Consider the following 72,089-nt stretch of genomic DNA (forward strand, 5'->3'; position numbering starts at 1 on the left):
TTCTTTTCTATCCTTGCTGAGTGTTACCATGTCTGGCTGTGAAATGGGGATAATGGTACTTCCTGTTTCATGGTTTTATGGGTTTGAATTTGTGAAGGATTGAGTTTCATTTGGATGCATCAGGTTAACGATGAAGAGTATAGAAAGTTCTGTGACAAATACATGGAGCGGCGTGATGAAAGGGGCTCAGCAGAGAGTGAAAAACCCCATTAACACAACTTTTTGTTTTTTCCTACAGCTTTTCTCTAATTTCTACTGTTTTTCACTCTTTTGTGGTCAGGAGTGACTCACAGGCAGTAATGACTAGACAGGGAATGGTGTGGGTGCATGGTCCCCCCGGTCCTCTCTGTGCTCGGGGCATCGTGTGCCTTCAGAGGGGTCTGTAGGGACTTGTGTTGTGGCTGCCTTTGGCCGCTTGGTCTGTTGGGTGCACAAGCACAAGATCCTTCCATTGCTGCTTAGACACTGAAGATACAGCCACGTGCACCGCTGGCCGCTACTCGATGCCTTTGTTATTGCTCTTGCATTAGGCATGCCTCTTCCAGCTGGGAATTCATGAAAAGTATTCTCTTTTCTGCTCTCTTTAACGTACTGTTGGGGAAAAGTCTTGGAAGTTTTCTGCAGGCAATTTTGGTGTGATTTCCTTGGATACTAAATAACCTCCTGAGATCTGCTTTTAGACTAGAACAAAATGATTTGAATTCTCCTTTTGTCAGTTGTTACAGATGTTGAGGTGTGGCGCTCAGGGGCGAGTACAGAAATTTACTTGTAGAGAATTTTTTTTTTTTTACTTCTGTATTTCATATAAAAAACACACATTGCATTTGGCTCATAATTTCAGTTTATTATCAAAATGTTTTCATCAGATGACAAACTCAGAAAGCTAAAAGGAACATAGGTTTTTAAATATACCTATTGTAGCAGTCGTCTGAGGTATCTGGTACTTATTTTTGGAAATCTGTTTGCTTTGATATACAAAGCAGTAAGTTCCTTTGCAATCTGCATGAGGATGTTTAATACATATCATTGCAGATTTAAAGCCTTTTACCTTCTTACTTAAAGCTCCATTCTTGCAATCAGCTGTGCAGCTGTACTGTGTGAAGACTGACATTGATCAGAACATGTACAAATTATGTGCAGGATCAGACTCTAAACACTGAGAAAGTCAGCCTGGAACCTTGAATATTGGTATACTCCACCGGAGAGCTCAGTTTTCTAGACTTTGTCTTATTGCCTAATACCATGCTTTACTCAAATTTCCCAGTTCTATGCAGCCACTGATAAAATATATTACAATACTTCAAGTCAAAAGTGTAGCTCAGATTTAAATATAAAAACTAGGATTTATACATTACTAGAAACTTTAGAAAAGACCAACTTTAGAGAAAGCAAGAAAAAGCTTAGAAAACTGTGAAAGGGTCTTTGATCACAATCTTACAGGTTATATGTTCAAAAATTAATAAATTGCCTACAATTTCAGTTTGGCTGGAAAGCAGTAAATAAACTGTTGTAAATAGTGACTTCAGAATAATACACACTGGAATAATTAGTGAGAAGTTACTTAATTACAGCAGGTCTTTGGACTCTTGTATAAATGGTTTCAAGTACAAATGAAAACATTTGGTAGAACAGAATTATCATAACAGCAGAGGGTACAAAGCCTGACACTTAGGATATAAACTGTTCTTTCGCTATCATGTTATGATGTCTAACACTGTCTGTTGCTTATATTTCCTTCCTCTGCTTGATCAGAAATATGCATTCCCTGACCAGTGGGAGAAAATGTGTTATACTTTGACATTAAAAAAAACAAAACAAAACCCACAGAAAGCCACTGGCCAGTGGGGAACAGGATTAACTGCAAGTGAAATGATACTGTACGTTGTCAGGTGATTGAGATTCTACAGGGTTCAGTGATCGGAAAAGCAGCCGATCAGCTAGAGCAGCTGATTGCTGCATTGGCATTAGTCCTTCAGTTGATGTTTTGATGTGTGATTATATTTTTTTTGTTTGCTTGTTTGTTTTTGCCTGTTTACTAAGAATTACAGTGACTACTCTAGCATATACCCCTCAGTTTTCTTCCCTCCTCCCCTTCTCAAAATTAGTTCAGAATTTCTCTTTTTCTGGAAAGCTTCTCGAGATTCAAGGTTTACAGTTCCGTCACCAAACTCGGCACTTTTTAGCAGGATCCATGTAGTTTGTCTTGGTGCATGAAAAGGCTTCAGAAAACTCCGGCGAGTTTTGCAATGATCCTATGACCCTTTAAAACAAAACAACATCATCTTGTCATTGTTGCTTGCCTTTGTTTAAAACAAAGATGACGACCCACATTTTGCAACTTCTTTTTTTGTGTCACCTCAAAATACTGTGGGCAACGCCCATATTTCTGAACTCTGAGTACTGCTTCCATTTCACCTCAAGTAGTGGCTGTGTTTTCTCAGTTTGTATGGTCCCTATTGCAACCCACCTGAAATGCAGGACCAGTCCCTTCTTCCTTACTGGCTCTCACAAAACTTCCATTTCCTTCACTAGGAACAGGTTTACTGCTTGTTGTCAGTTTTCGCTGAGAATTTTTTCAACTATGTTTTGCTGACTAGTTTCTTGGTAAACGGAAAACAAGACCCTGAGGTAGAGGACTGCAGTGTAACTTCTCCATGAATGTTCATTTACATTTTTACACTAACCAAGTTTTAACTATCATGCTGCTTCTATGGGCATTCTCCACAAATGTTCCAGTGAAGTAGTTTCCTGGAAAAAAAACTCCTACAAAGAACAGCTTTCAAGTGAATATGAGGACATTCCAGCTAACGCAGCTTTTCGTATGTGTAATTGTGAACATATGTGAATATATCTGCTAGGAGTTGCTCGTTCCTTCAGGAATGGAAATCTAGCATGCACATACCTATGCAGGAAAACAACTGCAGCATCAAATGTCAAATATAGCTACTGATGCGCATTGGTTGTGGATCAGGAATTATTTGAAGAACTGATTCTTTGAGTAATTTGTGATTATTCTGTGAATAATCTTAATCGTTAGATTCGACAGAACCAGGAAGTCTCCACAGAAGTTGAGGTGAAGTTCAGCAGCTGACATCTGCAACAATTTGACTGCCTCTACAACATCAAAAGCGAGACTATTTGCTAACTGGTCTCAGGAGCCAGCAGCAAGCACAGGAGATAGCACGGAGAGATGATTACAAAAAAAGTCATGCATTTAAGTGACCTAGCAGTGCTTCATTGCTCTTAAGAACTACAGCTGCTAAAATGGGATTTTGCCAGAAAGAGAGCAGAAAGTATTTTGAGTGTAACAAAACTCTACTTACATTTGTTATTAACAAACAGGTAAAACACCAGTGCGATAAGAATCCTGCTTCATTTACTAATATCGCCAGAACTACAGGGATTTGTTACGTTAGCAGGGCTTGACCTGTATCTGTCATTGTACTTGCTATGTTTTAATTTTGCACATTACTCAGATACAGATTCTCTTTTGCCTGCCTTGGACAATTACCTGATCTAGGACATCTTTCTGTTGACTTTTTAATTTTCTAGTGGACAAAAGATTCTACCTGTCCAGTTCTCAAGAGTTGTTAGCCCATAAATTGAAATTGTACTATGCAATTAACAATTTTTATGAAGAGCTGCCTGTCCTACCTATAAGGAGAAACAGTCTGCAGTCACTGTAGCAAGTGTTAAAACAAACACACACAGACCCTCCCCCCCCCAATTAAAAAGGCACATAGGGAGCCATTATGACATTTTAATAGTATGTCATTAGGCAGTAATTTTGTGGGTATGTCTTGTGTACTGAAATGCTTTCTAGTTTAGAGCTCTTAGGGGGGGCCTCATCCTGAAAATTACTTCACGTTCCAGTAATGTTAGGGTTCTCATTGACACTTGTGTAATTCCATATAAAGTTTATAGCCTTTCATACTGATGTAAAAACAGCACAATACATGACGCAATGTATCGAAGATATGCACAAATACAATTACACAAAGATGCTGAACTAGTGAACTTCAAAGGACTTGTGACTCATACAAATTAGATATGCAAAGAGGAGGCACAGTTCTGAAGAACTCCTGCAGAGCCTCATTCGCATTGTGACCAAATTTGGCTGATTGTAGGACGCCGCATAAACTGCCTCTGGGAGAGATCTGCAGATAGTACAAAAACCACCCACAGTGAAATGCCAGTCAAGTAGCAGTTGAAGGAACAGTCACTGCTTTCACTAAATATCTGAGTATGTGGGATAAACACAATAATTCTCTGGTGAAAAGCCGCTGAAAGAAAGATACTGGAATTAATGTACTGAATTGCATCAGGAGAGAAATCAGCTATTGTGTACGTTAATCCTGGAGATGACACAGCCTTTCAAAGCTAACAGAGATGTTGTGATGTCTGCATTACTACTTGATCTCATGGCATTTGACCAAACAGATTTGTTAGGGCAAAAACATTGTTACACTACTGGTTGCTCTGACTTAAGTCAGAAAGAAAAGATGCTAGTCTGGCCCAAAGACTTCCACCCGGAATAGCCAAGTTTTCTGCATGACTCTACTGAATTCATGCCCACGTATTCTTAGGAAGGCTGACTGCGTACCCAGGGCAGAAAATACGGATTTGCTTATTGCACCACAGCATGCAGGTTTGTTACCGATTCAGGGGCAGTGATCTTCCACCTACAACTCACTTCTGTTACTCTTGCAAGAGAGAACAAATAGTGACCTTGTGTAACACCTGGGGCACAGCAGAGTCCCAGTTCTGGGCTGCAGGCATTATGAGTAATGCTGTTAACGTAACAGTGATGATGGGCCAATCCACTCTGTTGGAACAGAAGAATGTCCTTCTAGCTCTCGATGGCAAAGATGTTCCTCATTCTAATGATTTGCTATCATCGTATCATAGGCTATTGACAGAAGGTCACTTCTCCCTCATTTCAGTATTATTGTTTAAAAGAAGATGAATTCTTCTCTGTGCTTGGAAGAGTAAAATCCTTGCACTCCACAGATTAACTGGAGCTTTTACCTGTGACTTTAATGGAGGATGGAAGTCCATCCATAGCCTTTGGTCTTTGAGAGCCCTATCAGGAGCTATAGCAGCAGCCAGGGGTCTTCCAGAAGAGCACTGGGTTCCAGACACGGTCACTGGGACTTTGCTGTAAGAGTCATGCACATTTGGTAACAGGCAGGTGATGGTGTTTGTGTCCTGTGATGATGACTGTTGGAAGCTTCTCAGTGGTGTGGACAGACTTAAGCTGTATCATCTCAAGGGTGATGGCAACTCCCCTACAGCCTTATTCTGCCTGTGGGAAGCTTCCTGGGAAGGACTGTGCCTGTTTCTGTCAGCACAGAGCTATGCTAGGGCTGGGAGGTCTAGAGGGACAGTCTGTCTTTCTCCCTCTTAACCATCTTCAGTGTGCTATGACTAGATGTGTGTATATGCCTAACTCTATCCTGGTAAGTGCAACGTAGTGCCTTTTGTGTAGAGTTCTTTAAATTCTATAGCTAAAAGCTGTGTTGCACCTAGGCATTGCACTGAAGATTATTATATAGGCTGACCTGAATTTGCCTGGGCTGTGCACGTCGGTTTTGATGGAGTTCACAGCATATTCCGGTCTGTATGTTCCACACCATACCTACACATGTAACAAAAAACGCATTTGTTAGCCGTAAGATTGTCCAGGAAGAGACCTGCTATCATTTCACTATGAAATACTCAATGTATTGAGAATAAATTTCACATTAGAACACAGAGAAAAAAAAGAGTACATTTTGTTAAAAAAAAAATTATACTGTTGTCTTCAGACAAAGGCACTTGCGCATAAGTAACTGTCTACCAGATATACTCATGTCTGAATTAATTTATTTAGGGAAGATAAAAAATTGCCTGTCAAGACTTTATTTTCATTACTTTGTAGTGAACACTGCTCAGCTTAGCAACTCTGCCAGCTCTTAGTAAAACTCTGAAAGTCAGCCTATTCTTTCTGATTTACTGTTATACTATAACTTCAAGTGATTTGCAAAGCCTTCAGTCAGGAAGTATAGAATACCTGTGCGAAGTTCAGAAAAAAAAGCTGTTTATGGTTCATTTCAAGACCAGGAAGAAGTTTTTCTTTTCCATGCTTTTTCACAAAGTTTTCATAGGCCTGTATGAATGAATTGAGTAGAAATGTTACAACTTCCAGCCCAGACAGTTAAAATGAAATGATGATAAGGAACATGGATTCTTTGACACAACTAATCATGGACTACCTTGTCCATCCATCTTACTATATGCCACCATTAAGCAGAAGGCAACAGGGCCATTTCTTAGTGCTGTGATACCAGTGGCCTGACTGAATCAAGACAGTTTTCTCACTGAATGGGCCCTACAGTACTGTTTTACACCAGGTTTAGTGAAGCTGCCTGCATTATATTGGAATAAATGGTAACAGAAACGGGCTTAAAGAAGGCAAATTGTATTTGATTGTAGCAAAAAGAAGTCAAGGCTAATGGATTAATTTCAGTAAGATGGGTACACCCAGTTAACAAGGTTTTTGCATAACTATGCATCTTTTGACAGGGGAAGCAATTAAGAATGCAGAGGAGGACAGTTGTGTTCTGAAATATAGTACCTACAGAGAGTTAGTACTATTCCTTAGCAAGCTTTATAATAATGTATTAAATTCCACTGGACTGTTACATATTTACTTAGCAAATCCTTTCATAGGGTTAATTAATGACTGCATAAAGCAAGATGGTTCTGTGTTAAAAAAAGAACATGTTCTGTAACAGAAATGACTGTGAGATTCTCTGACATGAACTGAGGGGTCGGTGTAGTGAGGCATCAGCAAGCTCTGTGCAAAACCAGCCTCCAAACTGTTGAGGTTCAGAGCTCTCGGTATAAAGATTCAGCTGCAGCAGCTCTGTCTCCTGCAGGTTCTGTGGGTCACGCATTACTGTCAGTTACCCTCGATATGTACCTTGTATAGTAAAGAGCCACATGGAAAAGCATGCTGCTGTGCTGCTTTCTAAGGCGCAGTCAAAAATGCACGCACCTGAGGTGTCTTGTGACTTGGGGATTCCCTGTGCATGGATCCCAGGCTAAGTGACTGGGCTGGGCAACCCAGCCTGCCACTGCTCAGGGAGGCACAAATGATCTCCAAGACAATCAAGATGTGATCAGAGGATTCACTCCTCCCCCATTTGTTCATCTTTCCCTCTTCCCCTTCTTCTTTCCATTAGACTTGAGAGATAAGGGGCAAAAAGCTTCAGCTGTGGCAAAAAAAAAATCATTCTTTGATTCTACAGAACACATGGATGTGCTGTCCTGTTTACAGTTTGGTTTTCTCTCAAATGTTTATCGCATAAATGTATTTCATATTTTTTGCCACCTATTTGGTTAGAGTCTACAACACCACGCTTATGGTAAGATACGCTTTCCCAGTATAAAATGCAGAGTTCCAGGATCCAATTTTACTAGCACAAAACTGATTCTGCAGAAGACATCACTTTTATCAATTATTTAATGTTGCATTACGAAAAGTAGATTTTTTTTCATTGTGGTTTTACTCTTTTTGTTAAGCGAATTGCGGAAGACTCTTAAAACCTTTCCAATAGCAAGAACACCTGCTTTCATCTTTCTTATGAAGACCATGTGTTAAGCAATGTGTTGTTAGTATATCGTTGCTGAGAGAAAGATGCTGGCAAATTGGAGAAATGTTCTGACTAAAGTCAGTGCCAAGCTACTGCCCAAGTAAAGGCAATCAACTGCACCAGTGCCAGCTGAGGAATGAGCAGCTAACATGAAAAGGCTCTGGAAGTTTTAGTGGGTAACAAGCTGAACAAGAGCCAACAGTGCCACAGTATTGCAAAAAAGGCAAGTGTCATCCTGGGATGTATACACAGGAGTGTCTTATAAAAGATACATGAAGTAATCCTGTACCAGGTCTCAGCTGGAGCACTCTGTCCAGTTTTGGGCACCGTAGCTCAAGAAAGATGTGGACCAACTGGAGAGAGTCCAGAAGAAAGCAGCAAGAATGAGCAGAGGTCTAGCAAACATGACCTATGAGGAAAGATTGAAAGAATTGGGTTTGTTTAGTCTAAAGAAGAGAAGTCGGGGCCTTCAAGTATGTAGCAGTCTTCAAATATGTAAAAGGTCGCAGAAAAGATAGGAGCAGATTGCTTTCAGCAGTGGAAACGGAGAACAACGACATGATGGCACTCGAACTGCTGCAAGGAAGTAGCGGAACTTCTCTTATGGTACATTTGATAGAGAAATGGTTGATCCTACCTGCTAGGAGGCAGGCGGGTGTGGACTAGATGACTTCTCAAGATTCCTTTTGGACCTTTTTTTACTATTTATATGATGTCATAATAATTATGAATATCTAATTATTTTTTTTGTAATACTTCTGACCTTCTAATTTTTCTCCGGCTACTCCTATTCCTTTCAGAAAGAGGATTCCTTTTGTGGGTTTGTACTGGTTTGGTTTTTTTTTTTACATGCACAAATGTTCCAGTAATTGAAAATCAGACTAATCTAATATGCCATACTGATGCCTCTTTTAGACTTCCAAATTATTCTTTAAACTCTCATCAATGATTGTATTTGCCCTCAAGCATGTAAACTTGTAGTGAAGTAAGCGTTGCTGATGGCTTTCTTTGCAGAAGCTGTGATGGTAACTTTGAGAAGTGAGTTGGCCCAGGCATCCCAGCAGGCACTTTGTTGAGGAATGGTAGTACTCTGGTTGTCAAGTGTTGAATATTTTGCCATAGAACAAGGTGTTCAGGGAAGGAGAGCGAGGATCATGTTATTAAGGCCTGTAACCATCAGATTTGCAAGTAACAAGAAAAGTTCATAGAGAAGCTTACTTGCTTCTCAGCTCCCAGCGTGCATTCACAAAGAGAAGACCTCTGCTTCTTTTAGTTTCAGTCACAAAGTTGGCCAATCTAAGGAGTTAAGTGTCTGTTTCAGGAAGAGAATGAAAGGAAAGCCAAAAAGCATACAAGCTCCAATGGAAGGCTTAGCGCAAGGAGCCCAGATGTCACAGACATTTTTGGATACCCGTACCCGAGTCACTGGTACAAGATGATATTTTGAACAGTTTTTTGTACAGTGAATAGTGTTTCATGCATGCATGGGTCACAAGTAAGTCATTCTGTCCCTCCTTCCTGGCATGAAAAAGCTGGTGAAGACAGATAGGAAGAGGCAGACAGCTGCTCGGTATCATCAGTTTCGTTAGGTGATGGTCCAAGTGTGATTCATTAAATGTTTTCATTCTACATGTTCCTTATTCACAAAAGGGGGGGGGGGGGGGCGGGAAAGAGAGGGAAAGAAGTCAGCTGAAGAAGAGTGCACTAGGAACAGGTAACATGCTTTCTGAAACAATTAACAGGATGAAAGAAATACAATGGTTGGTCAATAGTTCTACACCATGCCTTGATGACGCAGTAGGTATGGTCCTGTCCCCAACACAAAAATACTGTTTCTTCTTCAAAGGCTCTGGAATTAATTTTCTTAATCTATGATGGTTTCAGCTAAAATAGAATAATGGATACTTCTTACCTTATATGCTTGTCTGATACCTCCATTATCAGCAATGTTTTCTCCTAGTGTGTTGATTCCACTTAGCTGTAAAGTAGAAAGGAAAAGTATCATTTTCTGAAAATAAGAGCTTATCCAGGACCTGTAATGCCAAACTTTGTGTGGTTTTTTTCCCTTTTTTGAAGGCAGGAATTCCCTCAAAATCTGAAGTTTTAGCAGAAGATTATGTTAACATCCCTGAAAGGTCTTTGCCTTCCTTAACTCAAAATCCATGTGAATACTATTGTTTTCCTTAATCCTCTTCCTTCACCTACAGGCAACTTTCTAGGCTCTTGTATCTCTTTTACCCAGATTTTCTGATGCTTAGTCATTGTTCGTTCATTCTTCCTATTTTCTCCATGTCTTTAACCCTTCGTTTCATACTACTGCTCCAATTAGAGGAAGTGGACAGAATCTGTATAGTCTGCAAAACAAGTTAAAATTCAAACTCCAAATAGTTCAAATGATCAGTTAACAGACATCAGCAAATCTGCTAGACAGTATTTTTCTGCATATTAGGCAAGTTAGGTAGCTCTTTGGTAGCAAGATACATAGAAGATACCTATTTAGCTGGTAGAGTATTCGTAAGTCCGTGAAGTATCACTGAAGAGTATGAAGCTTTGGTAATGGAGAATCTGTAATTTTATTTTTTAAAAATTGTATTTTCAACCTTTAGCCTAAGATATTGGGCAATGATATTCAAAGCTGCAAACCTAGAATCATTGTTAGATTTAATTTGATCTGTGAAAAAATGGCAGAAAAATATGTTGAAATATTCTTCTTTATCTTTACTGGCCTCTCTGAGTCCCAACAGTTTAACCCACAGATTAGGAAAACCTCAGGTCTGGAAGTTCTATCTTTTCCCTATTCAGTATGATGGAATATACTGTCAGTCTCTAAAAAAACAGACAGTAGCGGTCAGAGAAATAGCTTCCTGTAAGTGTCTTCTCATTTACCACTTAGCTGTAGGAGGTCCCATCCAAGAGAAATTTTGCTCCTTACAGAAGAACAGGTAGTGGCACAGTTCAATGCCGCATGCTGTTATTCAGTGAAGTCCAAAATACACAAGGTTGTCTTCCACAGTGCAATGCAACAGAGTGCTCCTGTAGTAAACTGCTTTCCTTTCTTTACTGGGCAGCAATGATGCAGGGGTTGACACTCACTTGTCATGTGGAAGATGCAGGACTGTGAACTAAACGCTGCACTGGCGCAGGATGTACCTTGGCTGACAGCATGATGGCAGCTCAGCTAGTAACTGTGGTTGAAATCTGCTATCTGTAGCTTTGAAGTACGTGCACTGCCAGCCTGGGACAGTAAAATCCCTATAGCAGCAGAGTGGGAGCACTGGGAAGATGATTAAAACTGTCTCTAGACAGTTAAAGCTGGGTTGTGTACTAGAGATAATGCAGGTGCATTAGCAGAGCATTTTGTCACCCCCAAATGACATGCTATGAAGTGCTGTGTTATGTACACAGGGCTGTCTCCTTCCAGTGGCAGTTTTGCAGCTTGCATTTAATAGAAAAAGGACTGGTCTCCTGTTCAGTATGAGTAATTATAATATCAGTGTCACCTGTTTCTGTGAGTTAATGGAATATTGATCTTGCTGGGACACAGAACAGACCTGATCCTGCTAACTATTCTCGTGAAATTAGGGCTTCGAGGCACAGGCGCTACACTGAATGCCTAACAATTTTAACTGTGCAGAATGCTGTAAATGCAGTCACATTTAGATTGCCTGCCTCTCCTAAATCTGCATATCGTCCCTCCCTCTCCTACTGTACCCTGATTCTCTTCAGACCTTTTAGCTCAGTAGTCCAGATGATTCTCTGGGGAAAAAAGCATGAAACTTTTGAGTGAGGGAAACAGCAGGCAGGATTTGTTTTTGATGGGGATATATATTATTTGCCCATCAAGCTTTGGGGAAATGAGGTTCAAACTTCCATATTTTTTTGCTGTTCCTTTGTGGAAGTAAAAAAGAGCCTTTGAGGTCCCAAAAAGGCTTCTAGGACTGCCACTCATTCAGAATATAAATCCTGCCTTGTTCAGAACAGTCAGTGTATGTGTGGAGTTTTTACCACTTTAATTTTGAGGCTTTTTTTTGTGTGTGTATGTAGGAGTGACAGTGGTGGCCATAAGCCATGTAAATAAGGGTTTGCATGTTTAGGACATAAGATTTCATGCTTCCTCATTAAAAGGAACATTGGTAGTTATAAATAAATATGACATACATGCTGTCCACCTGCTAGGTCCCATGAAAAGTTTCCATACTGGTACACCATACACTGGGACAGCTCCTTAAAATTGTGTGCTGATTCTTCAGTCCACCAGTCTACAAGGTCTCCATTCTCATTAAAATTTCTGCCTGTAATAATATGTGAACAGAATTATGTATACAGGAAAAGAGGTTTTAGATGCAGTAAGAAACGTAGCAAGTAAGTATAGTCACTCATGCAAAAAAATCACTGTAATGAGGCAGTCATACAGGTGTGGTTTTTTTTTTTTTTGGTCTTGCTAAGAGGGCTATATTTCAGCAGAGGAGAAAAACAAACAGACTGAATCAGAAGATGGGATTAAGGCTCTCTTGGGAAGCCTGGTATGGTTCTGACCTGTGACTCAATGCTGGACTGATCATAGTGTGGATCTAGCCATGAACGATGTGGCTGGGCAGCAGTTCTGACAGCAAGACCCTTGAGTTCACACCTATGCCAGTCTAGTGACACACCCTGTTCACAATTATGTGTAGTTTATGATGGTTTTTGATGTAGCCTTTGGGAAAATCAAGCGACTAGCAACTATATTAAAAGCCCTTGTATGCCACAGGCCCACATCCTGGGCTGTTGCTGCAGCCTAGCCACTACAGGAGTGTCTGTGGGACTCTTTGGATCGTACTTTTGGGAATCATCATGGGGAACAATACTGTAAAGCCTCAGAAATTCACATTTGGTCTTATACATGGAGATTTCATCTTAATTTTATCTGCTCTCTGGAATGATTAAGCACTAAAGCATGTAAAACATTCTGTACATTGTAAGTGTTGTAAGTAGAAACTCAGTGCCTTACCGTTGTCATCAAAACCATGTGTGATTTCATGACCGATGACCATGCCTATCCCACCATAATTCAGAGATTTGGGCTGAGATGCACTGAAGAAAGGGGGCTGCAAAATGCCAGCAGGGAAGACTGCAAAAAAAACCAACCACAGCACAATTAAAGCCCTGCCTCATTATCCTACGTGCACAGTGTGAACAGACCATTTGCATGGGCCTCAAGCAAAGTCATGCTATTCCCCCAGATTTACCAGCAACAAGTGAACTGACACATGGTAATGGCTGTAGGATAGTAGGAACAGATCGGTGGGACTGCTCCCCTCTTCAGACGCTTGCAAAATCATGATCAGCTTTTACTTTGTCTTTGTTATTATTTTACTTTGCAAAAAAGCAGTTTACTTTTCCACTTCATAGCACTTAGCATTCTCAGACTCCCGTATCATGTTAAATAAACTGCATAACATCATAAAAAGTAAGAAGACATTCCCCTAGAACAGTAAATTATGTGATCATTACCCTCACCACAAATCAATCTCAGAAAGAGGAATTTATTCTTCCACTGAAAATATCAGTAACTCCCACTAGAATCAATAAAAATAGGCCAGGCTGGCAATGAAAGAACTGGAACAAAGTGGTTCGTTTCACCCACTTCTGTGCTCATTTTTCTAGGCAAATTAGCAAAAAAGAAATCATGTTGCACTTGTGATCTTTTTTATAAACGAAGAATTAAAAAAAAAATTTGTATTTATACTTTGTATGTATTGCAGACCTTCTCCCTCTACCTCAGCCTGTTGCAGAAATATAAAGTACAAATTCTCACTGTGAATGAGATGTATGTAACTCTACAACACTTGAATAAAAAAGTGGAATTGGATGACAGTTTTCACACAACAAAAGAAAGAAAACGGATACTTTTTGCAGTTCTACATAAATCCGGTACACTTCTAGCAGTGTCTTTCAAGAGGAGAAAGAACCATGGGAAAAGTGAAAAACAACACATTAGAAAAATACCTATTTCTGCTTTCCTGTGCAAACTGTTGCCTACTGTCACAGTAATTCTATTACATTGTTAGTTTGACATGGAATTAAATACCCAAATATTTTGATGTTATTATCAGAAAGTATTGATACAAGACAAGAGTGTAAATGCCATGTTGTGTAATGGTCTGTTTTGATGACTGGCAAAAGAGTGGTGCCTGGAGTGTACAGCATCAGAAGGCTGTTCTTTCTGGAGATAACTGCTAGCAAGGTGTTTACTCAGAAGAATATGTACCAGTCCTGGTGGCCTGGAATATTACAACTGTAATTCACCTCGAGCTCAGCCTGTCTTTTTGCATGAAACCATAGGACCATCTTCCCTCCCTGGAGGCAGACAGTTCCCCAGGACTTTCAGTTCAGTTTAATTAACTCCCTGTCAGCTCATCCATTTTTTAGAGTAAAATGTCAGAATTCATAGATTTTATTTATTTTTAACTCCACCTTTCTGAAAACAACTTCTTTCATGACCTCTGTTACATAATACAGGTCTGAAGTGGACAGGCATTCCTTCCACAGTGGAATACATTTCAAGTTGAGATTCAAAGAAGAGAGAAGTGCAACTCCTTTGGGATCTAAATGGCAGCTTGTACTTCACAGCTTTGCAAATATCCAAGGTAGAAAAAGGCTTAAAGAATTTCCCTCAGGATCTGTGCAGCCTTGGCCAAAAGAAAACGTGCTGCTTTTCTTGAATGTGTTAGAGGACAGTAATACCTTTGCCAAGATTGACTGTGTTGCACAGTGTCCCGCAACAGCCAGAAGCACAGGTCAGTTCAATTTTGTGTATCTGCCTGTGGGTCAGAGTAACTGGTACCTAAAGGGACATATGGTGGGCTACCTCACTAGCAGCAGCTCAGCTGTTTTTTTTGAGTGTCTTCCTTCTGATCAGTGCTGCTGACGGAACAGTGAAGATCAGACCACGTTAAAACGTAATAACAGAGCTCTAAATTTGCTACACACCATGCACAGAACTCCTCTTTAGAAGGATTTTTTTAAAAAGCATAATACTAAGCTAATTCAGACATCACTCTAAAGATCAGACTGCTTTAATTATCCTGTGATATGCCATAGCTAAAGGATGAGGTAAGAATTATAGCTCATATTGACTGCCAGTCACCAGTTTCAGTTTTTCAAATCGTGATTCATCTTCTATGAATTACTGAACAAATACATTTTAAACAAAGTCTTCCGAGCAGATTTTTGTCCTAAATGGTCAGTAATGAGCGAAACGCTCACTTAGCTTTACCACCTGCCAGCTGACTGCACTGTCTTGCCATCCTTAACCAAGCAGTGCTGGTCAGTTAAGTCAACACAGGTTTGCCTCTCTGAAGTCTATCATGGATTTCACAATGCTTATGTCACGTTTTACCTTTAGAACGCGCTGCAAAGCCAGAACGGTTTGGATGAACTGGAAAAGTTCATGAACCTTGGCAAATACCACCAAAGTTTTGAGTAGGACATGAAACCTAAAAAGAGGTATTGAGTATTGTAGCTGCTGAATTCCTACGCAAGCAGCACCATTTGTAGGGGGCTGTATCCTCTTGTCCTCATTATGACTGCACCAATACAAGGAGTTTTCTCCGTGCCTCCTCATTCTTGCCTGCATGATGTTGAGGCTGACAATGCTGCAGTCCCACTGTGCCCAAAACAGTACTCTGTGATTCTGGAAGTGCAAGCTATTGCAAAGATGCAGGCCACTAGTGGGAGAAGTCAGGATCCTATTTGCAGAAGTCTGCTTAACAGATCACCTGACTCAGTAAAATCTGAAAATCTAGGACTCCAGCACTTTTTAAAAATCTTCAATTCTTCAGTGGGGCCAGAAATAATTAAAAAGGATAAACCCTTTTGGAAAGATTGGCTTAGTTTGTTGATTTCTTCCATTACAAACCTGATGCTATTCCTTTAAACCTGCACTTGTGGAATCAAGACTTATGTGATCAGGGTTGCTAAATGAACTTCATTTTTTGCACAGAAAATACTGACTGTGAAAATGGTAGTATGCTGTATTAAACATACCCGGTAAAAACTGTAAGAAACCTGCATCCATTTGGCTTACTGGAGCTATGCTTGCAGACTGAACAGCAGGGAGTGCTTTTTGCCATGTAATAAAGTATGATACTTGGTCTCAAAGTAAAGCTTCATATTACCTCTGGCACTACTGAAGTCCTGCTGGTAGTGGCAGTCTTGCAGATCAGTGACATTATTTTTGACACTAGTATTTTAAGAGTCCAGCGGAAAAGAGTACCTGACATTTCTCACCTTGATTTAATGGCTCGTTTGATAAAAGAAGTGGGACTATATAAGAAGCCATTACTAAAGACTGAAAAGAAGTGGTAATTTCATCCCTGGCAATGAAAATAATGTTCTCCACCAAGTATTTTCTTTGAATGCCTTCATAAATAAACAAGAAATAATACCGTTTCATTTCTGGGCAGAGCCCTGCAGGACAAGGTTTTTTTCATTTTTTTAGAGACTTGTTTTCAGGAGTTATACATGGATCATAGTACCTCACTAATGGCTTGAAAAGGACACTGCAATTTATGAAATCTGGATGATAACAATATTTGCAGAATGGGTATGACAGAAATATTGTGAGGCACAATTAATGTTGTAAAACATTTTGTGACTCTTGAAAGACTGTACCACTGCGAAGAGAACTGGTGAACACAAGATGAGAAACCTGAGTGCTTCCATGCGGTTCTAAGTTTTAGCTATAATGGATTTTTTTAAAAACTTCTTTAAAAGCATTTTAATGCTTTCTCTTCTATTTTAAGTTATTTTTAACCATGTATGGTTTTGGGTAGGCTGACATTAGAAATGTTTATACTCAAAAGCACTGCAAAAACTCTTTCATTGTACTGAACTTCTCTCTTACTTTTTAAATTTGATTTTCTCCTTGGTTTAATCTCACACGTTTCCATCTTCATTTTTCCAACACAAAAGCAGCAGAATTAAATGACAATGTAAGACAGAACTTGAAGTCATCTGGCAGACTTTAAGTCTTAAGCGTAGCAATTGAGGATGCCTCAAAATTCCTTAGAACTTTCCTTAAGCCATATGTAAAAGAATATACATTCAAACTTTGCATTTAAGATAGCTAACAGTTAAGACTTGCAATTTAAGTGGGACTACTTAAGGTAATACTAGTATGAAGCTCTTATATGCTGTGATTCATAATTAGATCTTGAAGTGCTAAGATAAGATAGCCAGTGAGAAATTTTCTGAGTAAACTTTGTCTTTTGGGAAATGCTAGTTTCATTGAGACCCAAGTGTTTTGTTCCAATTGTCATTACTTTTACATAAAGAAGGTGGTGACAGAGCCATGTTGGATTTCTGTCTGCTTGGGACTTGAAGCAGCCCTGGAACAGTGAACATATGCTCCAGAAGCAGTGGCCCCCTGAGTTCCTGGTCCCGTGCAGCATGGGACAAGTTTGCTTAGCATGGCTTATGTCATGCTGGAGCTGATAGCTGGAGGCTGTCTTCTGAACGCTGGATCTTTCAGCCGTGTATGGAACGTATTGGAAATGAGGAAATAGAAACTGAGAATAAGCTGTTTTTTGCACTAATATTTCAGCATTATTTAATCATCAAATGCATAACATTTGTTGTCTTGATACTGTGACATTTGTTTTAGACTGGTCTCACTCTCTGTAGTTACCCTTATGGAAAGTAAACTGTACTGCTTCACGAGAACAAGTATGGGGCTGTGATTATGGCCTATCGTGTGAAATGTTAGGGGATTCTGAGCAGTTCAGTCAATGAGCTGGTGTATTCAGTGTATTCAGTGACCAGCAGCCTGAAATTCAACATCCTTCCCAAAGCCATGCTAAATAAGCTTGTACAAAGCGACTGAAGGAGCTATGAGGAATGGAAGCCATGTGTACTCTATGGCAGGAAGCTCCATGGCTTTCTTTTAGTCAGTCTGTCTTTCAGGTAAAAGTGGTACTGTTCTCCCTGTTCATCCCTTAAAAACAAACAAAGGCTCGGGCCACCAAATTTACTTGGTCATTAAACTTCTAGCCACTCCACACTGCTGTTGTTTTCACGGCTGAGTCCCAAGCCTCTGTACTTGTGAGATGAAAACGCTACGAATGATACCTCTGATTTTGCTGCACTGAGACCTTTCTGCAACTCCTGTAATACTAAAAATGTTTCACTTCTTGATTTTAGAAATACACACATATATAAAAATAATTTGTCTATTAAATCTGCATCCAGTTAATAAGTTGGTAAACCTTACCTATCTGATTTCTACTTGCTGAATAAAAAGCATTGACAACAGCAGCTCCACTTATCCACCTAGTAACAACAGAAGAAAAAATGTTAGAATTTCAGTTCTAAATTGCAGAGTTGATGATTACTGGAACAAACCTAGAAACTGAATAACATAATCACAGAATAACTGAGGTTGGAAGGTACCTCTGGAGATTGTCAAGTCCAGCGCCTCAGTGTGCGCAGCCTCTAATTGTATGTCAGACACTCCAATCCCTTAATCATTTTAGTAGCCCTTTCCCTTCATTATCCAAACCAATTAACAATGATGCTTAGTTTTAGTTTCTATTTCTGCTAATACTGCAGGCGAAATTTCCCATATAAAGAAACTGAAACACAGAACCTAAGGTTATAATGGTATCTAAACATTTGGGGATAATGGAACTGTTTTTTAGACTGCTTAATGAAAATGATTTCTGTGTCACCTATCGTTATCATATATCCAGCTATCTCAAATACTTGTACATAATGAGTGTCAGATTTGAGACTATTATAATTTTTTCCTTAAGAAAATTTCTTGAGGAATGAAGGTAGATGCAGAGATCGTCATGAGCTCTTGTGGCAGAGGCACAGCTTGATTCACAGTCCTATGGTATTATTTTAAATAATACCTACTTTCCTTGGTGAAGGCTTTCAGGATTACTTTTAGGTCCATTTCAACACATGGGAAATAATGAGTTTTACTCTTTTTTTTTATAGTTTACAATTTTACTGGCTTTTGTAAGTTATCACGTAATGAAATTCCTAGAATCACAAGCAGGGCTAGTATTTTGATGTGGGTCATTAATGTACACATTCAATAATATTTCAGAAAAGATGTCAGAGAAAATGAGATTTAACGGTTCTAAAAAATAAAATAATTTATATTATTTATATTATTTTAATAATGATTCATTTTATATTATATTATTATATAATATAGTACACATTATATATTATTATATAATATTCTATTATATATTATAATAATATATTATTATTTATATTAAATAAAATAAAAACAAAATAAGCTGGGCCTTATTAAATATAAGGCCCAGCTTATTATATCCTTATTTTATATATATATATATATATATAAAAAAATATAACTGAAGTTATATTTCCTGGATCCGTGCTCTCTGAATGAAATTAATTTCTATGATAAATGATCTAGCTGATAACTGTGTTGTATGTGCCAATTGTAAGCAATGCAAAGTATTCTAACAGTGGCTATTGCTTGATGAAGTAAAAATTAATTTGCAGAATAAATTACAACTATCAGAGAATAATCAATTGTGGTTGATACTTCCAGGCTCACTTCAGGTAATCTTTGAATGCAATTAAACTTATGGTAGTTACTCCTAACTAATATTTACTTGTGAGAACAAAATAGGAGTTGTGTTAAATCAAGCTGAAGCAATGGAACAAGCCAAACCCAAACTTTAACTTCCAAGCTTGAAGTTAAAATAGAGCGGAACTGAGGTGGCTGTTAGGTGGAACATAAATTTTCAGTTAATGATATATAAATACAGAACAGCAAAAGCAACAGTTGGACTATTTATCCACAATAATGACTATAGTTCTGAAAAGCTATGACATAGTATTTGGAAAATTCATAGTGGCCATTCCAGAGGTGTGAAGTATATACTTCACCTTCTGGAAAGGTGAGAGTTTGAAGATGCAAGATGACTGACTAGAAAGACAGTTGCAGGTTTGGTTTTTTTTTTTCCCCTTAAAAAATAAGTTTGGAACAGCACTATGAAGATGATAAAGCAATTAGAAATAGAAAAACAGAATCATAGAATAATCTAGGTAAAAAAGACCTCTGGAATTCATATGGCCCCATGTGAAGCTAACTAGATCAGGCTGCTTAGAAGCTTGTCCATTCAAGATCTGAGCATCTCCAAGGATGGAGATGTGGAGGTCTCAACAACCTCTCTGGGTCTTGTCTGACCACCCATATGGTGAAAAGTTTTTCCTGACATCTAGTGTGAATTTTGCATGTTTCAGCTTGTGTCTCTTCCCAGTTGTCCTATCACTGTGCATCACCAAGGAGTGTCAGGCTTCTCTGTATTGCCTCCCATTAGGTAGAAGACAGCAATAAGACCTCTCCTTAGTCTTGTCGTTTTTAGACTGCACAAAGTTAGTTCTCTTATCGTCTCCTCAACATAAACCCAGCTCTGCAGCCCTTATTCAAATGAAGTCTTGCAAAGGAGGCCTAGGTGACCACAGTCATCTTTCTGATTTGGTTTAAATTAACTTCCAAATAGGTCAGAGCTGAGATAGGAAGAGTAGCTAATAGAGCTAGGGAATGTGTCATGTCAGTCTTTTGGGTACATCTACATTCTACCCTAATATTTTAATTCAGAGTAGGAGTGCATTTCTGAAGTAAATTCGTGCTCACCCTCATTTAATCATGCCTTCCCTTTTCTCATGCAGTCTCTAAGGAAGAGAAACAAAATTCTCAGGGATGAAATTCATCTTTCAAATGAACTTAATTAAAAAGCTGCTCTCCAGGAGTCCACTTAATCCACTCTGGGAGCTAAGGGACCAGACTAGACCTACTCCAGAATACTTAACCTTCTACATCATCTCCCAGTTTCTTTGCCCTACTTGCTAATGTAGGTCCAGCTTTTGAGACACAATGCCCTCTTACATGCCCTGTTCATGGAGGAAAAAGTGCAGAAGGAAGGTCATTAAATCATTCCTGATCACCTTCCAAGTATCTCCTCCTGTGGAAACTGGGTGAAAGACTACACGCAGTATTTTTAAATACTTACTCCTCTTTGTCCACCTTTTCTCTAAGCTTTTTCAACCTTTTCTTCTGGGTAAATACTAAATTTTGAATAATGTTTTCAAAGTATTCTTCTTCTTTGTAATTCAACTAAAAAGAAAGAGGGAAAAGTACTTAGTGGCAGTGTTACTGATCTGCAGTAAAAGACAGATGGATCTGGAAAATCTAATCTTAAGCATGATGAGCCAAGCAATGCATTTTAAGAGTATTACTTGATCTACAATTAGAACTTTGTTTGCAGTGCTCTGCTACATCACAGAGTTGATATTGTAGCCAGATATATGTTAGCAGCTCTATAATTTTTTCCAGGGATCTTTATTCCCTCTCTATATATATTTTGAGTGGATTTCAGCATTTGTTGGTTTTGACCCTAACCTCTGGGAGTTGCCTGCTTGAAACCAGTAGCTTGGTAAGCTGCAATTCCACCTTAGAAAGAAGACATGAATAAGGCTCAAATGGTGTTTTAAAAAGCATACTTTGGTTGTATGTCTGTATTTTTCAAAATTAAAACTTTGACTTCAAGACATATTCTGCCTGAACATACATGTATACTAAATACATTAATAGAGTTACTCTGACAAATGAACCTACAAGGTAAAGGAATACCAAGATCACATTTTGTGGTGAGATAGCTCAGATGCAGTTTAAATTACACAGGTCATCCAACGTCATACTTCAGGGACTAATTCCAATCCATTGATAAATAGGGACAGTTACTAAGTTTTGTGTAACTGTGTCCACTTCAACCAGTGTTACGTCAGTCCGTGGCAGATTTAGAAATACTGGACTGAACACCATTGGCTCCATGTTTTAGTCTAGCACAGTTCCTCTAGAATTTATACATTCCCTTGAAATACCATCAAATACTTATCATCATCTGTACTGGATTAGCTGTGCTACACTGGCTTTTGGTACATCCTTATTTACACCTGCACAACTGAACACGAGTTACTCTGTGCAGATGTGTGTGGTTTGGCTTGGCTATGAAGGCAAATTCACCACTTTTTCCCTCAAGACCCTTTTCTAATTATACCGTCTATTGTGGATACTTACCTCCCGGTACTCGCTGTTCAGCTTATTGTCGTCAGTCACAATCTCATCTGGATAACCAATCCTCTCTCTAATTGCTCTTGCCTAGGGACAAGATAATTTGATCTCCATAGCAAATCCAGGCATATTTAAAAATCAATCATAAATTATATAATAAATGCAATATGGAAGCAACTGCAGAAAACAGAGGATGTTAATTATATATGGGTTTTGTTTACATTTTGTTATTAATTGAGAGCACTGTAAAGTTTATAGTTAATTATAACAATGGAAAATTCTTGAAAGTCTGTTCTGTTCCTTCCTTGCTAAGTAAAATTACAGAAATGCGCACAAGACAGCCAAACATACTTCAGCTATGCTTTTGAGTTGAAAGGTTGGTTTAAACAAATAGAAGCAATCCGGAAATATTTCACATATGTTACAGCATCTAAAATAGAAATAAAATTAATAACTGATGTTTTTTAACTTCAGTACATTATAGGAAAACACATTTACAGATTTCCAGAAATCTGTATAGTTTGACTCAGTTTGTGTCTGTATCCATATTTCTTAACTAGCTCCCACATCTACACTGGAGTGAAACAATTTATTTAAAAGTTCACAAATTTTGATGATTTGAAGTCTTGAACAAAGCCCCTCGAATCCTGCGTTGAGTGTTGGGCCCCTCACAACAAGAAGGACGCTGAGGTGCTGGAGCGTGTCCAGAGAAGGGCGACGGAGCTGGGGAGGGGTCTGGAGCACGAGTCTGATGGGGAGCGGCTGAGGGAACTGGGGGTGTTCAGTCTGGAGAAGAGGAGGCTGAAGGGAGCCCTCATCGCTCTCTACAACTACCTGAAAGGGGGTTGTGGTGAGGTGGGTGCTGGTCTCTTCTCTCAAGTAGCCAGCGATAGAACGAGAGGAAATGGCCTTAAGTTGTGCCAGGGGAGTTTTAGGTTTGGTATTAGGAAAAACTTCTTCACCGAAAGGGTTGTCAAGCATTGGAACAGGCTGCCTGAGGAACTGGTTGAGTCACCATCCCTGGGGGTACTTAAAAGTTGTGTAGATGTGGTGCTGAGGGATATGGTTTAGTGGTGGGCTTGGCAATGCTAGGTTAACAGTTGGACTCTATGATTTTAAAGGTCTTTTCCAACCTAAACAATTCTATGATTCTAGTCTATGATTCTATAAACCAGTAATATTTTGATAGTTATTTTAAATGTTTTTCCCAAAGATTTTCTAACACAAAATTCTGGAGGAAAATGCCAAGTGCTGCTCTATAATTAATAAACCCATGATATTTTCCAAGCTTTTTAAAATTTAAATTTTAATAATTATAATTAAAAATTGAAAAATTGACGATTTTTTATTATCTCTACAGTATAACAAAATAGAGATGTAATAAGTAGTTCTTTTGATTGTTTCAGTCCCAATTCAGGGCTCTCTATAACGGATTTCTGTTACTTACTCCAGACTTGCAAGAGCTGCCTGTAGCTACATCTTCCCTTAAAAGAGAACTCACTGATGGTATTCAACCTGTGGTGTGACTTCTTGGTCACTCATAATAGCTGGTTAAATCACCATAAATCATTCCTTCTCATTTTCAGTATTACTTTCTTTTAGCTATTCATTACCTAGCCCCTTAATTGCTGATTTGCCTGGAATGTCTTATTCTTATATATAGATTTTGTGCTCTTATCTCCACAGAGGCCCCTTCCCATGTACTATGGATGTGATATAGGAAGTCTGTAAGCTGCTATGCCTATACAAACACAAATCTACGTGGTTTTGTATATATAAAATATTGATAGATGTTACTGCCTTTTTTTTCCCCAGGAAAAACAATTGAAATAGTGATTATTATAGAAATACACAACATTACCAATATTTAACTTACTTTTTGTTCTGCTTTCTTTTTGGTTTCTGCATCCATCCAGGTAAGTTCATCTAAGGTTTTTATAAAAACATCACGTATATCTGCAATCATTTCCTCAACCTTGGAAGAAACATCGGTATGTTACAAATCCACATAAAATGATCCAATTGTTTCTCCACAGTCATAGTTTGTTTATTAGAGACTTGTTTTTTCTGCACTAGCTGCTAAAACTGCTAAAATCTGGAGCTCAAGTTAAGTTGTGCTTTCAACCTGTCCTGTGGGAGGAAAGGGAATGGGCATGAGCTCACAAAGCAAGGCCACTTAGGTTACAAAAAATGTCAGCTATCCATCTGCTGGACGTTGTGCATCTGATCAAATTATTTGGTATATGTCAGCCACAAAAAATGATAAATCTTAAGCCTTGATTACAGTAGGAGGAAACTAAGGCCTAGCTCCAGGTTAATTTTCAGCAATTTTCTATGTGACTGAAGACAAACAGAAATAACTGATTGTCCCTGAGCCCCATGTTGGCAGGGTGTGAACCAGCATCAGTCTCAAAGAACAAGCAGTGACTGTTCATTTCACTAAGTGTTGTTCCTTGAGTGTGCGTATTGGCTTGCGCACGGTCCATCGCCGACGCGCCAGTGGTGCTTTAGGCTCAAGGCTGGCTCACAGAACAAGTGTAGTGGGCAGATGCCTCTCTCCCTCCAAGTGTGCACACATAATATTCCTATTTCACGCACTAATTCACACTGCGGTGGTTTGCTTGGAAAGCAGGCCAGCTCAAGACAAGTAATGCAGCAGTACTTAGGCGCAAAGGAATGACTCTCCCAGCATGTACATTCCTGCTACTCCTCAGTGGTACACTGATTAAGAAACAAATCTGAAGTCTAGGTTTTTTAGAAAGTGACCTGCTTTGTAGAAAAGGATAATAAAAAGCGTAAAGAACTTCATGGTAAGTGACAATTAAGTGGTGCTTAGATGGCACACAAGCTAAGTTTGCTAAAAGCTTTACCACATGTTTACTGTCTCCAGCAAATGCTTCCTCTACATATAATCGTCCCACTGCGTTCTCCATGTTGCCATTGACATAGTTTGCACAACGACGCCACACAGCCGTTTCCGATGTCGTGCCATAAAGTGCCTGTGAAACATAAACGTTAGGTAAAACAGTGACATCTGGGCCCACAGAAGGTGAAGGAGAATGGTGCCTGACTGGCAGATGTGTGTTTCAGAGGAGCCTAGTCATCCTTAATACATGCACTTAATTCACATTTATGTTTATGACGGTTAGGTGGACTCACTCTGTAACGGGAGCATCTGTCACAGGCTGAGGACATATGAGAATCATTAGCAATATTCTTTATCCTTTAAAAAGGTAAAGAGAAGGAAACTACTCTAAAAACTAAGAATGGAGATGTTAAAAAGGAACACCCTGACACAAAGCTTTCACTGTTACAGGGATCTGTATTGCAGTTCCAGCTCTAACAGGGCCCTTGTGATTATGCAGCAAATTAATTCCTGCAGTGGCAGGATTGTGTTTTCTACCAAACTAGCAGCTTCTGTCAGAGCGTCCCACCTTTGGGAGCTTGCAGAGTAGAAGCTCATTTACTCTATGTGATGTTGCTAGAAGGTATGCAAGGATTTTGTCATGATAATGGACAAATATGTGATAAAGCTGAGTGGGTAATATAACGGAATGACACCTGAATGCAAGGAATATAGCAGACACTGTCATTATAGTGCAATTCTCTGAAATCACATTCTATAATGAAGTTTATATTCCACAATGAAGCAGCTACCCATCTCTTCAGAGGTACAGATCAATGACTTTTGGTGTTAAAAGCTCTAACTGCTACGCCTTGAACTGAATTACTAGTAAAATAATGTTTCTTTTCACCCTAAAGCATTAGGGGCACAGGAATGGTCTTTTGAAAATGTTACCAGTACAACACAGCTCAGAGATGTCTGCTGCAGGTCTCCCTGAAGAGCCTGTGATGTTGGAGCTTTTTTGTAACTCATTACTGACAAATAGCTGAACAGACTAGAAAATCTGTCATCCTTAACCTCTTTCTTTCTTAAGATACTCCCTGCACACAAACAGGTTGCATCAGTAATCATTTGCTTATATAGCAAACGTAAATACAATCCCTCTCCCCCTGAACTTAAAGCAAAACCAGTAATAAACATTGGCACTACTGAGCTTAATTAAAATAGTAACTAATTCAGAAACTAATTCAGAGTGACTGTGCAATGAAGAATCTGGTAGATCACTTTGTGCTGCTCAAGCTTATCCTAGTCAGTCATAGTTCACTTACGTAGAGGGCTACTTGAGACCATGGTGGACTTGCACCAGACCAGGATTGCCCTCCACAGGAACCTTGAGTTAGACTCTTTTTAAGTAAGCCTAGTGTCACCAGAGGTGCACAAGAAAGACCAAAGTGGTGTCTTCTACAGCAACAGAAACGTACCTGCTTATTAGTAAAAATAACATGCAATTTAAATGCATTACTGTGGATTTGTACATGTACCATGCTGACACATCTGAAATTACACCTCCTGACCTCATGGGGCATAAATTCTCAACTACAATTGCAGGAAATGCAATTTTTTTGCCTTTGAACAAATCTTGTGAAAAAAGAAAGATACTGATCTGTTTGTTTGGTGGGAGTAACTGTATGCTGAGGATACAGTCCCAGGAGCTGTAAGTACTAAACTAGTGTCATGACAGTACTCTGCATGCTCTTCCACCCCCATATCTGGGCTTCTTGACAGTGGATGTGCTGGAAGGGCACAATTTTGAACAAATGACAGAATCATTAAGGTTGGAAAAGACCTTTAAGATCATCAAGTCCAACCATCAATGTTACAGTGAACACTGACAATTTGACCCTGAGATGGAGAACCAAAGAAAGTGATTTAGGGTGTCAGCATAGCCCCTCAGTTACACATATACGCCCATTTACACATGCAGTCTAGTCATCTGTTGAGATCTTTTTGCTAATTTCTTAAGGAGGTAGTTGCAGATCCAATGATCCTTCTGCTAGGACTCTGGCACTTTCTGTAGCACATTTTAAGCAATCTGTATTTAGAGCAAATGGAGTTTTGGATGAGTAAGTGACCAATTAGCCACACAACCTAGAAGAAAAATGGAATGGGAGATTCATGGAATGGCGTAACTGTCCTAACATTTATATTTGAAAGCAAACCTAACTGCACTTAGTGTGAGAAGCTCCAGCTATACTGTATCATATATTATTAATTATCAGGCAACTGTATGTTTCTATACACAGACTATGGTAAAATCTTTTTCTGTTGTTCCTTCAAACATGACATTTTTCTAAATGAAAATTCCTCAGTGAAGTCTTAAGATGTAGTGAGGGATGACTTTTGTTTCTAGAGTGGAAAATATAGTATTCCCTGATGATACTGATTAAGCAAATATGAAGCTTTATATTAAAATAGTTTCATACTTTAAAGAGTAGGGAAAAAAGACAAATAATCAATGAATAAGACTGCCCTGTTCAGATATATAAAACTGACCAAACTGAACATTTGTCGACTTCTCCAGTAATGACTATCTTTTTCTGTAACAAGCAGAAGCTCCTTAAAAAGCTGTGTATCTGTGTAAAAGTGCTTATTATGTCACTAACAGATATAAGAAAATGGCCTTAACCTTTTTTAATGGAGCTCAGCAAACTTACAAAGTAGAAAGTTCTACTGTGGAAATACAAAGGACTTCCGTCTCCAATCTGTTTGTGAAGTTGCTCAGCATTTCCTTCAAAGAACTAAAGTATCGTCAGGATCAGATATTTCAAATGATTGAAAAACAAGATTGGGCAAAGTGTTTGACTTTGAATCTATTACTTTGGATGCTGAAGAGTTTGTAACAAATCAGTCAGAACTGTAGTCATTTGCAAATAAATGGGACTGTTCTGTTATCAAAATGGGGATTAATTTAGATTCAGAAAAACATGGAGACAAAGTACCAGAACAGTGCTTTTGAAATCCACTCCAGCTATTGAGCATATATCATATAAATTATGTGTACGCTCCGGCAGAAGCTTCAACAAACACATCTAGCTTTTGTGTGCAAAATTCAAAATACATTAAATTTTTACACACTACATTAAAAAGATTATCTTTTTATGGTTCACAAAAGTCATCTTTACAACTTAAAAAGAAAGAGATTAATTTCTGCACCTTACGGAAAGCATTCCTTGTGTCCTTGTAGTTACGGCTTAGGCTGTTAACAAGATCCATTACAAATCGCCAGATCATGTAATTTTGAAGGTCTCTGTTTAACAAAACAACAATAATAAGCTGTTAATGTTTTGGGGCTTTTTGAATTTTATTGGAAACAAAATGCAAATTACAAAAATACCTAATATACCTACCTGGGAGTGTATTTATTAAGAATAGACTTCAGCCTGATAAGGTATTCTGGATCATAAACAATGACATGTTCGGTGTTCTCAATGTTAATTTGTACAGTGGACATTATATCATTTATGAATTTTGACCAACTGAATACCTGGAAAATCAATACACAGTATTACATGGTTGAATCACAAAGAAAGAGTATTTAGCTGTTTTTTTCAGTTTAAATATGTTTGCATAACACAAATGCTCTGCCTTTAGTTTTCCTAATAGCTGTGCTACTTGTAAATGGAGCCATATCTGAGATAATTTATATCCTCTGCGCTCTGAAATCCTATTAAAATAGGGTGATATTTAGCAGAAAGGGTGGAGATATTGTTTTGATTTCAGACTAACACAATTAATGTTACAACCCCTTCCTTTTAGGCTGGAAAAGCAGAAATGGTACATGAAGTAAAATTTTCAGTTGCCTTTCTGCTGCATTTGGCTAAGAAACTTTTAAATCAAAGCATGATTAAAAGCCCCAAAGCCTGATTTTCAGGAGAGTATATCTCTGTATCTATGGAGCTGTAAGATTTGTTAGTATATTTGACAATCCATTCTGAAGCATATGGTAAGGACTTGTCCTGAAGCACTCTGAAGTCCATAAAAGGCTTTATTTTAATAGGCTTTAACACAGACACACTAGAGGCAGTAGCTATAATGCACTTTCCTCTGCATGCCGCAGTACGAGATACCGGAGAAGCAACTGACTGGTGAGCAGGTCAGCCTGCAGCGCTGTGACAGATGAACCTCAGACGGAGAGTTCATGTTCGTTTCCTGCCTCTCTGGTCCTAAGCCGATTTTCTTTAAGCTGGTGTTCACCTTTGTGAGAGGCCCACATTACTTTCATGACCCAGTGCCTATGAAAATTATTTCTGGTTAAGTTCTCATTCTGCAGTGTCTATCTAGTCTGAACAGAGCATTATTTTAGTGCATGGGCACTCTCAGCTGGCAACTCTTACTAGGTTGCTGATGAGAAAAATTAATTTCCCTTTGCTAAGTCTTTGGTTAGTAATATCATGTGCCCGAGACAGTAGATGGGTCAAGGGACTGACTGGAGAACACGGAGTCACTAAGAGAACGCAGACTGTGGTCGCTGCCCGGCTGCGCAGCACTGGGATCCGAGCCTTGCAGCCGTGCGGTACGGGGCAAAGAAGCCAGACTGCGTGCAACCACGTTGCTGTTCCTCTGGCACAGAACCCAAAGCAACAGAGTAGTATTCATGGGAGATTGTAACCTCTGCATTCCCCTACCCAGGAAGTTCACACCTGCAGCTGATGTCAAGCTAAGTATTTTCACAAGGATTAAGTGTGTTACTTGCCTTCCTCTGCATGGTACCCACTGAGAGAGACAGATCCTTCCGCTTGGAATACTGTAGATTGTACAATGTTACATATTCCTCCAATTTCCCCATTCATTTTTTAGTAAATGACACTGATGTTACAGCTAGCTCTATACACACTGCTTCAAATTCTCCATATTGGCCCAAGGTTTGCTAATCCATGGCTTCTGCGGACCACCATTTGACTGAGAAAGTGATTCAGAACAGAAGCTGAAAATAATCATCAAAACTCTCAAGCTACTCAGTGCTTTTACCACACTGGGTAGGTACTCATTTTAGTAACGAAAAGGAAGGTGTTACATTTAAGAAACAAATAATATTTGTACTTTTTTAATAAATTTTTTTTTGTTAATTTTTTTTTTTATGCCTATTACTTCAAAAAGTATTGGTGATTTTTCCCAGTCTGTATCTTTTGAGAGGAAAGTTTTATTAGAAAGGTAATGATGTCTTTCATCAGACAAACTAATGTAGCTGAGGAAAGCAGATAAGCTTTCAGGAATAGCATCACTTCAGGTTTGAAAGAGAAGCAGCAAACTTCAAGCTAATCTTAGGAATAATTACTGTTCTATCCTTAGACCATTACAACAATGCTACCAACTCCCATCATGTGTCTTTTGAGCATTTTTGGATAAATTTAGAGCAGATGATTATTGCTGATCTGCAGCACTCCCCAGGAACTAAAAATAACCATGGCAATACCATTCTGTGACAACAGAAGTTAGTTTCTGACATTTTGACTGTAATGGTAGCTGTTCAACTAAGACCTGTGGGAGAAGGTAAATCATGAAACAAATTAAGCTAGGCAGAAGTGAACTGTCATATAATTTAAAGTTGAAGAATTTAAAGTCAATAAAAATAGCAGTGATTATGAAATTGTGGTAGGAATAATAGTATTTCATAGTATCTTACTGCCTCAAAAGACTCAATAATGCACTCCTGCCAGTCAGACCACAGTGCTTTCCATGTGACACATCATTAGTGCACCTGCTTGCCTGTCGTGCAAGGTACTGATGTAGAAATCGTTTGTGATAAAACTACGTTATCAAATCTTTAGCCATTCTTTAGATGGACTTTGTGGTGCCATGAATTAAAGGTTACACTGCACAAATGGCACATGGATCAGGATAAGAGAAAAGGCAGAGCTGAAACATGCTGGGGGATCTGCAGTGGGAGGAATGGGGAGAACCTTCCTGATTCATAGTCATGACTTCCTGGGCTCCTTTCCGCTTGCGTTGGGAGCCCATCTTACAGAGGAAATGTTGGAAAAACAGGACTTCTTGTTCTGAATCTGCAGCTCTGGATAAACAGAGCGGGCCTGAGTGGTCACACTACAACACATTTGAATCAATTGGTGGCTAGAGTCTTAACTATTGTCCTAGGCCCTCTGGAGCTGCTGTGGTAATTACAGGAAGGGAATTTATTTGTACTGTGCACAGAATACTCTCCTGATTTCCAGCAAGGGTTATATATGTGCAAATTTTGCAAGATTTACCATCCTGAATCCATGAGGATAAGTCAAACTCATGGTGGGGTTTTTTCCTTTGTTGTTTTCCATCTCTTCGTGTTGAAGCAGAGGGCAAGATCTGCCTTCAAGTTAGAAACAGTCTTTTACATACAGCTTAATGTCTCCAGATGTTTAGGTCATAGTGTGCACATCGGGTATCCTGTTCAATTTCAAATACGTCTAAGCTCAAGAACTGTCTTTAAAAGAAACTGTCAGGCTTCATTGTTTAATCTCATCAGTCATAAATTAGAAGTTAAAGTATCAGATTATGGATCACTCACCTTATGATTGATTTCCAATGAGAAGTTTTTTTGGAGTTGTGCCAAGGTCATTTTATTGTACAGCAAAAGTGGATCATTTCTGTCTTCAGGTTTTGTTGTTGCCTATCAATCAAAGTTAATCATGAGAAAATTATTAAGCACATTGAGTCAGTTCACAGGAATTTTTGTAAGTGGAAGTAACAAGAAGAAAGTGAGTATTTCTGGCTTAATACATTACTATATGTTTGCATTAACTGTAAAGTACCTTACATGTAAATATGGACAGCATTTTACAAATTAAAAAGCATATAAAAGATTAAATAAACTAAGTTTCTGACAGTAAAATGGAGCTTACTTTTTGGATTTGTTTTCTGTTAAGAGCATCAACAACTCAGGCAGTGCAGGAACACTGATTGGCACATAGACCGCTCAAAGCACTGAGTAGACACTGGTACCTACCAATAGATACACTCAACACAAGAAAGTGCTCATGATATTCATGGAATGATGCAAGGTGCAAAATTCTGGGAGAAGGGAATAAAGGAGATGTATTTATTGAGTACAGGGTGACCAGTATGGTGTGGTAGGAATGCAGTGTGAGCACTCTGATCAGGATGTGTGTGCTACCTATCTGATGTGTTCTTTCTGGAACCACTGTATAGAAAGGGAGTCAGAATTCAAGTAAGCTTTGTATTAGTCTAGGCAATGTGGTTTTGCACCAGCATGTTAACAATGTGCATACATTATCACCTTAATGGCATGACTGTATTAGGGCCATTTCTTATAGACAATAAAACTGCCTGACTGACAGAGAGCTGTGTCCGTGGTGGTGCTTTAGGACGCAAGTGTATCACTGGAGTCTCTAGACAGCAAGTGTCAGCAGGGAGGTGTCTGGAATTAGGGTGCAGACAAGGTAGACTGAGAGGAGACAAAACTAGCACCTCATGGTAACTACTCCCTTGGTCTATGTTCTTGGATATCTTTCTGTTCTTTCCCTCAAACTAGTGTGTCCCTTGCTAGGATGCTTCTGCAGGTTTCTGAAGTGCATTCTTGTATCCTCTTGCAGAGCTTTGCTCTCATGCATAAGTACCTTTGTGATAGCATCAGCACGTGCTCCCCTCATACTCCACCCCCTTTTAACTTCCACTTCTATTGATGACAAAGAGAAAATGCGGGTACACAAATGACTATGGGAAAAGAGTGATCTTGTGATCCATGAGAGTAATTCACGGGCGAATCTACATCACTACTGCCTCAAGTACTCTTAACTGGCTCGGTCGGGAACAAGAAGAGTAGAGTTTACCCATTTAAACTGCTTTGAAAAATCAGTCATGCCAAGTCTGTTTTTATATCTCTCTATCCTTTTTTAAGAAAGATTTCTCTCTGTGTCCTCTTCCTTAATCTATTGTGCATTCAGTAATTCTTCGGCCTTTTCTTTAATGAATTCCCAAGAGCACAATGCCAGCCATCTTCCAGTAATGTTCAGGCTGGTGCTTTTTTCGATGAAAGAGGTTAAAAAGTGAGGCAATAGCAGCTTACCCACCACCAACTGTACTCTCTACCAGCAGCAACTGCTGTAGACACATTTCAGTTGTGTTTTCCTTTTGTACTCCCCTTCTAATATTTCTCCAATTAATTCCTTTTCTTGTACTAATTTTTCATCTCTGATTTAAGCACAGAGGTGTGTTTCTCAGGAAAATGTGAAGAAAATCAAAATCAGATGGTTTTAGTTTATACAAACGGGGAGAAGGCTTTCTTCTGCCAAACATGTGCCCTTACTATCAGTGCAACTTGAAAAGTAGCTGAAGCTAGAAAGCTTGTATTTGGCTTGTTTTACACTCATCCTCAGCTTCTGAAATGTTTAATAATCATAAGCCACATTTTTGCTCATGAATGCCTGAATTTCCATTTGTTTTTCTCTGTGCAAGTTGAAATTCTAGCTATTTCTCCATGCCATACTTTAGTGGAGAACAGCATTTAATTAACAATGCACTTGGAACAATCAGCATTGTGGAGCAGCTTGTGCAGGACAAACATGACTTTGTGTTGCATGGCAGGCCAAGGGTTGGGAATAACCAAACAGCCCACAGGGAAAACGGGACAAAGGGAGGAGAGGCCCGAAAGCATCACCCAAAACTCACTTTCTGAAACAGACTAAACACAAACCAAGTCTTTCTCTCTTTTGCTCTCTCTTTTTTCTCTTGAAGGGCTTCTGTGAACAGATTAGGAGAAAACATTTTGCTATTTGGAAAACAGCTAACTCAAATATTTTCCCTTGCTCCTTAGAAGGCATGTCTTTCTTATTATGTGTTCCTCTTAGGTGTTCCACGCCCCACACATTTTTGGACAGCTTTTGGTCCCACAAAATAAGATTAGCAAGTAACTTAGCTTACAGTTAGCTTTCTTAGGTATTAAGAAAAAAGTCACTTATTTAAAGGATACTTTAAAAATGTTTTTCTTACATTGGCAATCTCTTTCTCCAGGTCCATAACTCTTTTCATTTGTTCAGAAATCTCGCTCTCATTGAAAGAAATATTTCTTTCTTGTAGGATTAATTTAGCTACAGAAATCATGAAATCAACATAGGCAGAACATGCCTGCAGGAAAAAATACATACATTTTAAAGACAAAACTCTTCAAAGTATAGCATACCTTGATTATCTTTAAGATTTCATCTTTATTTTTATGAACTATAGTTCTTCATCCCTTTCTTAAATAGTTTAATAGTAATTTATTCTGAAATGCTGTTAGATCATAAATAGAAATTAACTTTGAAAATTCCCTCATGGAAAACTGCTATATAATTTGTAGCACTGTTCAAAGCTAAACAGTCTCAACTACTGCACTGTGTTTTCATTATTTAAAATGAGACATTTGTACGTCCATATTTAAACCATCACCCATGTTTTTTCTAGCTCACTTTAATTACATCTTCCAAAAATACCGCTTCCAAAGAGCAATGTTCCCAGAAACATAAAACCGAGTGAAATGCTGATGGACTGTATTGAATTAGCATTGTGGGAAAACTACTCCCAGAAGCAGTGTACCTCCTCAATTGCTTCTTGAAACATTTAGAAATCATGTTGCTGTATCTGAATTTAGTATACCGAGATATACTATAGACAATATAGTATATATTAAACTTAACATATCAGAATTCACCAAGGATAAGAATGGAAACATGGAATTATAGTGTCTTAAATGTTACACTGTCAAGTATCTACAGATCTCATTATATTTCTATAATTAATAATTAATATTTCTAATTCCTCTTTAAGCCACACTCATTTTTCTATCAACAGAAATGCTGTTTTCAATATGCTTCTTAAGTGCAAATAAAGGCCCATAATATTAGATTAGCTATCTAATAATAAATCTATTTTATGCAAAATAGCATAATCTACTAAAACAGTGATAAAATTTAGGATTAATAAGATGTGCATGTCATCAACTTTATTAATAGAAATATTTTAGTATGTTCAGCTCTGGAGGCAGCAGGACGCACCCCTTTAATGAGTGCTACATTTATACAGCCATTTTGATAACTACCTTCCTTGCCATCCATCTCCTGTCAGCCTCTCCTACCTACCAACAGTGCTGTGCTCTAACAGCTGGGTGCGCTGGAAGACTCTGAGAAGCTCATGAGAAGTCCTGACAGCAGACTTCAAAAAGACAGTTGCCTCACAGCATCCTGAAGTGTTATTTTTAATCGAGAGAGACTATTTTACCAGAAAGAAAAAATCTCATGAAACCAGTGACAGCTAAAAGTCACAGAAGACAGTGCATACCAAGACTGTAAATACCATTTTAAAGTATCCAAATACAATTTATAAAAATTCAGTACTGACATCACCCCAAACCCGTCAGTCAACAGAGGTCTTCAGGTACCAAACAATGGACTTTATTTTTAGCCTAAAGTGCAGATCATTGTATGGTCAGGTAGCAAAGAACTAAGTCAGCTAATTTCAGATGGACTGTGTAAATACTCTCAGATATTTTAGTGGGAACTTAGACATCAGAATAACTCCTGTATGAGCAGAGGAGTCATATATCCTACAAAAGATTTAAAAAATACCTTGTTCACAGATTCCACTTGTAGCTTTGTGGTGGGAAGTCCTGACAAAGCCAGAGGTTAAAGTGCAGGAGGCAAATACCTTGTTTGCTAGGTACAGCTCAGAGTAGAATGACACAGCAGGACACAGAGCCAAGAAAAGGCTGCTATCAGAGTGCAGGGATTGAAAGGAGGAACGTATCTCGCTTGAAGTATTCATGCTTGTAAGAATGTTTTGAATCTGCCTTTCAGAGATAAATCTCTGTGTTTTTTAAAATACTTCCTCCTCTACTTTCCAGCAGTGGAAAGTAGTATGATACTTTCAGGTAGGTCAGAGATTAGAATGGGAATTGTCTTTTAGTGCTGCAGTGGCTGTAATACAAGGAAGGGAGCAAACTGTGATACATGACCCAGCTCCTAGAGGCCAAAAAACATGTGATAATAATGTAACAACAGTTAATACGGTAATGATTGTCTTTACTAGCATATGATCTGTAATTAAATATAATCAGTATTAGAGTATTAACTGTTAGTGAGTCAGCAAAATACCTACAAATCCAAAATGTTTTGTATGCTTTCTCATCGCTTCTGCATTTAATTACACGGAAGAAAACTGGCTAATTAAAGGCTACTGTGGTAGCAGTTTCAGCTACATGACTTCAGCAAATACACATACTTCAGCTCTCAAGCACTTAAAGCACATCCAAGATTAGCGACAAGGGATACACAGTGTCAGTGCTAACAGGTTAATGAAAGTGCATACGAATAATAACTAAACATGAATTAAAGAAGATCATATGAAATTCATATGAAATTTTAGGTATCTGAAGCAATTTCTATGATATCATGTACTTTAGCTACTGCATTTTCATTCAGCAGCTGACTTAGGGGACTGTGATCTTTTCAGATCTTTCATGCAGAAAAGTGTGTCTTTCTTTGGTTCTGAATGATTCTTTTTTCCTTTCTAAGCCCATTAGTGATACGAGTAGTCCACCTGGACTCCACTGACACCTGCAGCACTTGCCAATCAATCATAGTTCAGAATGGCATCCTTTCTGTGGTGACAGAACAGGGGTAATCCATAAGCACTCATGTTCTATCTTAATACAACTTTGACAGTTATGAGGTATCTCTTGATCCAGCTGTGAAGCCTGGCAGAAGTTGTGTAACAAAGCTAAATTGTTTATTGTTTATCTCTTTCCAAGAGGTCCTAAAACGTCAAGTAGCTGTCCCTCTTCTGACTTGCATAATCATACAGGAATGGCCTGGAAAAGCTAGTACTTTTCTTCCACATACATGTTCAGCGATTACAAGAGGAATGGAAGAGAAGGGAGGGGGACACAGGAAGGCAGACTGTGTGGATGTCTGGGGTGTAGTGATGCCAGAGGAACATGCAGTCTTCTCATCTGGTGCAGAGACAATTGGTACGTACTGGCAACTGGAGCCTAGACAAAACCCCCTTGGCTCCTAGTGCTGCCAGGAAGATCAAACTTATGGCATAGTATTGCAACACGTCATCTTCAGGACACTTGTTACACTCCCTCCCATTCTTAGCTAACTTAGTTCTACTTGCCCTTAATCTAATTCCTCTGTATTCTCTTTCAGCTCTCCTGCTGTCTTGCACACTTACCCATGTTAGAACTTCTTTCTCCAATCTGTCACACATGCTAGTCTCACCTGCAGATCAACCTTGTTTAAATGCTCATCACTATTACCTTTCTATTCCAGTTTCCCCAGTTCTCCCAGTGATGTGTCCCAGAGGCAGTACTGGAATCTCTTTGGGGAAGGACTGTTCCTGCTCTTTGTCTATCCCCACTCTTGAGGCTATGTCTGGCTTGAAAATACAGGCTAAAACTTCTAAAATCTAGTCAGTGATCCGTCAGCTTCATTTTACCTCTTTATATGCACCAGTGCATTCGTAGTAGTCACGAGAAGGCAGGCCAAGCCCAGGTTGATCAATCTATAAATGGAAATAAAAATTAAAAAGTGCTTAAGGACAAAATGGCATAGCATTGTATTATTATTTTGTCAATGACAGGTTGCTGATGCTTCACTCTTGCCAAATTATCTTCTGGCCAAAGGGGAGTTTCTCTCTCACCCTGTTCCCCTCCTTTCCCTCTTTTCACTCTCCTTACACTTCCTGTCTTTCTTTTCAGTCTTTTTCTTTTCTGTTGCTGAACAATGCATGCTATGCGTAACCAGTGTGAAAACAGTGGATATACAGAAGACAAAAGAGTCCACAGACAAGCAAGGCAGTTACTGCATCTCTGGAACTCACACATGCAACGTAGTCAAGGATCTATCTACCCATTGACAAGAAAGATTAGACCTTTGCTCTTGTAACTGTTGCGCCTCAGGAGTAGCTGGTGAAGATTCACCACGCATAATACTGTCTTCCTCTGGGTTTTCCATTTTCAGAGATCGTCTTACACTTACAGGTAGGGCACTCTCGACATACGCCTTATGCAAATGTCCTCAGCCACTTTCATAGCTGTGCCAGCTGACTGCAGGTCCCGTTAGTACTCTGGCATCTGAATACCTTGTGAAAACACAACCCTCTTGTGGGCTTTCTGCCATTGGGACCGTAGCCCAGGTTTTCAGTGACAGAGATTTCTGCCTGAAGTACATGGTAAGGAGATCATGTTTACTTATTTGCTTGCATGCATATATAAGTAGATCATGTCTGTCTTCTGACCAGCATACACATAAATTGTGTCTGTATGTCTATATATGTCACAATTATTCTCATCTCACTGGAGAATAACAGTGTATGAGTGCACGGAATAAAGATGTTAACTTTGAGAACGGACAGTGCACTGTGAAACTGGTAATTTAAGTTTGAAAACTACATAGATTCACAAATAAATCTACAACTTAGGTAAAATTCAGATCACTGATGTTTCTCCTGACTAACATTTCTGTCTATGCTTCTAGCTATTTTGCTGCACTTTTATGATCAACAAGGCAATGCCACCCAGGGAGACTTACATGAATGATATGTGCTGTGGAATTTTTATCATCTGTGCCAACAAAAAAATTAATAAGGACCTTTTTTCCGTATCTGGAGTTCAGCTGTGCAATAGCTGTCTCAGCTGTCCAAGCAGTACCTAAGCAAATGAAAGGTATACTCAGTCTCTATTTTTGGTAAGCAATGAGAAGTACAGTAATTGAGAAATTTTAACTGAAAAGGAAATAAGCACAGATTATCTTACCATAGGAAGAATCCCAGTTAGTTGTTGCTACAGGCCAGTCAGATACTTGTGGCAATAAACTGATTAAAGGCCTTCCACCTCTGCTATCAATGGTAGCTTTTGGGAAAAATAAAATGAGTTACCATGACACTTTAAAATACACAAATGTTATACTATTATAATGAGTTATAATATATGAGTATACCACCACCACAATAGGAGTATGCTCTGATGTATGACTGTGCTTTAACATTTAATTAAAAAACTGTTTCAGTCATGACTGCAAACAGCATATACAAATCCTTGTGACTGTGACATTGAAGAACAACTGTATTTTCATTCTGCAGATAGCTTGAAATAATAGTTTTGAGAAGTATTAATAATATTATAGAAACTATAAAAACATGTGATTTAGGAAGCACTGCTAACTGTTTTACTGCTCCTCATTCTAGTGTCAGCATCTAGCTCAAACTCTTGAAATAAATGATCTCCCTGTCTTCCTAGAAGCCTGGTATGCCAGTTATTTTCCACCTCATCCCTGATAATTTCTACAAAAGTTAACCCACATTTAACTGAAAGGATTTGAGTTTAAATATCTACAGCAAACTGATAACTGAAGAGTAATGTAATCTCACCTAAAATATCAAAGCTAGTAAAACAGGAGATGCAATACTGATTTTACTATTTGCATTTTCATTTGACTCTATAGAATGGATACACTTAGTTTTTGTGAAGAATTTCTGAAAGATGATGCACAGAAACTAGGAGGGTATAGGTATAGCTGACTGTGAAGGTGGGATTCTGTGGATGGTATTTATATATCCTATGTGCAAAAACTTCAGGAGACACTTACTTTCATTTATGCACGATCTATACAGAGTTTTTGCCTTCTGCACTGCTGTTATATCATTACTGCTTGGTGTGTCGAGGACATCTGAAACACACAGACCACAAATATACCTTAATGTCTGATCTTTATTGGAAAGGTACTGAAGGAACCATAGTGGATACCATCCTGAGGACCAGAGGGTGGATAGTAGTACTCCACATCCATCTCAAATTCCAGGGAAGCTTTGCCTTTCAAAAGCTGAGGAGGAAAAGCTCTGGAGAGTATATGGCTTGCAATTACATCAGTCTGTCTTAATATATTGAGCATAAAGGAGTCAGATACCCTGTGGATCACCCTTGACAAAATACAAATGCTCTGACTTTTCAGGGACAGTTTTTAGGTGACCAAGCTATTGTGTGAAGAGACTTGCTGTCAGGGCCCTACGTGTACTACCAGGCTCTAACTGCACTGACCAGCCTGTAACCATCTTCTCCTGTAATTCTAACCGGCAATCTCTTCACTGCAGCCAGGAGTTTAGCTGTTTTGTGTTCAAGGTCTGCCTTGGTATGGTGCAAGCTGTGTGATGCTGGATCGTACTTCTGTGAAAACAGCTAAATTGTAAGAAAGAGCCGTAAGAAGCCTCATCTGGTGCCTTCACTTGTGCACCCTATAACTGTTGGCTCGGGAGCAGCAGTCCAGGTCAGCCCCTTGCCCACGCTCTGGTAGGTATGCTGGACCTTGCCTGCCTGCCTGGCCTGAGACCTGCTGCATGACTATGGACTTGTCTGGTCATCGTGGGGCTGTTGGCCGTACTCAGTCACTGTCACTGGGCCTGCTGCACTCTTCTGGTTTGGGTCCTGTGGGACTGAGCCCCTGATCTGTGAGGCCTCTGTCCCTGCCTGCCTCGAGTCACAGTCAGCTCCGGGCTCGCCTTCCCTTGTGGGGCAGCCCCACTCTTGCCACTACTTTACAGTTACTCCAATGACTACTTTGCAGTTGCTTTGCTCCACAGAAACTGGAGCCTAAGGAACACCACGGCATCCATACACTGCAAACCTGGCAAATCCAGAAGATACGCCAAGTAAAAAAAGGTTATTCAGTCTGGAGAGGGTGGTTTGGAGAACGTTTCATGAGTATAAACTGACTTCTTTGACTCTGCTATTTTCATATGAAAAAGAGGAATATGGACAATTTGACACTATTACATTTTGTGGAAAAAGGAACATTTGTAAGTTTATGATGTGACTAGTTAGAAAATTGCCTGCCAGCTCTTTGGGATTTAGCTGATGGAATATAGATATGCAGGACACTGCCAGAGAGCAACTTCCAGCATTTCAGCTGACTTGGAAACAGGCAGACCTCTTTCTTCTTCACCTATCTTGGCTGCTATTGTTAGTGCATGAGGGTAATGATATGGATTTCAGCTGTTACAATATGCAGATGAGCACATGGAGTCCAGATACCAGAAAGGTCAGGTCTGGTCAAGTCCGCTCCAGTGTCAGACACAACAGCATAACTTCCACAGCATTCTCCAAGAAAACAGTTTATGGTAGATTTGTCCTGAACTGAACAGAAAGAAACTGAAATATTTGGTAGTATTTTAAGCTTTGCTAGACAACCACATCTTATTAGAATAACATGTAAGCCAAAGAAGAAACTTTATATAGTCCACAAACATAAATGCCACTGACCTTTTAGAACAACTTCTAGTTCATCTCTTAAAATGTCAAAGTTACTATAACGGGAGCTGGTTTCTGGAATGACGTTCCTCTTAAGCCATCCTCCACAGGCATATTGGTAAAAATCATTACAAGGCTCTGCAGTGGTGTCCATGTTCTCAAGGATTCGGGCTGCTGTAATACAAAACAAATCAAGGCATAGAGAGTCTTTACAGAAAATAAATTAATACATTTGTTTGCTCTGAAGAGGGATGTAATAAATGTATTTCCTTTAGTTTAGAATGGAATCATAGAATCATTGAACAGTTTGTGTTGGAAGGGACCTTTAAAGCCATTTGGTCCAACCCTCTGCAGTGAGCAGGGACACCTTCAACCAGAGCAGGTTGCTCAGAGCCCCGTCCAGCCTGACCTGGGATGTTTCCAGGGATGGGGCATCTACCATCTCTCTGGGCAACCTGGGCCAGGGTTTCACCATCCTCCTTGTGAAAAATTTCATCCTTATATTTAGTCTAAATCTCCCCTCTTTTGGTTTAAAACCATTACCCCTTGTCCTATTGCTACAGGCCCTGCTAAAAAGTCTGTCCCCATCTTTCTCCTAAGCCCCCTTTCAGTCCTGGCCGGCTGCAGTAAGGTCTCCCCTGGAGCCTTCTCTTCTCCAGGCTAAACCCACCCCCGCCACCGTGCTCTCAGCCTGTCCTCACAGCAGAGCTGTTCCAGCCCTCGGGGCATTGCTGTGGCCTCCTCTGGCCCCGCTCCAACAGGTCCATGTGTTTTGTACTTGAATGTTTTAGACCAAACAAATACTAGTCAGTGAACAATGAATTACTATTCCTTTACTGCCCTTAACTCACATACTTTTCTCTTGCCTGGGTTTACTGATGGGTAAACTGACTAATGTTCCTACTCCTTGTGAGTGGTTGCTCAGTTTTAAATAAAATATAAGATGTTTCATTTACTGACTTACACTTCTGTGTATTGAAAAGTTGTGAAAGGAGAAATTAAAAGCACAAGACATATCAGAGGTTAAGTATCCACTGTAATGTAATCTAAGTAATTAAGTATGATGTCGGCTCAGCTGAATCCAATCTATTTCAGTAAAATAATGACTTTGTTGTACCACTTAAGTTCTTGTCAATAAACTTTTCCTATTATTGCTTTCCTGAATCTACTGATTTTTGAGACCTACTCCAGGTTTTATTCTAGAACTGATACTGCCTCTTGCTATCCCTATTGACCTTCTTGAAGTGGCTCATCAAAGACTAACCAGTCACTGACTGATCGCGACATGGGGTTCTCTAGTGAAATTTGATTCCTTGATGAGAGTTTTCCAGCTGCTGTTTGTAAATGTTCTGTGCTTTTTCTTTTTTGTATTCCTGTTCCACTTAGACTGCTTTCACCACTAGTATGCTAGCACAAATTCTCTCACAGAAAGGAGAGGTGCTAGGAGGCAAGCAAGAGCTAGCGATACCTCTGAATTTCCCAGGATAATGAATATCCTTCCCATTTTCAGACATTATTTTTAGTAAATGGTGAGGCTTGTGATTTCAAGTGTTCATTCCTCCCACGTGGGTGAGTCAAATATTTATAGCTATTTCTCCAGTACTTTCAAAATTTTCCATGTCTTATGCTGGTGGAAATGAGAGGTAGATGGACAGGCTATAGTATTTACATTGACTTGTCCCCTGCCCCTACCCCCGTTTATCTTGGGATCTTCAGTTGGCTTAAGTGTGTTATATTTGAGGCCAACATCTGATGGTTTTACAATGTTCCAGTGCTTGGAAGATGGAAAAATCAACAAACACATGCATTTTCAATTTTAGACTGCTTCAGTAGCGTAAAACCCACTGCGGAAATAGATACAATGCCTAGCACCCGATGCTTTTCCTTCTGAAGTCAATGGCTGGCTGACTTCAGTTTGAGAAGATACAGGATCATGCCAAAAGCCAGAGATTGTGAAATTCAGTCATGTTTTTACTAAGTTGGACACTTTCTTTCTACCCATTCTTGAGAAAGTCAAGCATCCAGCCCTACTGTCCAGCCTGTTAGAGCAAGGAATTTCCCCTCTGCCTGTAAACTTGGACAAGAGGCAATGAACACATACAGCAATAAGGAAAAAAAAAAATCCTTCTGAACTTAAGAAGCAGCTTCTTACTGTAAGGGTGGTCAAACACTGTAATGGGTTGCCACGGAACTTGCAAAGTCTCCATCTGGGAAGTAATCAAAACTTGACTGGAGAAGATCCTGAGCAACTTCCTCTAGCTGACCCTGAGTTAAGCTGGACTGTTGGACTGTATGATCACTTCCAACCCCACCTATTCTGTGATTGTGTAAACTCTGGTACTCGTTTCTGTCTAGTTTGTCCCATTTCATGTAGTGGAAGGGTAATGTTTTGAATGGCACACTTTATTCCTGTCCTAGCTCCATCTATTTTCTGTGAAAGAGGAAGATTGCTAATTATTACTAACATCTGTTTTAAGGGTATCCTTATGAACCTCTCTGCTAGGCTGGAGCAGCATTTGGGGGCAACACTGTGCCTTGGATTATCTTGGCATGTGTTAGTCCAGCAACAAAGACTTTAATAGCCAGGACTGGACACCACAGCTGGCTCATTCAGAGCAGTGTGCCAGCCCTGCCAGAAAGTAATGGTAAGATAGAGAAATCTTCCAACACCAAGAAAAGATGGCTTTTACCCACCATCTGGTCACTTTTGCAAAAAAAACCAAAACCAAAGCCCAGAAGAAACCACAACTTGTGTAAATCTGAGAAATTATTAACAGTCTATGTAATATCAAACCTTGCTTTAACTGTGGAATCAGGTTGCTCTATTTGTAGTCAGCATCTGTTTAATCTTCCTTGTCTACTACTGTCACACAAAAATAATCATCTATCATAGTATTTCTGCTGCAAAGTCTCAGCTAGCCAATATTAGCTAATCAACTTTAAGTTTAAATACTGCAAACATAACAGAAAGAGTTCAGTCATGGGAACTGTAGCCTTTCACTTAGGGCTTCATGCAAAATACATATATTAAGTATTCTCCTCAAGAATGTACTTTCCTCAAGAGTGTAATTTGCACATCTGAACCCCAAGATAACCATTCATTATTTGGCTGATACCATGGATATATCAAAATCAGTGAAATATTATCAACTAAGCCCAGAAGCATAATGACACATGAATTGCCCCTTCAAAGTCAGCAGGACCGGTTAGGCTAGACAGAATCCTAAACATGCTCTAAGCTATTTACAAGTTGATACTTGTGCCCAAAGAAGCTTTATGGCAAGTTCATGGCTGTACACACTGAGACATTTTTGCTCTGTAAATATTAAGTGTGAGACATTATATTTTATTTTAACATAGGTTAATTGATACATGTACAAATACAGATATTACATGGTATACTTTTCATTAGTCCTCAGTATTGCTTTGATGAACCAGGGTTTGGGTTTGTTCCTATTCTCAGTTGTTCATTCAATTCCCTGTCACTGAAGAATGTAGAGCCTTATCTCAATTACTTTTAATGATTAATTTTATTACAGTATTCCTGATTGCCAGTTGTTGCTTTAATAGCTTACAAATAAAGTGATATAAGATGACATAACAACCAGTGACCTCAGGAGGATACAGGAGAAACACAATATGCTTACCTAGGTGAAACTGATGAGAGAGAGATCAAAATTCCCTATTCTTATCAGGCTCTGCTGTCTGAGCTCAGGAAAATTAGCAGAGACTGTCAGCCTATTAAAAAAATGCTCAAATGTACAAATTACATGGTATCTTCCTGTGTGGATTTCACAAATCTTGATAACATTATCATGCAGTTACTGGTGTTTTTACCCTGTGTATGACCAATTGAATTACCATTACTTTTTTTCTTCTGGTCATTTATTTGAAGCTCCTTTATTAAATGTACTATAAATTCTGTCAGTATCGTCACTTTATGCTTTTTTAGTGGCTTGTACCTATTGCAAAATTTTGAAATTCTTTGCAAAAAAACTGCCACAGTATTGGTCAGTTCTGTTGTAAGGCATTACCATTTCACTTAATGTCTATTCCCAATTATATTTCCTGAAAGACCCCAATAAATTTTCCAAAGTTAATACTTCTTGCTTTCTGTCTGTATCTATCTGTCTAACTTTTCCTGTATGTTGTCCTACATGGTCTGGAAGAAGCAGCCAAGTTAAAGATGAACTGTTACAAAATCCTGATTTGAAGTAATATTAAACTTTTAGATTCATCCCAGTAAGATTATTATTAAATGGCAATAATACAATTTATTTCTCTGGTTTAAGCACTTTACATTGCATTTTTTAAATACTAATTTGTTTTGTTATTGAATTATATAATTCTGACAAACTGTTTGAACTATTTTTAAGCTCTTTGAGCACTGAAGGCCTGAGCAGATGCCAGCAAACCATTCTGCACTCACAGTGTTCTGCTTCTGGAGCCAAGAAGTCCCTCACTCTGGTGACCACCTAATCGAACAAGTCTTCGAGGTCGTAACGTCCTTACCAACACTTGCCTCCCCTTTTCATAATCTAACTGTATTTCATTTAATGGCCATGCGTGTGGAGAAGGCCCAACACTTCTACAGCAATTTCTACCTTAAATGCATTATACCATGGTGGGACATAGAAATCCCGGCTCAAGTTAATAAATAACAATTTTAAATTCAAACCGGTCATTCCCAACTTTGCTTAGAGCTATCCATTCTAAGTCATTTACAGACAGATGCAGTATTTGGAGCTGACAGTTGTGTAACGGCTAGCACATCCAAACTTCATGTGGCGGCTCCCTGCTCCTAACTGCTTCCAGCACTGTAAGATTTCATTGCTACAACAGTCTAACAGACCATGCAGATGTTTAGCTGCTTCTAGTAATTGACACTTGCTAGGCAAAAACACATACTAACGCTACAGATCATAGTATGGTCAGAAGTAAGCGTTCCAGTTTGACATCATTGCTTTTGCAGCTATTTAGATCTTATTTGAGGTATAGCCCCACAGCTAAAACTCAATTATAAAGATTATAATTTAATCAGATACCCTGGTTGCCTCCCAGGACTCTTACAGTATGGTATGTAAATACTGAGTATTAACACCTGGTAAGGTACAAAAGCTATCTTTTGCCCAGTTGTAAATTTTGCCTGTTCCGGGCTGGAGTGCACTGTTCCTGCACACATAGTAGCCGTTACTCACAAGGGTGGTCCCCTGTCTGCAGTGGATCAGTTTTCCCAGGACAGCCGAATGTGGATTACAGAAAAGCTCTATGATGTTAAGTACCTCATTTTCCTGTCAGTAGAAGACTCTTACATAGAATACATTTATAGCATTACCCTGGCATTTTACATGTTTTCAGACTGAATTCTCATCATTTCTTTAGGACTTATTCTTCCAATGTTTGACCTAGACAGTTTGTAGAATACAGGGCAGATGATAGTGAGCAAATGATATAAATGTGTGAATAAAATAAAGCCGTATTTAATGAAAAAAGAAAAGAGATTATGACATTAGAACCACACTGCTATTTTGGGGATGTTTTAGTCTACCTACCCTTTTTTCTCATTTTATATTTCATGATTATCTCTGTTGAATTGAGGCAATTTGTGTTTTTAAAATATGCTCCTTCTTCATGTTATATTTACATAATGTAATTTTGTAAGCCTGCCATTTTTCCCCATCAATGTCCTTACTGTAATCCTTTCATACTTTTACTTCTGTATTTAGAATCTAACATTCAGTAAGAATGTTTATTTATTCCCTTAAATATTTGTATGCTGTTAAATCTTTTAATGGAAGCATAAAAGAGTAAAACTATTCAGCTGAAGTAATTTTGCCACCTCTTGCTAGATCTTCAGTTTACAGTACTCCTTATTTCTCCAAACTTTCTACTCTTTTCCTTTTTGAGGTCATTCATCATTACCTAGTTTAGCTGAACTTCTCTTTAACAGATATGCATAAATATTTAGCTGAAAATGAGCATCTTCACAGATTTAAAAAAAAATCAAGTAGATAACTAATTTGATCATTTTTCAAACCACAGCATGAGCTTTCACAGTAGCAGAAAACCACCTTGGAATTGTAACTAAAAGACAGTGATGACCACCTGAAATAAATCCTATAAGGTATTTAGACTGTGCTGATGACAATATGCAGGTATTGAAACAATGGACTTCATTGAAGCTTCACCAATGGATGACTCCAGCAGGACTGAGGTGTGAGGGCAACTACCCTAGCTACTTTGGCTACTGCCTAAATTGAGACCTAAAATGAGTAGTCTCACCGAAGTAAGGAAACCAATATAATGACCTTTCTACACTGTTTCTGGCATTTCTGCAATCTAAACGGGGCCTACAAATCAAAACCTTTTGGAAGCCTCCCATGGGGTGCTGTGCACCTCAGATTCCTTAAGAACCGTATTTCAATTACATACACTTTTGCTTGCAAGCACATACATTTTTCTTGCATGTTGACTGTCAAATCCTTTATGACTCCTTGCCACCTCTCCTGTGTCTGCTATCGACAAACTGGGTCTCTGGCTTCTCCTAGGGCTGTCTTTCCTCTTAACTTCAGGGGGGCCAGTCACGATGTACAGAATCTACATAGAAGTTATGAGTTCCACTTGACATGAAGACAACACATAGCTGTTAGAATGTTTATGATGCTTTTCAATGGGAGGTTACCAAGGTTGAACAAAATGCAAGATGTTTGCTTGGTAAGCCAAGAGGTCACAGTGTGGGGGCTGGGAAACAATCTGTTTTCTGAGCTTCTGTTTTAGATTTCTTTCTACCCTCTGTGACTGGGCTACCGCCTTTGTGAATTGTGTGGCCAAGTTTTTCTACAGGGGTGGAGAAAGCAAAAGAGGAACGCCTGCCAGAAAGTAACACCAAGAGAGTGATTTCAGGGGTCCCATCTTCAGCTGCTTCCCAGAAAAACACAATCAAGAGAGACCTGTTACAGGGGTATGCAGATTTAAGAAGGTGATTATGCATTGGCAATGTAGGGCTCTCCTCTTGACTTGGAGAAGACTGCTGCAAGAACTGTCAACTGTTTGACCATGGAAATGGCATGAAAGGAGAAAGAAGGGCAGGGCTGGCATAGAGCCCCTTTGAAATATATGTTGGCACAGCCAGGTAAATGCTCCTTTCTTCAGCGGGATGAGGGAGAGAGGCTGCTTCTGAGCGTAGGACCAGTCTGTATTAATGAGGTGGAGGAATTGTTATAAAGAGAATGGGGCCATTTAGAAGTAAATAAGGCAAAAAAGGGAAACCAGCATTAATCTGGAGGACAAAATAGAAAGGGTAAGAGAACTGTAAGTGAGGGAAAAGGGAGAACATGGGTAACTACCACTTTACCTACTACAAGAGGATATACAGTATGGAACGTCGCATTTCTGTGATACATTTTAGTACCTTTCTAGGAATAGTTCAGACCAGGATGTAAACTAAGAATTTTTTATGCAGTTGGTACTGAAGGATGAAGTTAGCTTGTCAGACTATAGCATTTGGAAATGTTTTTGAACATGAAGATTAATATTGTATCTCCTCAAACAGTAGCATGGCATCTTTAATGGCTACCAACAATCAAGACTTTCTTTTAATGCACCTTCTTTAGAGACATAGCCTCTAGTTGAATTCTGACTTGGAGGTGGGTGTGTGGGGAAGAGCCATCTTCTGATTTACTTAAGCATTTTCTGAAGCTAGAGGCATTCTTTGGACAGTCTAAGCCTTAAACTAGCCAGACCCTGATGACTTTGTAAGTTCTCACAATATCACATCACAAGATTTTACATTTGTAGAAGAGCTATGCTAAGAAAATTATTTGGGTTAGAAGATCCCATGCCTCAATGTGCCATACTTGTCTGCAGTCAGATGGGAACATTACATGGTGGTAATTTTGTTTAAAAATACATAGATTAATTTAAAAGGTATGTATTTTTATTCTTACCTGATTTTATACAGTCTGATGTCTTGCAAACGCCATCTAAAAGAGAATACAATCATATTCTTAATTCTTTACTGAATATCAATATAATAAAACCTACTGTATGTTATTTTCTTTGACAGTCACTTTAGAATTGCATTTAATTGCAGCACACAATAAGATAAAGATGAATGGACACTCTACGCTCAGTAAGTGAATATTTATAGGCTAGACTCTAAAAATACCATCATCTTCATCCCTTTAAGGTCATTCAGTGCTAGTCATCATGTGGAATTTTTGTAGTCATCCGAGGAAAATGTCCTATCAATAAACTGGAGGTGGGCAAAATATTATTTTTATAACAAAGAAGAAACTTAGAGAAAAATAGCGCATGGGCTGAAGACAGTTGCAAAGTCAGTTTGCATTCAGCAATACCTTACAATGACAAGAAGATTCTGGAGGAATTATATGAAAGTTCTGAGACATTCACTCTGATGTCTTCTAAACAAAACACAACGTTCAGGAACATGAAAATGTTTCCTTTTGAGACTTTAGAAATAAAGCATTTTTTAAATTTTTCATTTCAGAATGGCATTTTTCCATTCCATAATTGGACAAGACTATAATAAAAAGTTTGAACAAAATGATTAAGTATTTTAAAATGCAACAAAACATTTCACTTCCAATGTAAGGAAACATTCTAGTTTGATCCCAAATGGAAATTCTAGCTTCTCTGTATTATCTTTCCAAAAATTATCAGGGTATTTACCCCTGAATGGAATTATTTTCAAGTATTTTGGTATGGCTGCTGAATCACAAAATCTCTTAGTATGATTACACTAAGAGTCCTTGCTGCAACAGCCTGTAAAAGAAAAAATAAAATTTTCATACATATACAGGAATATAGAGGAAGCACTGTAGTTTGGTTTTCGTCAACAGTGCTGTATTTTGTAGAGTTTATTTGCTTACTGAAGCATTAATTACAAACAGAAGTATTGCTAAGTCAGAACAAGCAGATGTTTTGTGTTTACCACAACTTTGCGTGAACAAATTATAGAGTCCCAGTTGGAAAAAAGCAGCTTTGCGTCAGTGTCCACCAATAATAAGTGTGGATGCAGCTTTACATTTCAGATAATTGTGTCATACTGTCTAGTGACATACATATGAATTACGGTTATGATGTAGCAGCTATTAATCATCTAATTTTATACACTCGGTAAGGTACAATTTTCTATTATCAGGCAAATAATTCCGAGCTGACCTCATTATTTTATTATCTTAATGCTTTACGTAGCTCATCTATATATACCATGCAATAGTCTTCTCTAACACAATATTTGATAGTGCAACTTCAATTGTTTTTAACCATATACTAATAGCTGGATTCTATTTATTAAAACTTTTTTTCATAATTTCTTAAAATACTGTTATATTCATATGTATTTGCACTTTCAAAGACCATTTACATGTACTCACCGTCATATGTTGCGTACAGAACTATCACTGTGATTGCTACAATAGCTAGCAGAATCGCTACAACAGCTAGCCCTATTTCCAGGCCACTCCATCGTAGTTTTTTCTTTGGTTTTGGAGTATTCATTTCAGTTATATCCATCTGGCTTTCTGATTTGCCCATAACCCAGCGTCTGAAAAGGAAAAAGAGAATTCACTGGAGGACTTGTGCTGAGCCATAGGTCTAGAAACTGGCTCCTCAATCACACAGTAACAAAGATGTTTTCTAGGTGAGTTTTCAAATTATTTGTAACACTGCTAGAATGTCAGTCATGAAATTAAAGTCTCTCCTCCTCTCACACCTGTGCACACGCGCGCACACACACACACACACAAGTACGTACCATGCACTACTTGTCACTTACAGAGAACAGAAGAGAGGTCTTCCTTCACATGAAGAGGCCAACAAATAGAAGAGGAAGGCCAACAAACCAAAACCTATTTTTAAAACATACCCATGTGGTTTAATCTTGTATAATGGTGCAGGAGTTCACAAGCAAGCAAAAAGCAAGTCTCCCTGCTTGAATAAAAATTAACTTAATCTGCCAATTACTTATCTAATGCCAAAGGTCAAAATATGCCATTGTGCTTCGCTGTCATTTCTTAAAATATTATGCAAGCAATTCTTGACTACAGCTTTACAGCCGTCTCTAAAAATAGAAGGAAAAAAATCAGGCTCTGCTGGGAGCCTGTCAAATTCACACTGAAGATAGTGACTCTTTACGGTAATTTTTAAAGAAGTGCGACCAGGCCTCTCTTTTGAGTTTAGAAAAATCAGAAGTAACTACAACACATACATGCAAAACTGCTGGGTGTAGGAATGGACTCGTGCTCACTCATGGAATGCGTATGCAACAGTAGATTCTAAGATTGTATTTCTGTCACTCTTTAGAGATAACTTGGCCACCTTTTGCAATACTGCTGTTCTGGAGTTCTTTGCTCTCTCTTCATCTGCTCCCACTTATTTAGGGCCAGACTTTCCTCTGCTGACAGAGGTTCAAACTCCTTTACACGCAGCAATGCATTTCTCAGCATTTCACAGTAACTCAACGGTTTCTATTCACAGCATTTCCTGGGGTTCTTTACAACATCCACAGAGAGAGTACACACCCTTTCCACTCAATGGGGAAGAATATAGGGAATTCCACTGGAATAAATCATGGAAACACCTACGTTCACCAGACGCCTCACAAGAAAGTCAAGCAGTGGTGCAGGTCAGGGCATTCAACTCCTCTTGTACTCATCACACCCTTTTTCGCCCCGCTCTCTGTAAGTTGGTGTAACAGCAGTAAGGGAACCCTTCTCAGTTTCTGCATCCATTCAAGTCTAATACGTGAACTTGGTTATTTCAAACGGTTTTAACTGTATTGCTGGCTTGTGTTCATCTTTGTCTCTTCAAGCTGCTACAATCTTTCAGATATCCAGTCTTTGCTTTTCATCTGGACCTTCTGTTTCTGCCTGATTTGTGTTCCTTAGTTTCCATAACCTCCCTCTCTTTGATATCCACCTCACCTAGAATGCTAGCTCCTCCGCTGCAAGAACATGTCACTGAAGGGTTTATGTTTATTAATAAAATTAAGATGTCTTTATTAATAAAAACTAAGAATGTCAAATAACTCGGTATTGTGAACCCAAATAAACAGAGATTTTGCGTTTCACGTGCTTACACAATACCTGTCTTACTGGATCCTTGGACACTATCACACTAACACCGTTTCTCTCAATGAATGAGAGAACATTTTATTTTGGTGTCTCATCTCCCCTTTTGTCACTACTCCCTGGACATCAAGATGCATGAAGTGACTGGCAGTGACAGAATCACAGGTCTCCTATGGCTCCTGCAAGGTCTGCCCAGCCTCTGTCCAAACCCATAGGGACTGTTACAACTGCTTTCATTTTCCTCATGAGCTGCTCTTTTTCTCTGAAGAGTAGGTTTTTGATCAAATCAGCAAGTGGTTTCTGACACAGGACTGAAATCCCACAGAACCATGTAAAAGAGCGAGCTATGCAGAGAAATCTGCCCTGCATTAACTGTGAGCTATAAATTCAGAGATAATAGAAAAGCAAAGTAACCATTACAGCCTTCTCACTTTCAGTCACATTAAGCAGCAAAAAATGCTATTTATATTGACTAAATACTGACCAGTCCTCAAAATCCTCTGAATACTTGGAGCCTAATTTAAGAAATTACGCTTATCTTCTGACTCTGATGGTGTCTTTAGAGCACTGACAACACAGGGCATCAGAGAAGCAAGGAGCACTGTACCTTTCATCTGCAAATACGTTCCTTAGAGTCAGCTAAGTTTTTCCAAGTGAGCTAATCTTTCTGTTCCTGCAGGAGTGTTCCTCATGTTTAAAGGCATCCCACTGACTAATTTTTACTTCTAGTTATTTGGAGAACTTATCCCATCTGCAGTAACGGACACCAGGTAGAAGCTTCTTTAATGTGCTAATTGCAAGCACAGCAAAAGTATACGAATAATTTTTAAGCAGATATAAGCCTAGGTATTACAGTTTTCCTGCATTTCTCTTAGTGCTTCTGTGATCCCCTCTACTCTGCCGGCTAAAGTTTAGATACAACAGACAGACGAAATTATTTTGACTGAACCTGGTCCAGGTGGCACAGGGAATCAATGCATTAGCTTTTCTTTTTGGGATGTGTACGTTGAAAGTCGACTTGCGGCTTTCAGTGTAGTCTCTACAGAAAACGTAGCAGCCACAAGAAATTTATTTTTTTATTTTACGAGCTTGTGCAGCGTGTACCGTGCAGATGAGCTTTCCGCGGGCGCGGCAGAAGCAAGACACAACCGGCAAGGACGACTAAGCCGTGCCCCGGGGCACAACGCCCGCCAGCCGCAGCCGCGGGCAGCGCCTCTCCCCGCGCCCTGCCGGCCCCCGACGGGACGGCGCCAGCCTCGACCGGCCCTCGGCGGCCCCGGCTCGCTGCCGCTGGGGGGCGCCGCGGCCCGGGGGCCGCCCCGGGCGGGGCGGGGCTGCCGCCGGCCCGGGAGGGCGCTCGGCTCCCGCCGCAGCCCCGCAGCGGCGGGCGGTTCGGCTGCGCCGTGATGTCCCGCGGGCTCGGCTCAGCCCGGCCCGACTGCACGCTGCCCCGAGACCCCACTTGCCGGTGCCCGGAGCATGCAGGCTGGGAAGGTTCCTAACTCAGGGACAGTCAGAAAGCCCCACGGGACGGCCGGGGCAGGGGCGCCGCGCGGAGAGCCAGCCGGCCGTCCGTTCCGCCCGGCCCCATACTCACCAGCTGGCGCTCGGAGGGGTCCGGCCCCGGGGCAGCCACACGCATCCCCGACCAGCCCGCGGGCCCCGGGGGAAGGTGGCGCGCAGGCTAGGCTGGCGGGGCGCCGGGCGGCCGCCGGCGGGGCTCAGCGCCCGCTGCGCCGGCGGGCAGCGGCAGCGGCGCGGGGCGCCGGCATGGCCGGGACATCAAAGCCCGGGCGCTCCCCGCCGCCGCGCAGAGCTGCTGGCAGCCGAAGGAGCCTCGGTCCGTGGGCTGCCGGCCGCGCAGTTCTGCGGGTGACCTGGAGGCTTCTTCCTCCTCGCGACCATAAAAATGCGATGGGGCGGGAAACAAACAAACAAGCCCCCCCGCCCCGGCCAGGCCCTCCCCACCCCGCGCAGCTCCCCGCGCGCCTGGGCGAGGGGCGGGAAGGCGCGGAGGCAGGCGGTGCGGCCCGGCGCTACGCCCGGGGGGGCTGCCCCAGGCCCACGCGGGACCGCGGCGCAGCGCGGAACGCGCCGAGGCCGTCGGCGAAGCGACCGGAGTGCGAGAGTAGCCCGCGCTTCCCTCCTCCTCCTCCGGCTTCTCATCTCCGCCCGGCCGGTTCAAGGGAAGGACAGAGATGATGCACGGGAAGGTGAGCGGCTGCACGGCTGCTGCCCGTCTCCAGGCGGACTCGCTGGTTCTCTCGAACTAACGCGGTCACGTACCCGCTGCAAGATTTTACATCCTCCTTCACCGAGTGACTTCTCGGGGTGCAGACAGCTGTGACTTCTTGCACGGAGAGGCAGCTCCGAGCTCTGTCATAAGATTTCTCAGCCAACCAAACATCAAAAGACATTTGTTTCATTCTTACTAAGTTTAATTTTTATCAAGTTTCATTTTCACTAATAAACTGGCAAACATCAGAAGCACTATGCGTTGCTGTCATTCCTCTCTCTAAAATCAGGTATCACAGTCACTTTTGCTGCCTTCCAAAAAACACCTTTCTTACCTCTGAGGCAGAAATGGCAGCTGAAATGCCTGAAATCTTTTTATTACCAGCTACACACACTAAAATGTCTGCTGCTGGAGAGGGGCAACTTTCCTCCTCTCTAAGAAAGGTGGAAACTGAATACTGACTTCTTTATGGAACTGCACAGCAAAAGATCTGCAGAGCAGAAGAGAGGAGGCTTATAAGGTATTACCTGAGCGTTAGCTGTAAAAATGAAGCACTTTTGCTAAATGAACATCTGAAGAAGGAACAAGAACAAATAAGGTTTTATTCACTAAAAAGGCAATAGAAGCACCCAAACTAGGCAGGGAAAACATTGCAAAAAGTAGAGAACAAAACCACAAACATTTTCTTACAGGCAGGAGTGGGGAAAATGCTAATGATATATTAATTTGAATACTGATTCTGGAAAGGATTAATATCTCACTTTCAACCTTTCGTGCATTAATTCTTGCAGAGTTCCATTCCGGTTACTAGAACTGGCCATCTGCTCCTGCAGGTCAGTCCTGACTTTACCTGGTGCCTTAAAGTCAGCCCGACACAGACAATAGAAAATCTCACCAAGCAACATAAGAATAGAGGAGTCATTAAAAATACAGTGACTTTGTAACTAGATGCCTATTGTACAGCCTTGACTACAACAAAGCTTGAAAAGTAGAGGGTGATGTGTGTGAACAGATGGAACTAAAATAGCAAAAAAGGACTTCTTTCAAAAATTCTAGGTGAACCAAAAAAAGTGTAGCTGCCTAATTAACCACAAAGAGAGATACAAGGGAGAAACGCAACTGGAAACCTGTAAATAGTCCAAAGAGGACTAACATGCCTGACAGGCAGTGTGAGAGTTTCCACTCTTGTAGAGCCTTGTGCTTGGAAAGAGGGATTAGACATTTGTAGATACGCAGGATACGAGAGGTGTGATCTGTGAGTCAAATGTTGAGATTCCTGTTTGGGCCTTACTAGGGGAAAACTCCCATCATGTCAATAGCGTAATATCCTGCCTATGAATAAGCAAAGACCTCTTACTGATGCCCCTGTGGACAATCCGAAACGCAAGGTTTGTAGTAGGAGACAATACATTGTGTTAGGCCTATGCTACAGCCGAAACGCTCTTGGGTCAGCACGACCCTGCCACAGCTGCTGGACAGCTTTCCAGCTGCCCACGGCTCCCAGCACTCTGCCAGCACGAGCGGCTTCCTCAGCCCACGGGAGGGTGTGACAGGGCACCCTGCTGTCCTCCTGCCACCCAGCCCAGCGCACCTCAGCTGAGACAGTGCTTTCAGTAGGTGGCACGCACATGAAGTTCCTTCTCCCACTGACCTTCAAGCTCCACATATGAACAACTTCTACAAGTCCCTGGCCAAGTTCAGCAGCGCATTCAGTCATTTTTATGCCTTACCATTTTAGGGATAATAAGAGACCTATAGCTCCATTCTATTAATGGGAACGGCCCACACATTGATTAGATGCCCAAGATGAACTATCTTTCTAGTGCTGTGATTTGACAAAGCTGAGATAGCAAACAAAAAAGCAAACTAATAACAGAAAGTTCACCCCAGAATTTAAAAAAATAATGAAGCTCTCACATTTGGAGATCAGCATAGTTTGTCCTTATAACCTTCCTGAGTTGTCTTATGCTCAAGTAATCTTCCTGCTTTCAGTGAGAAAGACAGCAAGATTACAAGTTTGCAGGTTCATTCTTAGGGGTAAGTTTAACGGGATCTGGCACTACTGCTGACAATTCTCTGGACTTCTGATGAAGTCACCAGATTGAAACAAATACACGGCAAATTTACAGAATCACACAGAACTCACCATATGATTTAGAGAGTCAGATAATGAAGAAAAGGGTTAATGAAAGACCATGCTGTCATTCAATCAGTGCCCTTGAAAAATAAAGGTTTCTGCTCAATACCAATTTGAGAAGAGATAGTACTATCTTTTAAAAATCAGTGGCTAGGGATGTACGCTTCTCCAAAAACTATGCCCACAGTTAGTTCAGAACAACATACAGAAGTGGATGCACTGTCCAGCCTTCGGAAAAACAAACTGCATCACAATAGCTCAACTTGAATCCTTCATCAAGTGAAGAAAAGCCAATAACCCATTCAATAGTGTTTTCTCCAGTTGGTCCAAACTGACAATAGTAAGACCTTGTTCTCAATATGACCTCTGGATGACATTTAGGAAATTAGGACTCGTTTACAATACTATGAAACAACGTTGATGATGCTTTTACTTCCTTTTGGGACAGCTCACTTTCCCAAAGTAACAAAGTCAATGTTCAAGAAACAAACAGCCGCCAACATTAATGCTGCCCGTGTGATTTTGACCACCCATCTTAACCCCGCTGATCTCCTCTCCTTAAGTCCTGCGTCATAGGCAGAAGAAGAAAATGGAAAATCTCCTGCCTTCTCTCCTTGGCTCAGTGCATGTTCAGTGCAGTTGGACGGTGGGAGAATTTAGATGGTAAAGTCTAACACACTAAGCGTTTACTCATTTGTGTTTTTTTCCCCTCAGTAGATTTTTAATGAATCCAAGTCTCGGGAATTTCTCATTCAGGAAAGTAAACAGCCTAGGTCTCAAAATACTTGCTTCAGTGCCTAAATTATTCAGGTCTAATTGTATTGTATTACAAAGCTTTGTCTTTGTTAGTCAACAGGCTTCATAGGGTTACTGATTTGCAGGTGTTTGCAAGCCTGATAAAATGCTTGGCTGAAAAGCTGCATTTTTTTTTTCTGTCTGTTTTTGAGCCTGCCTAAAAGCCACACACAATGCTTCAGTTAACGCACGCTAACAGGCTTTTTGGGGTCCTGAATTCCTCTGCAGCCATACCGGCAATCATAGCTATTAAGTATCACTGGGAAAATAGTGGGTGGGTTTTGTGGAAGAACCACATAAAAATCGAAGTAGAGGTAAAACGGCATGTGACATATGGAGACAGCCTCAAAGTTGATACTAACATAAACACAGAAGCAAAAGGTAAGAGACAGCATTTGGATGAATTAACTACAGGTTTCCTGCGCAGCGCAAATATGACTATGCAAAGCTTAGCTGCACTTCCGCAACCACTGAGAGGCCTTTACTCCAGCAGCAACTGGAGCAGCAACTACTAGGGACCTGCAAAACGCAGGGAGTCAACACCCCACCGCATTTCCACATAGCTGCCTGCACTTGGGCACCGAAGCACAGCTGCCCCGCAGGCGAAGCCCCTGTTGCATTACACCTGCCCTGGGCAGGGGCTTCATTCCCACGGCCTCGCCTCAGGCGGCCTTTGGCCCACACTCACCCGCTTGCATGCCGCCACAAGGAGTGGCTGTAGCTCTGGGGCCAGCGGCTCAGCCTTGCTGGCGTGGAGCCATGTAATTCCGCCATCCACTTGCGTACTGCAGTGAGAAGAAGCCGAGTGCGGCTCAACAGCCATAGAGAGCGACCCCCGCCCGCCTCAGCCCCCGACGCGCGGGGAGGCGGCACCGCGGCCGGAACCTTCTAGAAGGTTCGGAGGGGGTGGGGACCGCTAGGGGGCGCCCGTCGGGCGGGCGGCGGCGGTCGAGGAGGCGGCCTTTGCGCAGCCGGGGAGGGCCCGAGCGCCGCAGCGAACGCGGTAATTGTTGTGCCCGTCGTGAATTCTGTCCTTGCGGAGGCGTGCTCCCGCTCCGGTGCGGCTAGGCGCTCCGGTGAGGGCGGTGGCCTGCGGCTCGGCCCTCCGCAGAGCGGGGGCTCGGCCCGGCGCAGCCAGAGCCCGGTGCCGACTCAGGGGGCCCTTCGTGTAGGGCTGTGGCGGGTGGTGCCTCAGCGGTCATCCTTAGTAGTCGTTGTGGCATTGCTGCTGTTAGCAAGACCAGCAGCTATTCTCCCCCATTTGTGCTTTTTCTTGACAACATAGTTCACATTTAAATATTTGTATTTTTCTTTCTGAGAAGTTAGCTGGTTATATCACCTTGAAAGCCAAAACTTTTCTTGTGTTTTGTTAGCATTGTCATCATCTTTATTATTCTTAGGCCTTGGGGCTAGGAATTTCCTATTTGCCTTTATTGTAGAGTTTGATGTTGCCAAAGAGCCTTGTGGTTGGAGCGATATGCCAGGGAAGGGGCCTGCGTGGTGGCGGTCAGATGTGGGATGTGATTTGGTATTGCTTTGGTACGGGAAATGCCAGAGAGTCAGTAGCGGCACTGACCAAAGAGAACCATGGCCAGGGAGATACATGGGGACCACAGATGTGGAGAATATTTTGATTTAGGAACGTCTAAAGCATGTGCTTGCTCTGTATTTCTCTTGGCTAAATGATAGCAGCTAGATTCTACTAAATAATGAGATTAAGTGCACTGTGGCACTTTTTGAAGCTGAATCATAATGCCTGGTGTGTCTGTACAAGATAATAAAAGTTACCAAGAAATAAAGGAGCACAGCATTTTGGGTCCATTTGGTAGTTTATAGATGACTCAGCTGTCCAGGAATTGCTGGTTGACCAGCTTTACGCAGCGCTGCAGAAGACTTCAGACTGGAAGCTGTGGAGTGCGCTTATGAAAGGGCCTATCCTGTTGTTGACAAAGGGTATGTGACTTTGAGCAGATTTGTGGAAATAATTACTGAAATAAAAAAAGAGAGGACTATTTTGGATTCCTCCAAGGTTCAAACTGAGCATGTTGCATAGTCCTCAGAGGCACTGGTGGTGGTATAAACACTAATGCAAGGGGTAACACTGGCTCTGTGTCCTCAGAGTGCTTGTCCTGTCTCTCTTTTATTTTATGTTTCTCACTTCTCTGTCGTGTGAGCAAGGGTGGAATAGGTATCATGTGGTAACACAATAACCAGACATTGCAAATTTCGATTCTCAGTATTAATAGTTCTGAAATTTAAGATAGAAGCTAGATGTTTTCTGGAGGTCATGGTAGCAGCAGGCTTTGGCTACTTTAAATTCACAACATGCAACCTCATTCATCTTTTTACTGAAAAAAATTCAAAATTCTTTCTGCATTCTATTATTTAGTGAAGGGCACAATGCAGTTTATGAAAATGGCATCTAGTAGGGATTTTAATTGATGGTGGGAAGAATGTAGTAGTAATATCAATGAAAACAAAAATACCTGAAATATGGAGTGGACTAGCAGTAGTAAATGAGAAGCATGCCCCTTGTTCAGGTGTTACAATCACAGCATGTTTCAAGAGTACCAGAGTAGCCCAGAGTTGTGCAGAAAATACGTTTGTGGTGTACTTTGAATATTAGTATTTCAAACGAAGTCAAGAATATGGCAGAATATGTCATTTGGAGTCTGGCAGCTGGGGGTAAGGGGCTGGTTATCCGCTGAAAAGATAGGTAGACCACTACAGAGTAAAAAAATTTTTGAAGCTACTCCTGGCTGTGTCAGCCCTAAGAATAACAGAATCGCAGTCTTACTCTGTCTTGTCTTTCTTTAGAAGATAATGGGCGATAACATCGCCCATTTTCTCAACAGTAGAATAACCTTGCCTTCTTTTCATCATCAAGTATCAGAACATGCAGTGGTTTTTTTGTTTGCTGTAAAGGTGCATTGAAGTGCACTGCATTGCAGTGGAGTCTCCACATTATCTACAGAACTAAGGATGGTGAAAGCATCCTAGAGGACCTTTTCCTGAAGAGTAGCAATATTTGGAGTTAAGCAAATATAGACCAAAAGCAATGCTTGATGAATAAAAGTGATTTATTTTTCCAGTTGCTGAGAGGATAGTGCTGAGGTTTTTCATCCTTGCTTTGTTTAGGATTGACAAAATGCATATTAATCCCTAAGAACTTTCCTAGAAGTAATGAAAGAAGAAACCTCTTCACTTAGTGGGAAGAAAATTCTAACAGAAGAAATCAAAAGGAGAAGCCCTCCATTGTTTGCTTACAAGCTGCCTTTTCACAGTGTTTGAGAAGCATCTTGAAGCACAAAATAAATTATAAGTCAAATTCAAAGGAGATTAACAAATAAAGAGAGAATGTTTTGTACTAATCTATCTGCTGTTTTTCATAGATTTCATGCCATGACATCTTTATTGCAAAGAAATGGCTGTGAAGGACTAACTATTTTTGTTTGCTTGGTTGGTTTTTCTTTCATTACGTATACCCAGTATTTTTATTTGTATGGTGGTGAAACTTCTGCTGCTGTTGATGCACAGATGCCTTTTCTCATACGGACTTTGAACCCAGTCTCATTTGTAAGGTGGAAGTGTAGATTAAAAGTCATGTTTTGCCAAACTTCTATGGGAAAAAAGAGGGTCTCGGAGATGATCCATTCCATTAAAGAGCACCCAGAGACATAGTTATCAGAGAGGAAGCAGGAATGGAATGGGGGAAGAGATGACGAAAGTCAAGCAACTATTTACTATAACCTGATTTGTCAAATGCCTTGCCACCTAGCCCCAGATCTGGAGCAGCCTCCAGTTGGCACAGGCAACTTGCTCTAGGAAAAATATACCTCCCTTTCCCTGGGCAGTGAGACAGGCTTCAGGTGTGGTGCCAGGAAGGTGGCATGACTTGCATGGAAGTTATTGCTGTCTATCCAAAGTCCTCTCTCCCAGCCCTGATACCATTTCAAAAAGGTACCTGCCTGCCAAAATGTCCCTCTTGTGATAACTGTGGTCACAGAATAACTTAACTGGCTAGGTATTTGCTGAAACTGTTCTGTTTCAGAACCAAGGTATAAAGCTGTAGCTAACTGTGCTGATGGGTGAAGAAAACTTACCCATGGTACTTGAGAAAGATGGACTGATCTTTTTTTTTTCATAGTACCAGAACAGATTCGAGAGTTGTCTGAAGTTACTGGGCCATAATTACCCTTGCACTTCATGTTGGAAATTTTGACTGATACTGTGTGAAATCTTATGTGGGCTCTTCTAACGTGGATGCTTGAATATAGCATGCCTGAGAAGCTGATGACTGCTGTGCCATACAGTATAAATGCTCTTTCAGAACTGAGTGTGCCAACTTGCACTCAGAAGAGCTCTCATATGAGTTGCCTCTTCAAGGTCCAGTTTTCTTCTAGTGTGGTGGTTATCTGGAGACCAGATATTTCAGTAGTCTTCACAGCTGTTGCTGAGTTTGTAGAGCCACAATACCTTTGAAAAACCATGGTCCTCGTTGCTTTCTCTAGAGGCTCATAGTGAATGTAATTGATACTTAACCAAAGATATAGTGAGTATCTCCTCCTCAGTACCTTAGTGTGAAAACTAAAAGTACAGCAAAGAAGCAAAAGAAAAAATATTAATTATATCAGTAGATTAAAGTGATTAGATTTTCTTTGGCTTTATATGCCTGCCTTTTATATCTTTACCCCACATACACAAGTCTAAGCATCCTGTCCAACAATGCTTTGAATTATTGTTCAGAATATAAAAAAACAATTTCTTAACTAAATATGAATAGTAGGGCGTAGCAGTGCTGTGTGGGAGTTATGTGTAAGATAGCATTCTGCCGAAATGTTGCACATCTGCATTGTGTGTTGACCACATTAGATTGTTGCTAGAGGAGGAGACCTTTATCAGGAGAGAGAAACTCTTTGAAGAACAGATCCTGAAGTATGTGTTTTCTCAGTAAGTTGGAAAAATGTCAAGACTGGTACAGCCACTAATCAGGTTTTACCATGCCGAAGGGTATGATTCTTTTCATTGTCATATTCTGTTAAAACAACGAGCCATTGACGTACTGCAAGCCTAATAAACATGCTAAAGGCCATGTTTGCTGTGAGTGTTGAGTACAGTTACAATCAAGAAGATTATTAAGGCTGGAGGGTATGCAAAATGAGAGGAGAGAAATGTCTAAATTCAGAATGACAGATTAAAAATACTCATAAGTAATGTCTAGGTCACTGGAAAGCAATCAGCCACAACTTAACAAAACAGTAAGTAGCACCACCTTGCCTGGCACAGTGGCAAATCAATAGCCACATTTTCCTGTTCTTTCTTGCTGCCTACACCCTAGGTTGGAGTCTCTTCTCGCCATCCAAATGACTTAAGCAAATAGTCTGCAAAAAAAATAAGTTCTGTTTCAGTGTCACAGATTAGCTGGCTCCATGTCCCTGGAAGATGAGATAATTTGAACAAAGTCCATGACTTACATGTCTCTTTTTGGTCTTTTTTTTTTTTTTTTTTCAATCCCGAATGACAAAGTACAAGGCTTGCATAACATGAGTACTGTATAGAAAATGGGGAGAAAAAAGCCCCTGACTCTGGACTGTCAGAATGCAGTGAGAGTTACCCTGTTCCAGACCACCCTTCTTAGTCACATCAAATAGATCTGGGAGAGAAAAATAATAGGTTTTCCTAATGGTTTACATTAGTTTTTCTACGTTAAAATATGAAAGGGCAAAGCTTCTGCATATGTGAATCTGAAAATGGGAAAATAAATCTCTATTGATTGTCCAGTGAGGACTTGTGCTGCCTTCGCTTGAGCCTGTGGCAAAGCTTCAAGAAACTTTAACAATGAGATCAATAGCTAGGACATCTTTCTGCCCTGATAAATTGGGCCATTTAGTTGGGTGCTTGTGTGTGGTATTTAGTTGCATAAAGCACAGCTGCTGAAGTCTGAGCATACATAAAATTAAGCACCTATAATAAAATCAAATACCTGCTTAAAAGGCATCATCACACCTCTGCAGGGTGGAGTTCTATGGTGATTCCGACTAGCAGTGACTGGCTGTGGCCCTAGCTGAACAGCAGAGACAGAGCTGGTCCCATACCTTTGTTACCTGGAGAGGTGGCATGACATCAACATCTTAGCATCTTTTCCTAGTTTACTTACATTTGGCTAAGAGAGAGCTTATACAATGCAAGCAGAATTCTTTTTTTCCCCTGTAGCTTGAAAGTCTTCCCTTTTATCTCGGAGTGTTCTTTCCCTTACTGTTTTTTTCCTTTTTCACTTGCCATTCACTTTTCTCATGTTTTTAGTTTGCCTACTCTTTGACCCTGTTTTCACTTTATTTTCCTATTGGCTTTGTCCTTTTTTACTCTTCTTTGTTTCATTGAAGCTGTTAGTGTAAGGCAGATCAAATAATTTCAGGATTAAATCAGACCCTTGAACTCACAGTGTTTGATGGATTTGTAATTAGGCCACCTATCTCTGTGGGAATGGGCAGTTTGGGAATTTGCCAGGATTTATAGTGCGATTCAATAGCCTACTAAGAATTTCCAGACCTATTAAATTCCTTAAGTTTTAAAGACCCCGCCTATTTTAGGCAGGGAAAGATTTTGAACTAGGGTGTCTCTAAAGGCACATAAAACTGAGAGATGTGAAGTAGAAAAATGCTTATTTTGCAGAGAATAAAGAATAGTTTCAAAGATTTTATAATTTAAAGTGCAGAAATAGATTTTCAAAATTATCTTGGTAACACATGGCTGGCTTAAACCATAGGATGTGTGTTTTCTCTGAGAAGACTTGTGATATACACTTCTCTGATATTTGCATACTTGGTAAGACATGAATATTAAAATATATATTAACCAGGCACTATATATGCATCATACTGTAGGTATATATGACTACTGCTACTTTCTGATCTTTGAATATGTAACTGTTTAAAAAATCATGAAGTATTTGCTTTCCTCTATCTTACCTGCTTGCCATTTAAAAGTTTCTGTGACATTACATCTTTCTGTATCTTTTGGATAGATCACATAGTGTCTGTTAAATGCCAGGTCATTTTATTATGAAGTCCTAGTTTATTCCTACTCATAGCTGAGAACAAGCATGAACTTCTGTTTTTGTTTACTTTCCAGAGAGGATGGGCAAAACACATGTAACCTAAAACCGCTTTACTCCATGTCTCAGTGCCTTGGATTAACCTTTTATCTTGGACGGGGTGGAGGGTAAGGGAAAGGAAAGGCAGAAAACAAATAGTCAGTTTTCTTATAGTAACACAACACTGCTGTTTTTTCTTCCAGGTTAAAGATACCCAAAACATAATTAGATTTCTTCTCTTTGTTCAATGACTACCCTGTAAAAAGACCACACAGCAATAAAAATGAGTCAGCCTACCTGTACAGCAAAGTGAGTATAGAACTTTCTTTAAATTTGGCCTGTTCAGTTCTATTTTTGGATTAGCAGTGGGTTTGACTTGTGATACTTGGCTCTTGGCTCAAATTCAGATTTTCTTTTAAATGTAATGTGTATCAGCATCTTTCAGACTAGGTTGAGTCCCTGCCCGTATCTCCTAGCCACAGCAATCTGAATGCGCTTGTTGATGTTAAATTGGTTCATTCCTAGGGAATGTTCAGGTCCTGCAGCTACAGGGAGTTTAAGTAAGTCTTGTTTAAATACAAGAATATAAATTAATCTGTTTCTGTAACCACTGCAGCTACTATCTCTGTTACCTCCCCCATTACTCAACTGATGGCATCCTCAGTACTAAAAACATGTGTTTCTAAAAATGCTGACTGTTGTGAGTAGTGGGATAAACAGAAGAATGCTAGTCTGCCTTGTGCCTAATAGCTTGGGTTTTATCTATATGAAGAGGTACAGTGAACTTCTATTCTCTTATTTACACAACCTCAGAGTAGCTCTGTCACCTGCAAGTAGAGTAATTCCATTGAGGTCTTTGGCATTACATTGGATTTATATTTATACCACTGGTCATCCAACTTAACAGCATGGAATTTGGCTGCCTTTAAATGATAGCAGCAGCAGGAGTTGATAGTTCGTTGTGTCACGCTGAGTTCTTAAAATATAATCAAAACTATCAATCTGAAGAGTTTCTGGAAAACAAATTTGCGGTTTAAGCATCAAGCACACACTGTCCCTTCCTCTTTCTTCACTGAATTAGCTTTTGCAAGGCCAAGAGCTGCTGCAGAGATAACAAGGACTGAAGAATTTACAGCAGGTGGTACCAACTGTGCAAGTACAACTCCCAGCCAAAATAATCTGACACCCAGCTGTGGAGAAGCCTGGGGGATCAGAGAGTGACTCAGGCGGAAGTGAGAAGAGAGAATCTGGCTGAAGCACCAAGCCCATTCCAGAAGTGTGTTATTATTCTCTTTCATTCAGTGAGATAACCCCAGGGAATGCCATGTTGAAATTGAAAAAGACTTCTGGTTTGTTGACCAGTTAAGTATGTTCCAACCTGTGCAAGAAGAAATAGCGAACAGCAAATAGGAAGTGCTATATCTGAAGATGAAGGATGCCCGGTATACCACGAGCAAGAGAAACTAGTGAGTTGATAATGGAAGCACGGTGCTCAGTGCTACGCTGTGATAAGGCCCTAGTAACTCCGGTGAGGCTTGTAACTGTATTGAGGGAGTTCAGGGGAAGTCCTGAGTCCAGTGCTGCCACAGGCCCTGCTTTGCGAGGTTGGTAACTGGAATCACTCCAAGCTGGTACACACACACACAAAGTTGTGCACATGCTTTTGCATTATTATTGGGGGCTGCCGCAGGCTTATGGTGCAGACACGGAGAAATAGCTTGACTGTTGTAGGTCTCCTTTTCTTCACTGGTGGTGGTGATGGTGGTAGACACTATCTGCATTTGCTAAGCAGAGGTCCTGTGGATTGAGAAAACTGAACATTAATAAGAGCAAATTCTGACAGTTATTTTCATAGGAGATAATAGTACTTACTTACTTTGGGTGCATGGCAGTTCTTGCTTTCTTCTCACCATGTGTGAAGATCTAGAAAATACACTTGTTTAAATTTCTTTATGTGAAAGTTGTGACATCCATTCTTCATTTCTGAGGACTGGAAATTCAGAGACAATTCTTATGTGAAAGAATTTTTTGAAAATTCTTATGAAATACAATAATGTGTTGATGTAGTTTCTGCATGTTTTCATAGGCCTTTAAGTTTTTCTTGTTTTAGAATATTGTTATAATTACAATTTGACCTTCATTCCAGCAAGACTTCCTCTGAAAAATATTCAGAAATGCTCAGAACTACTATAATTCCTTTCCTTATTTTCATTCTTTAAAGAGGTATTTCTGTCAAAGCTGTTCTTGATTTATGATGGTTACAAAATAATGCAAGTCCTCATGAAGTGCATAGCTGGCTTGTTTCACTTTTTTTCTCCTTATTCCGTGTATATGCTCTTACAGCATTCTGAATCCTTCTGCAGTTTCAGAAATAGTTTTCTCTACCTAGTCTTCCCTCCTTTTATTTGATACAGGGATGGTGTGTCTCTCAAGTAGTCCATTCTTTCTGTGGATGATCCCAACCAAGCACAAATGTTGAAAGGCTCTCCTAGTAGAAATCCATGTTTGCCCTTTGGGCAGGTCCTCTACAACCTCTCCCAGAGAGCAAAGGAAGGATATGGAACTTAAAGCACTGCTAGTGGTAATAAAACTAGAGGGAAGACCATGGGGAGGTAAGAGCCATGATAATCTTTGAACATAGGCAGTACACTTGTTTGGTGCTTTTTTGGGGGTTTTTTGGTACCCGGTAGTGTAAAATGCATCTTTCACTTGAACGAGGTAGTCCAGACTTCTTGTTTTACAGAACGATACCTCTGAGTTGTGACTCTCCTTTTTCGGTCTCAACTTGTCAGGCTATGTATTGTACTAAGGTGTGTTTAGCTTAATCAGAGGATGAAAATTAATTTGCAGTACCTCTATGTTCATCTGATCTTGATCATCTTAAGAACCTAGTGCACTGTGTTTGCCTGGTGTGTATTTACACTGAATTAGCCTTGCTCTATGTATTTTTTAATTTCAAATGTAGGATAAATAAACTTCTTTTTACATTGTGAGGTTTCAGTTGTTTCCATTTACAGTTTATAATTTCTTCAAAGAGAGGTTTCTTTTACCTTATATTTTATTCAAGCTTTTCCTGTCAGTTTAAGGTAAAGATTGTATTTGCCTATGCATCATTTACGCTGTTGCTTTATGTTTGGGAGGATCAGTTCAAGCTATGCAATATGCCGTGTGACATTAATCATGGTTTTTCACTGACTGGATGCTCTAATGTTAATGTTACATTTGTTTCCGCCTGAGACAAAAATTATTTGTCCTCAGCATACATTATTGCCCTGATTTATTAGGTTGTGTTTACAGATAGGAATTTGCTTTTACTGTGTAATTAATAGTCTGCTCTGATAAAGATGGCTGAGCCAAAATGAAATTCACAAAAATGTTTGTAAATATTTATTCCCACCTTTTCCCAGGTTTTATCTACCATATTCTCTGAAATGCTACTGAAACACCCTGCTATATTTTGGGTAGCTTAACATTAGATATCTTGGATAATCATCTCAGTTGATATGGGATGGTAGTGATAAAGACAATGTATTTTACCTTTTATCTTATGGGTGGGGTTTGGGTTTTCTTTTTAGACTTTTCTGATGTGGATATTGGTTTCTTAAGAAGCTGACTGTTAAAGATAGTTTATTCTGCTGGGAATATAAATGAAAACATACTGTACCTTTTAAAAGATCAACTAGGTAGAATGAGATGAAAATTTGCAGTGTGTGTAAGGCAAGACTTAAATGCGTGCTACCATGATCTGTTTTGGGTTTTGGTTTTGTTGGGGTTTTTTTCTGATAAGCTTCTACTCACTGGAAAAACCTTGCTAGTGTTCAGATAAATATTGAAACGTTCTATAATAGTGGTGACATTGTCTACAGCTTCCCTATTGTCAGCGTATTTAAAGCTGGGAAGACTCATGATTTTTGACAGGTATAGCAAAATTATTGCTGATATAGTCATCTTAATATTTCAGTTATGTGGAGATTAAAAGATAAGATTTGTCAGATATTTTTGATAATAATGATTAAAACAAAATAGTTTTTCATTATCTTTCATATGATTTAATGACAATTAGAGGGAATAATCCAAACAATAAATTTGTTTGGAATTTAAAAATCAACCATTTCTGCTTGCAGCTTTGTAGGAGATTAGAAACTTGAATGGGCTGCTATCCAGTTAAGATTTCCATAGCTTTTTAAAGATGAATTCTGAGTTACCAGCTTTAGTTATTTTAAAAGTATTGACAAGTGATATCTTTTTTTTAATTTTCCTCTCATCCTGTGGTGGAGGAGCACAGTAAGGTTTTCCAGCATAATCATACAATCATAGAGTAGTTTGGGTTGGAAGGGACCTTAACGATCAGCCATGGGCAGGGATACCTTCCACACGATCAGGAATAATGATAATAATGATGATGATAATAATAACAACAATAACAACAATGATTAGTCCTCTGTACCAGGCTCTAATAAAATAAGAATGCATCTGAAGTTCATTTGTTTGAGCTGAGATCCACAGAAAGCTTAGAAGGCAATGAAAAGAGAGGAATATAGGTTTGTGGATATGTAATGTTTCTCTAATGTTGGTAAGGCTCAGGAACAGGTATAGTTTAGTGGTGTTATTCCTCTTCTTTGAGCTGTGTTTGTCCCATGCACAATCGCAGCTGTGACTTAAAAGGTGTAGAGGTTCTGAAGTTTTAAAAGTTTACCTTGCTGGACCATTTCCTAAATTTAAAGAATTCAGTTGCTGGTGTAAGAACAGCTTGATTAAATAAAGGAACATCTGAGGAGATGACACCACTGGCTTTCTGTGAGTAGGTTTTGCTAAAAGAAAATTAATGTCTAGTGCAAAATTCACATTAAAAATGCCAGTCATAATATATGCTTAACTTACAAATGTAGTTGTACTATTCATATTGTTAAGCTGTGACATGCTATTGTATGCATACATGTATTTGTATGTATCTGCTTTAATGGAAAACTGCATTAATACCCTGCTGTGAAACCATGACTTCCCTTGGGCTAATCAGATGATCTCTCAGGAATAACTTAAAAACCCTATGTTAAAAAGAGCTGCTGACACATTTCCCTTTTGAATAATAGTAGCCTTCCCGAATGATAGCCAAAATAAGATGCAAGATAGAAGCAAATGGAAGCTTTTACATTTTTGGAGATACAGTCATTGTTATCCTTTGTTTTGAAACGTGAATATTTTACTCTTTCCAGAAGAAGCCTTTCTCCATTCTAGCTCTTGTGAAATTCTGCAAGGGCACTGTGTAATGAATACAGGGCACAGGAAGACAAGCTAAGTTGCCAAACATCTGAATAAATGGTAGGTGGCCAGAAGTATCCTTGAAGTCGCTGGAAGCTGAATGTGCAAGAGTACTGAAAACAAAATGTCTAAGTTTGAAAATATTGGTCACAGTGGGTTTCAATGTATTTCCTTCATATTTAGCATGACATAGGTTGGAAAACCTGTCTTTGATTCTCTCTCTGTATGTGAGCATTTCTGCAGTAGCGCTGCATTTTTCCAAGTTATTCTCACTTGAACTGTTTGCTTTTTTACAGTAAAAAGCAGCAGTGCAAGAATGCTTGAAATCTTATAGAAGTTCTAACATAGCATATGCTTCTACCATTTGTTTCTATTTAAGATGATGCAATTTAACATGCTAGAATTATCCTCTGCCAAAAAAATTCAACATTTCTGGATTTTGTATTTTCTAAAGAAGAATTTTCTGTAGTTACCTGACAGGGTAATGTTCAACGAACATTTCTGTTTTCTAGAGCTGGAGCCATTTATAGTACAATTCCCACCTGCTTTCCATTAGAACTTGAATTCAGAAATTATTTATATGCTTTTGGAAAAAATCTAGTCTATCTTATAAATTCTTTCCTCTCCCTTAATGCACCAGAAAATGGGTTTAATTAGGGCCCTATGAACATACTAGTTCTTTACCAGCTGCCATTCTTACTAGAGACTTTTATTGAGTTTACTTCATTTCCCATGTGACCTGCTCAAATGGTATACTATAAATGAATGTGAATTGACCATATATGAGGAAATAGTGAAATGTCATTGTCTGAATATAAATGGAAGATCTTTGAAACTTTCCAAGAGCAATGCTTGTGTTTAAACAGATGCTCTGAAGCGTGGAGCACTGCCACAATAATGTGACTGTTAAAGGACATCCCTGTGTGGTAAAATCCCAAGTCACTTCATATTAGAAGAATGAAGACTGGGAAGCAGCCCCAAGCCCTTTAATAGTGCATCTTCAAAGCATGTCTGGTATAGTTGGATTCAAACTATGAGAACTTGATCTCAGAATAAAATTCTAATAAATTTTTAGCAGGAAGTGTGGCTTGGGACAGGAGGTGTGTCATGCAGCTCCCCAACTGAAAGAAGTCCAAGACTTAAAAGCTGACTCTTAAATCAATTAATACAAATGGACGAATTGGCTCTTATTTATATGGAGTCCATTGATGAATTAATGAAGTGGAGTTTTAGTGATTTTTCTGCATGCTCTAGACACAACTGTTAAAATAGTTACTGTCTTGAGTCTTTCCTTGCAGTATGACAGTGAAGTAGATTGGTTCTGTTACTTGTAAAAAAGTAGACAGTTTGAGAACCCCTACAGAGCAGGACCAGCACACAAACGTAACAGTTTTCCTTCTCTCCAGTGCTCTGCACTATTGTTCTGCTCAACATTAAAGAGATGTTGGTGTCTGCAGCTCTCACTGAGCTGGACAGAAGCCAGGTCCTTCCACTTCTGAAAACCAGAGTGGCTTTCTCTGTCCCATAGTCATACCTGATCATTCATCAGAGATCCTACATGCACAGGATGACTCCCACCTGTCTCTCTTGACTCTGAACTTTGGATCTGCTTAATGACTTCTTATTTGATGTTCATTTATGCACATTTTCCTATGCACATTTCATTTTGTTCAGGAAACAAGCTGTGCTGTTGTTTAAAAAACAAAAAAGCAAGGTTTACATGGGGAAAAAGGATGAGAAAGCATGAGTCTCAGCTCAGCCTTCCTCAGTAAGATGGAGGGAATCCTGGGAACTGCTCTTCTGTTTCACATAATTTAGAATAAATATCTAAACTGTGATTTTTGTGTCACAGCTTCCAGCAGATGAAGAGAATACTTTTCAAAACCCTTTGTTGTTGTTACTAAATAGAGAGAAGTTGTTCATCATCGAGGTGGAATGTTAAGAAACTAAAGCAAGCAAAACAATGGCTGATTTGGAAATCTAACTTGAGTGTTTCCATTCTTTCTTCTCCTAAGGTTATACTTACGTATGTTTGAATACCATCCAGTGTTTCAATACTACCTCACATAGGCAATAAGTAGCACTTTTTCTTCACTTTTTGTTACGTGCATAATATGTACCACTTTAATGGTATTGATAAATTGAAATTTTAATAGATAAAATAACTTCAAATCTCATTATGTCCAGTACCCCATTAACCGTTTGGTACTTTGATCTACTTAGCAAAGAAAACAGCATGCTTTTGGAATGGCTTTTGTCAAAATGTAGGCTGCAGCTGGACAGTGCCATGCAGATAAAGCAGCAAATGTAGAATGATGATGTCCTGATGTGGCTACACTAATAACTTTTCAAGGTAGTTCACTGCTTAATGTCTCTTACAAAGAAGAAATGTGATGGGGGGATAGGCCAGTTCATTATAGTAGAGGAAGTTTTCTCAGCTGTGCTGTCCTAGTGGTGACTGTAGAAGTAATCCCACTGTGCAGCACAGCAGCAGGAGGTTTGGGAGAGTTGAGAATGTCAGCAGTGCCTCCTGAGATGAAACAGGTACATCTGAATGTAGTTAAACTTCTTTATAAAAGAGAGAAAGATGGTGCTCTCACAA

General features: G+C 39.8%; 1 protein-coding gene across 1 annotated transcript; it reads right to left on the reverse strand.

Annotated features, from left to right (window-relative positions):
• Positions 1–2,160: 2,160 nt before the first annotated feature.
• On the reverse strand, positions 2,161–50,439 carry MME (membrane metalloendopeptidase; the record flags this gene model as incomplete). The annotated part of the gene is made up of 22 exons (XM_082003536.1): positions 50,273–50,439; positions 48,821–48,856; positions 40,887–41,048; positions 39,220–39,300; positions 38,388–38,483; positions 38,164–38,282; positions 37,070–37,135; positions 33,587–33,721; positions 31,146–31,247; positions 27,994–28,130; positions 27,800–27,893; positions 24,612–24,740; positions 23,618–23,716; positions 21,748–21,828; positions 20,681–20,784; positions 17,890–17,948; positions 12,628–12,747; positions 11,796–11,929; positions 9,550–9,615; positions 6,053–6,148; positions 5,562–5,638; positions 2,161–2,260 (listed from the first exon to the last, which is right to left on the reverse strand). Exons 1-22 carry the CDS (start codon positions 50,430–50,432, stop codon positions 2,161–2,163), a joined length of 2,253 nt encoding a protein of 750 aa, XP_081859662.1. The 5' UTR covers positions 50,433–50,439.
• Between the last annotated feature and the right edge of the window lie 21,650 nt (positions 50,440–72,089).

Source organism: Phaethon aethereus (genome assembly GCF_964289735.1).
Source record: "Phaethon aethereus genome assembly, chromosome: 9".
Classification (NCBI taxonomy): Eukaryota; Metazoa; Chordata; class Aves; order Phaethontiformes; family Phaethontidae; genus Phaethon; species Phaethon aethereus.